Here is a 72,089-nt window from a genome sequence, read left to right on the forward strand (position 1 = left end):
TTAAATCGATCTGAACAGATTAATTAGTAGAGGAGAGTGGTGCACAATTTAATGTTTTTTGACTTTTGCTTGATCATTCAAAAAATATTTAAGTTAGATATTTTTTTTTACAAAATCAACACACACATCTATGCTACAAATGAACACTTAGTTTTTTGTGGGACCTAACGCTATCGTACAATTACACTGAAAGTGCAAATGTTACAGCGTACCCCATAGTTGGGGATAATTGTAACAAACAGAGGGTTTGTTGTAACACCTGCTAGAAAATTTAGTTTAAACGCAAATAATTTATACATTTCTGTCTTTATACTAAAGGTGGATATTGTTTATTTGTCTGACTGCCTATAATAAATAGATATCCACACATTCATCCATGATTTCAATCCCAGCTATCTGCTGCTTTCAGAGGCATCATTTTAGAGCTTTCAGATGCAGCCTATTACGTTCAGCTTAATTCTCTTAATTTATCCTCATAATTTCTGTTTTTATTATTATTTAGATAGTAGTACATTTTTAACAGAATTGGAAAAAAATCCACAATCACCTGTAAAATATCTTAGTCAAAATGCAATATATGATGTTTATCACAAAATTGCATACTGTTGACATGCACGCATACAAACAACTCTACAGATCTCTATAGATTTTTCTGTCTCTATTTGCACAGAAAAACAAATGACTTAAAATTGTCTTTTCTATTTTGTTTTTTAATTTGAATCCATATTAATATGTGTGTCCTGTCCGCAAGGATTGTTCTATGTGCCCTTTTTATACTTTGAGCACCTGCCCCTACAAATGTCTCTGCATGGCCCTGTCACTAATGCTAGAGGTCCTCCATCCTATAACACTTTTTGACTCTAAGAGCTCATTTAAGGCTAAAGATGATTTGTAAAATAACTTTCTTCTTTTCTGAAATATTTTGTTTAATTTCAAGGAGAAACGCGTACATATCTAAGAATCTTTGTAGAAATATGTCACTATGAGGAACTCTGACATTTTTGAATACAGGCCCTGGTAATTCATTTTGTCACCTTCACATTTTTTTTTTTTAAATATGTGGCCTGTGAAAACCCAGCTAAAGTGGCAGATATACTGGTTGGTTTTTTAATATTCCTGGGCACTACCATCTGACTGCACAGAGCATCTTTCATAAACATGAGTGTCTCATTTGATTTGAATATTATAATAATATTGTATTTTTCTCTTTGTTCTTTACAGTGTTGATTTCACACATCCACTCTGGACAAACTACAGGTGATTTACTTTTTATTCATTTATTTAATCACATTTACACTGATACAAACCTGCTTGTAAAAGACTTGTAGAAATAAAAACATAATAATTACTGTCTTTAAAAATAAGTATATAACATTACACATGTCTTTTTAGTATACTTTGTTATACACTCCTAAAAATAAAGGCACTAAAAACTTTCTTCATAGCGATGGCATAGAAGAACCGTTTTTGGTTCCACAAAAAAATAGTCAAAGGTTCTATGAAGAACCTTTTATATATTTTTATAAACCGAAGAACTGTTTTTCACCTTAAAGGAATATCCCACTTCATAAAAAGAATTCTGGTAATTTAAGATGTTGATGTTTGTCTTTGTTCAGTTGAGAAGAAATATTTTTTTTTTAGGAAACATTTCAGGATTTTTCTCCATAAAGTGAACTGTAGTGGACCTCAACAGTTTACAGTTTCAATGCAGTTTCAGTGCAATTTCAATCAAGGCATTATATTGTTTTTTATTGGTAAATCAAAAAAAATATTTTTAAAGTATGAATTGCTAAAGTACAGTACAAAGAAAAGCAATACTATCATTTATCTTATATAATACCATTTATTAAATATTTAATCATTTTCCGGTTTTCTATTATTTCTTTCTTATATTTATAGCCTACATGTTTGTTCTAAACTAAAACTTTGCTATTATAAAACTATTATGTTAACATACAAATTAATATGTATAGACCTGTTTATATATTAATAACACTTTACATCATGTGTACACTTTATATATTTTTTATTGTTTATTAATGTGTGTGTGTATGCGTGTGTGTGTGTGTGCGTGCGTGTGTGTGTGTATATACTAGAATTAACTAGAAGTAACTAGTGCTCAATGTGCTACTTTTGGGTGGATTTAGTTTTTGATCAGTCTCCTCTGTGTTTTGTTTGATCATAATCTCTATGTCTTATAAAAACACTCCCATATGTAGTCTGGTGGTGTTCTAGATATAGTGAATGTGAGGTGGGTTTCTGTGTTGTTGTATTTGAATCCAAGCGTGTGTGTGTATGTGTGTGTGTGTGTGTGTGTGCCCACATGGAAAGAACCTATATGTGGATATATGTGCATATATGAAACCTATATGCAGCTTATATGCACATATATGCTGCATATATACAGTATATATGCGCATATATGAAACATATATGCAGCTAATATGCACATATATGCAGCACATATACAGCATATATGCACATATATGAAACCTATATGCAGCTAATATGCACATATATGCTGCACATATACAGCATATATGCCCATATATGATAATATATATGCTGCATATATGCAAAATTGAGGTGCATATATGTGCATATACAGGCCATAAATTATGTGAATTATTAAATAAAGTTATGATGTCTGCACATTTAAAACATTTACAAGATCTGTCTAGGACATGTATAACAAAATGGTTTAATTTAACAGCTACTGTTCAGTGTTATTTAACAGCGACAGTAGCGCAGATGGTAGAGTGAGATGTTTAATGATCGGAAGGTTGGGTGTTCGAATCCCAGTGGCACATGGGATTGCATTTTTTTTGGTGATCGGAAGGTTGGAGGTTTGAATCCTGGCTCCTGCAGGTGCAGACTGTCATTGGTTGGACCTTCATTTATGTTTAATTAATTAGCAGCTACAGATTTTAATAATTTTACCAATATATAGGTTAACATATATGTGCATATATGTACATATATGTACATATAATATAGGAAAACGGCCAATTTTATATGTCACATATATGTAAAACCTATATCAAAACCTATATTGAAACATATATGTTTATATATGTTTTTTCCATGTGTGTGTGTGTGTGTGTGTGTATGTATATGTATATTTACAGTTTTTTTTATTCGCTTTGGTACTATTTTCACAAGTATGTGGTAAAACTTCAAAACTGTTAGTACAAAACTCAAGGCAGATCATCAAATAGTCAGTTTTTTCAAACATTTAATCACATGTTCAATTGACTTAGTACAACACACAAAATTATACATTCACTTTTTCACAACACTTAATCATTGTGTCATCAAAGAAATACCTTTCATATGAAGTAACTGTCTTTCACAATGCAATGCTCTCAATACTTTTGATATGCTTCTCATCTCATTTGTGTAAATACATTTGACCAGCACTAAATCCAACTGATCTTAATGGTTAATCACTGAACCATTTGGTAAACCTATATATAACCAAAGTTGGTCATTACAGTAGATACAGTTTACTGTAAAAGTGGGGGTGAAACACAGGCCATTTATTTTAACATGAAGCAGGACAGACAGCAAGGAATAAGAAGATCTTTTGGACAAGGGATCCGTCAGAGAGGTGGGCATGGGCACCCACAGAGAGGTCAAAGAGGTGAACGAAAATCTACGGCCAAATGCTCAAGACAGGCTTGATCCAAATTACTGTAATGTAATGTGTGCACTAAATTTTATGTTTTCATTCAGTTACATTATAGAAAGTATAGCTATGTTACAATTATATCTGAAAAATAAAAACTACTGTATTTTGCTCAAATGATTGTAGAGGATGTCTTCATTGATCCTTCACTTGATTACACATAGGATGGATATTTTGGAAATTATAGATTATGTAAGTAATGTAAGTGTATTGCCTAATGTGAAACTGTGTAATATGTATTTTTTAAGTACTGTAGCATATTAATTTCAGCACTTTTAAGGCTGATTTGAAACATGTATCTTGCATTGTTTGCTGTTGGATGAACTGATTGTTAAAAGTACTAAACTGAAAGAAGATCATACCGTTGTGTTTCGGTGATTAAACCAAATGTTCTCATTACATATTACAATAATCTTGCATTTGAAACAATGATTATGTGGACTGAAAACATGTGCAACTTACTGAAAGCATTACATCCAGTTTTGAAAGAATGACTAGCTGCGTTACAAGTGTGATCAGTTTGGATTTTTGTACTAAGAGTTTTGAAAATGTACACCTTACTTGTGAAAATAGTACCAAAGCGAATAAAAAAAACTGTATATATAATGTGTAATGTATATATATATATATATTTTGAGGTCCCCATGAGGAAACAAGCTTATAAATCAAACAGAATGATGTTTATTGAAAATGTGAAGAAGGAGAAAGTTTTCTGTGATGGTTTGGGTTAGGGGAGGGGAATAGAATATACAGCTTGTACGGTATAAAATGCATTACGTCTATGGAATGTCCCCATACAACATGGAAACCAGAATGTGTGTGTGTGTGTGTGTGTGTGTGTGTGTGTGTGTGTGTGTGTGTGTGTGTGTGTGTGTGTGTGTGTGTGTGTGTGTGTGTGTGTGTGTGTGTGTGTGCGCGTGTGTGTGTGTGTGTTAATGAGGTGAAACATGTTATTTATGAGAGATTTATCACTTTCAGATATACCACAGACAGTTTTAAGTGTTTCTCCACAGCAGTGGTTGACTGAAGGAGATTCAGTGACTCTGATGTGTGAGGTTAGAAGTTCATCTACAGGCTGGAAATTCAGCTGGTTCACTGTACAGAGTCTTTACTCAGGTAATATCTCATTCATCTCATAACAAATTTACTGGTTTTATTCAAAACAATCGTTTTAACTATTAAGAGTAAATAAAACAGTTTTTACCTTTGTTTTTCATTCTTGTGTGGTCGTTCCAGTATGATTATGTGGTACCAAAAGAGGTGCAGTGATGCAGTACACTGTTGCTCATATTGCTGAAAAACCTAATACTGTACATGATAGAAAGATGTCAGAACACAAAGTGCATTGCATTTTGCTGCAATGTCCACAGGGAACGCACAGTTGTTAAAAGTACGTACAATTCAGACATATTTAAGAACTAGAAAATCAATGTCCATGAGATAAACTTTGTTAGAATATAATTAAAAATGTGTCAGATTAGTGTGGTGCTTAGTTGGACTTTTGTGCTGCCGAAACCAGAATGAAACAATGCTACCAAATGGGGAAGCCATAACATCACTCAGAACGCCTCTAATTTCATTTGAATTAATTTCACTTGAATCTGATGTTCATAAAAGATTTGGAACCCTGTGCCCATGATAACTCCTTTCCGGTGTCAACATTTAAAAGCAACCACAGTGGGCATGTGAACATCAGAACTGGACCAATAAGGAAAGTAAGAAGGTTGCCTGCTCTGTTTTCTTTTACTGTAGATCAGATGGATGTCTGGGTTTTTATGCATAGTTTATCTGGGGACGAGATTGGCATTCATGTACATGCTACTTGGACACCTACTACCTACCTAAAGATTGTTGCAGACCATGTATTCCCCTTTATGGCAGTGGTGTTTCCTGATGGCAGTGATCATTTTCAGAAGAATAATTCACTGTGGAGTCAAAATGTCTTGAAGCTAAATGGCTTTGGGATAGGGTGACCAGCCGTCCTGTGTAACGCATGCGCGCATAGCGTTTAAAGCCCAATTCATGCGTACCGCAAATTGAGACTGTGTCACGCATAATCAATGCTTGCTCAAAAAAAGTTGGTCGCTCTATATTATCAAGCCCCCGGCAGCCAAACGAACATTATTTGACAGCTCGCTAATCGTTACTCGCACGCTACTGTTGCCACACCCACCCCTCAGTTGAACTGCTGACTAGGTTGTTGTCAACTTTTTCGTTGTTGTCATGATAGCGCAGTGCGCATGCAGCCATGCAACTCCATACCAGACACACTGGGAAGTTCAAAATATTATGAAACTTTATTTAGCAAAAAAAGACACATATTGGTTGGCCTATTAATGAGCATACATCAGCAATTACATGTTTAGGGAAATAGGGCATTATTAATATACCATGTAAGGTGGTATGTGCTAGAAATGGGTAAACTACCCAATCAGTGAGCCTGCCCGTGGGGTGGGGGCACAGCCGCGCCAGGCAGTGTCCCACATTGTCCCTCAGAAACATTGCCCCTTGCCCCCTTTGTGTTTATTAGCAGGTGGTCACCCTACTCTGGGGGGACCTACAGAGTATTAGGAAAGGGATTTAAGGTTGTAGCTGATCAATGTGTGTTATATATATATATATATATATATATATATATATATATATATATATATATATATATACCTAGCTGTTAAATACTTCATTCTCATTGTCCGACAAAAGTTTTACGGCTTTGCATTATTTTTTCGGTTAATGCAAACCTATGAAGTAGTTCCAGGTCTGTCAACCGCATTACAGTTCTATATCACTATGCAATAAATAAAGCAGAAATATGTGTGGTAGCGAAATGAATAAAAAAATTCAAAAGATAAAATAAATACACAAGAAGACAAATACAGAAAATGTTTTGGAATAAGCAATGAAGGGTTTAGATGAGATGCATAAAAAAAATAATCATACACTTATAATAGCATTTTAATGACAAAACCTGTCAAATGTCTAAAAAGAAAGCATCCAAACAATAAATTATGGTGTGCTAACTGTGGTATAAGCAAAATAATTTACTTCGATCCGGTGAATTATTTGCATTATGGCTGCATTTCATTCTCGAGTGTGCATTATTTAAGAATAATTCAATTGGCTCGTTGTCAATAATTTCTTACATATACACACATATGTCATAAGCTATTGTAATTATTAATTTTTTAAAGGATTGCTGATAGTAATGTAAGCGTTTTTATGATATTTAAATTCTCTTGATACAATATTCACCATTTTCTCACACAGCAAAATCCCCAGAGTTAAATCAACACTACTGGGTGTAGACATTGTCCCAATCTTAAAGAGTGTTAAAAAGTAAATATGAAGCAGAGTTAAAAGCTGCTATCTGTAACTTTATCCTCTCTATCATCATCTCAGTTTGGAGCCCTACATCGAATTTTACATCTTGTAGAATTTGTTGGCTGTAACATTAAGTGTGATCAGTGTTTGTTTTAGCTAGATTTTACTCTTAGCTTTTTAGGTTTTCTAGCTGCTATAACTTTGTGTGTTTAAAACATGTTTGTTATGGCAAAGAAAAGACAATAGAGCAATTTTATGGTGGTGGTTAGTACATAAAGTCAAAACAGCATTATCTAGATGTTTATCTTAAGATCGATGTATTAATTTAGTGAGCACACTTGTCAGAAGCATCTTTTTCTGTCAATAATGCCATACTATACTGCCGTCCAAAGCCAAAGCGCAGTAACTACACACTTGGTCGAAATTGAGTTAATGCTTGAAATGAGCTTTATGACATCTGTTCTGTCTTGTGACAAAGTCTCCTGGTTCAATTTTGTCCCGTTTCAGAGAAATGAGGGTGTCAAAATTGCAGTAACTACAAAATCCATGCTAATACCAAGGCAAACCGCAGTAAGTGATGTTACTGCGTTCTGGCTTTGTTTCCCCGGCTTTGATACCGCAGATACTGCAGTTTCCCCCGATCGTAACAGACAGAAACAACAAACCATGGCACAATCCCGCGGCCGAATGATGGTTGAACTCGCGTTAAAACGCAAATAAACAAATACTGGTAAGGAAGATAGCTAAATAATAACTCATGCTAAGGCAAATTACAGCTTTATAAGTAGTTAACATTGACTAGCCAGCTGCTAGCAAGTTTTGACCTACCTGTGCTCGAAGGCAATATCCTCTGACAATAATGATATAATCCGATTCAAGCGCATTGGTGTTTGTTGATTCGAACATCTCTCCACTTTTTAGGCAGCTAATCAAATTGTATTGACAGGGGTTACTCCTTCAAAAGTTTGATAAGAGTCTGGTAAAGTTTTATTGTTAGGCAAAGATAGCGGAGCCCAGTCAACCTGACGAGCGCAGCCGGGCCAGCAGAAAACACACTATGTGAAAAAGTACACTTCCATAATAAGTGCTCTTTCTCCACGAACTAATTTTGTAGGCTACTTAATATTAAAACATTTAGTTTAGTACTTCTTCAGCTAATCTTAAAAATATCTAAGTTTACATAACTGTGCTACTTTGAGATGAAAATTTACTAAAATGTACATACTGTTAGTTACCACTTATAGTACATTTGAAACAATAATATCTTTGTGACAAATATGTTCTTCTATTTTTAAATTATGTTAATTTTTAACTACTGTTTTAAAGCAAACCTCGTCTAATGTAATTTTTTTAATAAATAAAAATTAATAAAGTGAGTTAAATACTCTCTTTGTGGTAAAAGGAGCATTTTTAGCATTCACAAACATAAATAAAACTATTACAGTTATTAAAAACAATCAAAATGTATTAAGAAGCATGAGAAAAAGTTGAATGAACACATTTAGTTTGTAGATACTGCACTTTGCTTTTGCAATAGTGTTTTAGTTGTGTAAGGTCTTTCAAAGGCAGAGTGCAGCATCTGCATTTTGGGAGTCAAAGGTCACATCGGTGGTCATGGTTTTTATCTATAAAAAATTTCTTCCTAAGAAGGCATTACATGAATGCATTACCACTAATCTACCTACAACATGTTTGGCTGGCTAGTGTAAAAACTTTAAAGCCATTTTTCTCAGTTTCAGTGTTTGCGTAGATACTGCACTTAGGCTTTGGAGGGCAGTATAGTATGAGATCCAGCACTCATAGCAGTATATCATTTGAAAGAATTTCGAATTAATCACTGTATAATGTAGACACACAAACAAGAAGAATCAGAGTATGAATTAGTGCTGTGTTCATAATATCGATACAACGATACATTGTCATGAATGCCTGACGATGCGCGCATCGATACAGCATCTTCCGTATTGATTCGGATGCACCTTTGAAAGTAGTGAAAGTAGTCGCTGTTGATCCGTGATCCATATGGAAAGGACGCATGTGACTTGCGGAGTTCGTAGAGTGAAATGTACATTTAGAGGGGTATAGTTTCACTTTCTGTGTCCGTCTTGCTCTCTCTCTCAAGGACGTGTCCGTTCGTGCGTTTTTAAAATGAATGAGTTTAGTATGAAAGTGCACATATCTTAAGGGCCGGGTATACCGCGGATGGCCGCGTTCGGCACTATACGCAATACAAATGATTTCTTATTCAAATTATTAGTCTTACAGGCTGTCAGGGCAGCACTGATTTGGCGACCTTTACAGTACATTAAAACATTAGGATAGGTGAAGAAAAGTAACTGATCCACCATTGCAAACACAGTTTAGAACAAACAAGAAGACAACAAAGAACAAGAATCAAACAAACATGCTCCACAGCTTTCTGTTCTTGGAAGAAGTAAAAGTTAAAGAAGAAAAACGATAGTGTGTGTGCAAATGCTGTCTATTTCCTTTGTATAATTGTTTATAGTGGAGTGTCCTGTCTAAATATTTTCACGCGCATGCGCTGTCGTACGCGGACTGTACGCGCACTGTCCGCGCGGTCTCAAATTTTGGACCGCGGACGTCCCGAGTATACTTTCGGCTTTAGCATAAACTACTTCAAAGGGCTTTATTAGCCACTCTCTTATAAAACAGTACTAACGCATTTGAGAAGAAACACAACAGCGGCATGTGAAAACTGTAGGCTACGTCTAGAGAAGAGATACAAAGCTACTTTAAACCATAGCTGTCACATTAATAATCTGATTTCTATTAAATAGTATTAAGTCTGACTGCATGTTTATACATATATTCGTAGATGTAGAATAATTAATTGAGAGACAGATGTAATGACAAGGGTATGGCACTATCTTTGTAAAACTGCTTTGAAAAAACATATGTTAAGTACTAACTTAAAATTAAGTATTTCTACGAGTTACCCCAAAAGCTAATAAATGAATGGCAAAAACACAACTGTTACAACACTGCTTATTCAATGTACAATAAACATATAATAATAATACTAATAATGCTACTAAATTCTAAACAAAAATGTAATTAAAAATAGTTTTGTATTGTTATGCGCATCGTATCGTGACCTTGTATAGGGATATGCATCGTATCAGGAAATTGTTGGTGATACACAGCCCTAGTATGAATCACAACGATGGTGACAATAAAATAAAATGGTTCTCGCTGCAATGCCTTCTGGGTATCAACAAATTACAACTCTTATCCAGGACTACATTGTACAGTGGTTAATGTTTTCTGCGCACAGTGTATCAAAATCCTTCAGAATGACAAACTGGTATAAGAGTTCTTGACCTTGCACTGTAGTATCACATTATTAAGAGAAAAGGATACTTTTGATGAGTGATCCCATTAAATTAATACATTGGTTTTCTAGATGAAGCTTGAAATAATGTAATAACCACCACAAAACAGTTGCACAATTGTTTCTCTGCCATAACAAATATGCCTTAAACAAATAAAAAGTTATAGCAGCCAACAAAAAAACGACACAAGCAAAAAATCAAGTCCAGCTAAAACAAACACTGATCACCATAATAGTGACCAAAAATACAAGTGAAATGCAATGAAAATGTTTGTTTTCAAACATAAATGGTAATGGAGAGGATAAAGTCACAGATTGCTCTGCTTTAGAGTTACTTTTTAACACTCTGTACGATTGGGACAATATGTACACCCAGCAGTGTTGAATTAACTCTAGTGATTTTGCTGTGCACAACTCCAAACACAATTTCAAAATGATACACCCCCCAGCACAAACCTCAAACTTTCAAGTCAAAATCAGATTATCAAACTTTTGTCTCAGATGATGCACAAACTTAACAAATACACAGACTACTCCACTGCCTAGAAAACACTAGTGAGATCAATTCAAAACACTGAAACCTCTTACTGTTAATCAGAAATGAATGAAAGGGAAAGGAAAAGTCACATATAAAACCCAACTCTTTAAATAACAAAAAATAAATAAAATACTACGCCATTGACATTAGACCAGGCTTTAGCTGGTCAATGGTGTTGTCTATTTTAGTTGCCTCAAAATAGCAATGCGCATGATCACACCTTGTTTTCAGACCAGCACGGCCATGGGCACAGAAATGGGCACAAATGCATTTGCTATTTAAACATTGCGCTAGACATGAAATTGTTAGCTGAAACTAGCAACTAAACTTGCATTGCGCTTTGCCCTGCATTGCATCGGGTGTGTGATGGGGCCCATAGTGTGTTAGCAATAGAGAAAAACTGTAATCTAATAGCATTACTGTATTGGCAATACCCGTATTTACAATGGCAGTTTTTGTCTATCTAGGCAGTCACCGCTCACTTCTTGCCAAAATACAGCACATATAAAAACAACTACAGCAGCACTGAGCAAAAAATCTGTTTGAAAGTTATGACTTCGTAAGAGTATACATCGTATGATATAGTATGGTAAACAGAAGAAAAATGAAGTATTCAATCAAACTATTACAGTAAAATCACTGGACTATAAAAACAAGGTCGACAAATTTTGATGTTTTGCTTTACATATAATAAATCTACAAAGAAAGAACAATGGTTCTCTCATCTAAATTTCAACCATATATTAGCATAATTTTGTGCGTTTTCCGAATGAGATCAGGATTAAACGTGTGCACGAATGCATTTTTGTATAGAGTTTTGCAAAAGACATCGAGAAAATTGGAACTTGTGTAAAAACAGGTTAAATGTTTATGTTTTGTAGACTGAATAATTGGTTTGGGAAATTAGGCCAACTGAATCAGTTATAGTGTGTTAGCAATTGAGAAAAACTGTATGATAATTTTGGTTCATTCTGTACCTCTCTCAAATTCAAAGACACCAAGTACCTTAATTTTATTCTGCAACATTTCTAAATATTCTCTTGAGTTTGTTTCTATTGTTTTAAATATTCCACCTTTAAAACATAATGTGTGGCTCACTTTGACTTTTATATTGAATAAAGATGACTATCAGTTGGTGTTAGTCAGCAGTGGAGGATCTAAAGGCATCTACACAGTGAGTTCAGTGACTGTGAAGCACACAGGAGTTTATATGTGCAGAGCAGAGAGAGGAGATCCAGTCTATCACACAGAGTACAGTAACACACAAACACTGTGGATCACTGGTGAGTTCATCACACACAACTAAACAACAACAATCTCTTATACACTGTGTATCATTCATTAATTTATTCATGTATCTCTTATAAAGATGATTTTCTGTCATTTTCTTCTCAGGTGTTTCTCCTTCAGTCTCTCTGATCATCAGACCCAACAGATCTCAACACTTCTCATCTGAATCTCTCTCTCTGAGCTGTGAGGATCACAGTAACTCTGCTGGATGGACAGTGAGAAAATACACAAACACATTGGGAACTTGTTCATTATCAAACTGGAGATCTACAGGAACAACATCTACATGTACAATCAGATATCTTGACACATCTGATACTGGAGTGTACTGGTGTCAGTCTGAATCTGGAGAGAAACTTCATCCTGTTAATATCTCAGTACACAGTGAGTCTACATAACTGTAGTTTTAAATTTCCATGTGCAGGAATCTTTTCAGTCAGTGCATAATGAACAAGTGCAGCATACAATTCAGTAATTTGGTTGGTCAATATGGGTTTTTAATAGACGATACAGATATGGGTTTTTAATAGCCGATACAGATATTGAGAAAACAATGTTGCCAGATGGTAGAAATAAAGGCAATATAACAAAAATGTATTTACAGTAAATGAGAGGTATACAGAAAATTGGTGGAAATTAAATGAGTATTTATTGTGCATAATATTAATAAATAATGTCCTCTTAAAGTTTAATGTAGCTCTTTCTGTTTATTTTACTCAATCAAGTGTTATTTTACTTTCTTAAATCAAAGCAAAGAATATCATCTGATTCATAAGTATATACACTCACCGGCCACTTTATTAGGTACACCTGTCCAACTGCGCATTAATGCAAATTTCTAATCAGCCAATCACATGGCAGCAACTCGATGCATTTAGGCATGTAGACATGGTCAAGACGATCTGCTGCAGTTCAAACCGAGCGTCAGAATGGGGAAGAAAGGTGTTTTAAGTGACTTTGAAAGTGGCATGGTTGTTGGTGCCATACTGGCTGGTCTGAGTATTTCACTGCTGATCTACTGGGATTTTCACACACAACCATCTCAAGGGTTTACAGAGAATGGTCCGACAAAGAGAAAATATCCAGTGAGTGGCAGTTCTGTGGGCGCAAATGCCTTGTTGATGCCAAAGGTCAGAAAAGAGACCTCGTTAGAACCAAGATATACAGAAGAGCATCTCTGAATGCACAACACCTCAAACCTGGGAGAAATGTTGGACGTGGATCAAGCAGTGTGGAAGATCTCATTCACAACTAAATATCGACAGGATTAATAAAACACACTTGCTTCAATGAAATAGCACACAAATTAGCTAGCTAACTTAGCACATCATTGCTTGGAAAAATGCATGCATTTGATCGTAAATAGGATGATTAAAGGCATGACGGAGGCTGACTGAAATACTTTTTATTTTATTTTTTTCAATTCAATTTTATTTATATACAGTAGCGCTTTTCACAAGTGTTAATTGTTTCAAAGCAGCTTTATAATAATAGATGTAGGAAAAGCATAGAAAAGCGAGCGTAGTAGCCTAATAATGCAACATATACAGTAAAGTATTAAGTTAAGCCAGGGGATGAAAAAAAACCCTTGGAGAAAAAGCCTCCTGGCACCTGCTTTCAGATGGAGCCGCATTTACTACACAAAGCTGTAGTTCACTAACAATCAGGGCAATTTTGCATTAATTATTGTGGACGTATCGCCTGCTGGCCCAGCTTGTCACTGAACTACGGCTTTGTGTAGTAAATGCCGCTCCATCTGAAAGCAGCTGATGGTGATTTACTACTAAGGAACTGGCTTTACTGTCGAGATGCGCATGATATCGCATGCAAATTATCGCCCATCCCTACCATGCAACCATCTTGTTTAATAGTGTCACCAGATTGGAAATGTCCAAGGATCGTACAAACGCTTATGTTTAGTTGTATTGTTACTGTATATACAGTGGTTGCTAAGATGGTGGTAGGGTGTTTATCATCTGTCAGACAAAACAGTCTAATAGAACAATGTTAAAATCAAACTATTATATTTTATTTACTTGTAATCATCAGTCATTTCTTCTGTTGTGTAGATAATGAAGTGATTCTGGACAGTCCTGTTCATCCTGTGACTGAAGGAGATCCTCTGACTCTACGCTGTTTATCGCGATATCAATCCCCCTCTAACCTGACAGCTGAATTTTATAAAGATGGATCAGTGGTGCAGAATCAGACTACAGGAGACATGATGATCATCCCTACAGTCTCAAAGTCACATGAGGGTTTCTACTACTGTAAACCCCCAGAGATAAGTGAGTCTCCAGAGAGCTGGATCAGAGGTGGGAGTCATAGTGTGAGTTTGTATGTATAGCAGTGGTCTTCATTATTTTTTTTTTTCATGAGAGCCACACTGATAAAGTAACCAAACTTGTCTTTTAAGTGATAAACGAAGACAAAACTGCATTTTTTTTAAATTAAAATAAAAAGCAACATAAACATTCGTTAAATTTTAAAGCCACAATCTACAGAACATCACACAAAGATATAACAAAAAAACGAAAAGCAATCCAAAGTGTACAGACTTAAATTAGATCAGAATTTATAAATAAATATTTTTTTATAAAATTAGGTCAGAAGTAAAAAAAGTGCAAAACAAATATGTGCAAAATGCCTAAAGTGCACAGAAACAAAAGACAAGCCAAATAGTTAAATCAGTTAACCCCAAGTGATTTATAAATAAAATAAAATAAAGAAATGATTAAAATAACAAAAACATAGCTAGAATTGCCTTTAAACCTGCCATATGGACATGTAGCCCTGTCACTGTTTTTTATTTATTTATTTTAAAAATATTTATTGAAAGCTACCTTTTCACATATTATTTTCATAGCATTATCATATTAGGCTGTATATATAAGTATATGGGAAAAAAACTGTTATATGTAAAATCAGATAATGTGCACCCATAAAGCCCAAAATTGAATTATCCTCATCTTATAACACATCTGCGATGATTTGATTGTGAGATTGGAAGTCAAATAATGCTTCTCCTATCCATGCATCGAATCTTCTACTATTCGGGGTCACCCCTAGTTAACTGCTAAAAAGAAAATACATAGGTGCTTGGTCTTTCTCTACGTGGAGTTCAGGGAAGACAATGGCTGAATCCGAAACTGCATACTGCCATACTATATAGTAGGCAAAAAGCAGTAGGCGAACGAATAGTATGTCCGAAACCTCAGTATACGTAAAAGGGTAGGCGAGAATTTGCGGGATTTTGAACTATTTCTCGCGAGATTCAGAGGCACGTGTACTTAAGTATTGTCCGAAACCGCCTACTTACTGAAAATGTAGTAGGGGAAACAGCACGTGAACAGAGTAGTACGTCCGAATCCTCAGTATCCATAAAATCAGTAGGTGAGAAATCCCCGGATGCCCTACTGAGTCCGCCCAGGTTCTGAAGCGTGCATCGGATGGACACTTCTATCCCAGCTTTCCCATGATGCCACGGGAAAGCAAAGCAATCGACCGGAGACCAACCAATCGGGTGATTTCAATACACACACAGGGCTGTTCCTCAGCACCCAGACTTCACGCACAGACCCAGGATATACCACAATTAAAATGCTCAGCTGATTCATGAAAATAAAGCTGTAGAATTATCACAGCTGTGCTGAGATGACAGTAATATGTGATGGTTTGTTAGAAAAATACATTTGAATAAAGTTTTGTTTCATATGGGATTCACTTCTATACGTTTTCATTTATTGTGATGGTTTTATTCATTCATTTTTTATTCATGTTTCCTGTTGTTTTAAGTAAATACAAGAGATTGCTTCACTAAAATGTATATAATCACATTGCCTGCATTGTCTAGTTTGTATTCAAGCACAGCTTTCATCTGACAATCGATATTAAATTACAATGTGCTTGTTTTACTTATTTTGTCCACTACAAAATAATGTGTAATATATCTGTAACACTGTTACAGATCAAGTTACTGATGCAATCAGATGTGAGTGCACCTGTCCCTCATACACACGCATACGTTTTCATGTCCGTTATTAGGTTTGTTCGAGTTTATGCACCGCTGTAAGAACCAACAGGTGAATGACATCAAAGTACTGTGAGAGCGATTCCAGAAATCATACGGAGAAGTCTGATTTCGTTGCTCTCGCGGTATTGTGATGTCAATCTCCTGTCGGTTCTTGTGGTTCCGCATGAACTCGAACAAGTCTACTACGTCATATGTCACATGATAACGTCAACATGGCGAATGCTGTCCATACTTAACGCGAACGTACATACTGCCTTAGCGCACGTTAAGTAGGTACCCAGTGAAATTCAGTACCTACACAGTAAGTATGCGATTTCGGATTCAGCCATTTAAATTTACCCGCTTAGTTCGCTTCTAGGGAGAACCGGCTCAGCTGTTCATATAGTTTAGTTTAGTCTGTGGTAGTACCATCAGAACTGTCATGACTTAATTTCCTTTATATTCATTTGATTGTTAATAGGCTTGTTTGAGATGCGGCTTGCCTCACCGAAAATTTAGATGAGAGCAAACAGCTGCCGTGAGGGGAGGAGTGAAAAAAGAGCTTGTAAGTTGCGGACACTTCACCAATCAGCAGAGGCAGAGATCCTGCTCACTTATTTTGTGGCGGATTAAATAGATGCAACTGAAATATCACTAAATGCATTTATGAAGATGTTGATAAGCAGAATCAATGTAGGTGAACAATAAAAGCATTCCTAGAAAAAGGAAGTCCCTGACCGTGAACAACAAAGTTCCAATGTGTAATATGCATGAAAGCTCAAATAAAAACAACAAACCGTTCTTAAACTGATATGTGTGGTTGCTAAGGATGTCTCTAAGGGTGCAGTGATGAATTGATTTTTTGGGTTTTTGCTTTTATCGTGAATATCAGGAAAAGGCTTTCTTCTCATTTCGTTTATGGTGTGGAGTTGTGTGAAAACTACATTGTGTTATAAAATTTGGGAAAGGAATAAAGAAAATGCCACAACTCTGTTTAAGAACATCTGAATTTGAGGGATATCTTTGTCAGTTGATCAAACATTGTGTTGTTCAAATTTACATCTAAATGTTAAAGTATTTTTCATGCAAACACATTTCTTCTTTTTGTTTTTTACAGTGCAGATTAAAAGCATCCACTATGGACAAACTGGAGGTGACTGAATTTAATAGATTTGTGTATTTCATGTTAACAGATCTGTGAAGAGATTTATAACCTAATTTTTTTCTTTCCTCAGCTTCACCCAGAGCTACAGTAGGTACGTTTACATGCAACCAAATAATCTGTTTCTAATCGTATTGGTGGCTCAATCGTATTGAAATGCCTTCATGTAAACACCTTAATCAGTACGATTAAGGACGATCGGATGCAAATTTGGATCGTATTGAAGGCGGCGGTGTACTCCAATCTGTGATCCGATCCGCAGGAGAAAAGTATGCATGTAAACGTGTAAATCTTAGTATTTTCTCAATCGGATACAAAAATACATTGTGCACGTGTGCAGAACATTTGTGCTCAAGTTCACGTCTTATATTAAACTTTTATACCACATGATTCTCGTCACAGAAACATGCAATAGCAAGGCAGTTGTCAGGAAATGGCAATGCAAGAACCCAGGCGCAGACAGATGTATACAAAAACACTGAAGACTTTAATTAACAAGAAAAACAACAAAACAAAAACCCACGAGGGGGTAAAACATTACAAACACTAGATAACAAACACTGACTAAACTTGAACAATACTAAAAACAGATTTCACTAAATGACAATAAACTAGACAGGATATATTTCAAGACACGATACTCACAGTAAAAGAGACAAACGCACAAGCACAGAACAAAGAGCACAGGGACATTAAATAGGGAGAACTAATGAGGGACACAGCTGAAATCAATGACAAGTAAGGGAGCGGGAAAAAAATTAACACGACAAGAGAAACACGTGGCTAGGTACAAACACTTGATGCCACGTGTTCTCACACAAAACATGATACTGTCAGAACCCTGCCACAAAGACTATAATACAAGACATGATTCTGACAGGATCCTGACAGTACCCCCCCCTTAAGGAGCGACTACCAGACGCTCCTCAGGGGAACACTAAACACGGGACATAACAGACTGACACACAGAAAAAACCAAAGAAAACATTACAAATAATAACAACGGTAAACAAGCAATAATGACAAATGGATTGGGGTGGGATAATAAAAATAACAAACAAGGGAGGGGGGGGGTGGGGGAACAAGAAAGTTCACAGGGGGAGGTCCAGATGGGGTGGGACTGGGCGGGGAAGAAGTCTTTGGTTTTCTGGGTGAAGCAGAGAGAGTCCGGGGAGGTCTTGTGGAGGACTTGTGAAAGGCATGACAGGAAGGGGCAGATTCAGGCTGGGGTTGCGCTGGGGGCGCACACGGCTGGGGTTGCGCTGGGTGCGCAGATTCAGGCTGCGGTTGCGGTGGCTGCGCAGATTCAGGCTGCGGACGCGGTGGCTGCGCAGAATCAGGCTCTTCGTTCTTCCTCTTCTTTCTCCTGGGTCGGGGGGCAGAGAGTGCAGAAGGAAGAGGCACTGTGGCAGGCAAAACGGACTCAGATGAGGACCCACCGGATGCCGACTCCCATGAAATCCTCCTCTCTCGCTTTCCCCGGAGAGAGACTGGTGGAGAGGAATTCTCTGGGTTGGGAGAGGTGAGCCTCGGACCGCCCAGGGTCAGAACTCCCATGACTCGACCCTCCGGGACAGAAGGGAGCGGAACAGGCTCAGTGGCTCTGGTCGGGTTCCTCCTGGAATTAACACCGGGTCCATACACGAGTGGATCGTACCAGATTGGACCAGACAGATCTGTGTTCATTAGAGAGAGTGACAGTCACTGTGCAGTATGAGATAGAGGATCAGTACAGTTACGTTGCCAGTAAGTTATGAAATTACCAAAATAATCCAAATGTATTACATAACTGTAACGTACTTGGTTATCTGGCAACGTTAGGAGACCGTACTGGCAACAAAGTGATTTGGTTCTGTAATGGTAATGAAATTACCTCCCTAGGACGTAACAGTAATGGTCATGAAATTACCAAAATAACCAATAAATTACGTAACTAGGACGTTGTGTGTTAGCTGGGTCCATTCTCACCGTGTTTTTTCAAAATGTCTGAGGGTCGCAAGAGAAAAAGTGTCTATGAATTGTATGACAAAAAGAGGACGGCCTCTGAAGAAAGAAACAAGAGCAGAGTGTTTTTGGGAGAATATTTCACACGCTGGCGTGCGCTAAAAGCACAGATGGGGTTTCCCATTGATACCTCAGTCGCAAAGTTTCTACTCTACAGGTAAAGTTTGGCATCCTATTTGGAGAAATCAATTTCACGAGTTCACACTTACAAATAAGTTGAATACATTAAATTTGTAAACGTATTAGGCGTGCTGTCCAGGGAGAGGGCTCTGAGCTTGGAAATGGGCCTGAAAACAGAGTATCGCCCACCCCAAGGTTTAGGTAGTAACCTGGTGAGTGAGAGGAGATGGGGTGGTGGAGGGATTCTGAAGACTGTAGAGAATCCTTAGGTGAGTTTGACTGTGATTATATATGGGCTTGCCTTCATGCTGATTGGTAGCTATGTTGATTACTAATTGTAGAACGCTGGTGATACTAGAGTTGTTGATTACTGATTGTAGACAGCTGGAGGCACTTGAGTAGTTCATTTGACGTGTTCCTCTCGAACTACATTAATAAAACATCATTTAAAATCACTGCTAATAAAAGTTGATGTAAGCTATGATAAGCAATGCTAGCCCTTGCACAATCACGCACTCTGTGGGATGGTCTATTGAGTGACCCTCTGCCACACTGTTCCTCAGCCCTTCCATCTCCTGAGGTTGCTCCTTTCTTGTAACTCAGTGCATAAACCCTTGACTTGACCTAACCTCGATCTCTAACGCCACAATCTCACCACAACCTGACCATACACACCAACCCGTTTGAGTAAGGCTAGAAGCCCCACTGTTGACTGGTGGCATGTCATGTGGGAGTGTAACTTTTTCCTGGTGTCTGTCATCTGTGCAGGATTTTTTCAGATGTTCTTCCAGGTCGGCCTTTGACACTGAGAGACTTCCGCTCTTCTCCTTTGTAAAGAGACTCTTCACAAATTTGAAGGGATCTTTGTAGAAGCCTGATCTTGTTTGCTCCTTCCTTTTGCACTTACACAGGAGGTTTTCAGCTCTCCTCAATGTTGCACTCCTGTACTGAAACTCTTTCTGCAAAAGGTTTATACTCTCCTTCTCCTCCTCTATGGCCTTCCTCCATGGCTTCTTCAACTTCCTCTTCTCCTTGACTAGGCGATCTATCTCTGTCTGCCTTCTGGACTTGGTGGGGATTGAACAAGTAGCTTGTTTGTCTTCAACCACTCCAAATCGTTCCATCCCGTAGGCATAGATAAGCTTGCCCATCCTTTCCACTTTTCATGGCTGTCCTTCTGATCACTTCCAGTATGTTGCAGAGATCAGTGTTGTCCTCCTTCCACATCGTCTTGTTGCAGATTTTTGGCCACTTGACTAATGGTCTTCACCCCTGAATCCTGTTGTTGGTCATGATGGGTTGGGTTCAGGTTGCCCTCTTGTGCCATGTTGTGCCTCGTCTTGGGCAGGGGTGTTGATGTCCTCCAGACTGTGGTGTGTGTCCTGCTGCTGAACTTCTGTTGACTTACTTGGCCTGCTTCTCAGAAAGTAGCTGTCGATGCGGCTTCGCTGTTGACCCTTCTTTAGGCACCCTTTTTTGCCATGGTGTATTTTCAGGCCTTGGGTGAAACAAACCTTTGTCCAACCACAAATGCAGTTCTGGAGATTACACCCTGCTGTAGCTATCGGAGCCTCAGGTATGCTGATCATCAATCTTTGGGTTATCCGGCAATGAGCCATCTTATTTATTTTAAGCTGAAGACGCCCACAGCGGCTGAAATATGATTGGATAAATGCTACAAGTGCTCGTATACTGTGCTTTTCCTCTGTCGTGCACGTTGCAGTCATGAACTGTTCATGTTCATCTTGTTCATTATATCATAAAATCTAAGCTTCGCAATATGCCACACTGCACCGTTAATCAGTAAAGTAGATTGTTTTAACTGATTGTAAAATGTTTTATTTTTTATTTTTGAATGAGATCTTTAGATACCCGATGTATGTAGGAATAGTGATTTATTATACAAAAATTACATTTCCTTTCCCTGCATAACCTGTTGATTTCCTTTTTGAACGTCAACGTCAACATTCTTGCTGTTTAATTACACCGAAAAATTCATTATGGCAAACAAAAATCACAGATTGAAGGGTTTAATACAGTTTTAATCTATTAAATTAAATCTCAAATTAAATTTAAACTGTGATCAACAAACCCCAGATTAGCTCTAAACTCTGTTTAATTTAATCCTTGTTTGTGCAACTCACCCTGAATGATCTGAATGTGTTTTATTCTCCTGCAGGATCAAAACCTAAACTCAGATCAGATACTGAAGGATCTGTACTGACAGATAACACAGTGACTCTGAAGTGTCACATTGATCTCTCTACTGGATGGAAGTTTTACTGGTACAAAAACACACAAAACACTGAGAAGATGACAACAGAAACAAACTCTTACACAATCAACAGTGTTAAAGTTTCAGATGGAGGTCAGTACTGGTGTAGAGCTGGAAGAGGAGAACCAGACTATTACACAGACTACAGTGATGGACTGTGGATAAATGTTAAAGGTGAGAGACAACATGACATTTAAGATCTGAGTCAGTGTGGATCCCATATTTAATTTGATAGACTGGGCCATGGATTGTACTTTAATGAGTGGATGACAATAACATCATTTTAATTTTTGGATTAACTGTTCCTTTATTTTTTACAACAACCCACATTTCTCATCCACTGTACATTTTGAATGTATTTTAACCATCAACATAAATGTACACAATAATATAACCAATGTTATAGTTTATTTTTTTGTAATCACAAGCTTTATTGTAGCTTTATTGTATCACACTTAACATTAAATTATTGTTGTAAGTCACTGATAGAGTGATATATATATAACAAATGATTTGCCACTTCTGTATTGTTTGATAATGGATTTCTTTGTTTACTACATTGTGTTTATACAGAGAGTCCTAAACCTGTAGTGTGTGTTGATCCTGACAAACAGCTGTTCAGAGGAGAAACTGTTACTCTGAGATGTGACATACAGGATACAGGAGACACTGAGTGGACATACAGCTGGACTGTAAAGAAGACAAATAACAGAAATATAATCACACAATGCAACACACAAGAGTGTAAAATCAACAACATTCAACAGACTGACAGTGGTAAATACACATGTAGAGGAAAGATACGTGAACAATACACTAAGATGAGTGATTCTGTTACACTGACTGTATCATCAGGTGAGTTTATATGTTTGTTCATCATTATTAGTGTGAAGAGATGAAGTGTAACATGTTATTCATGAGAGATTGATCACTTTCAGATAAACCACAGACAGTTTTAAGTGTTTCTCCACAGCAGTGGTTGACTGAAGGAGATTCAGTGACTCTGATGTGTGAGGTTAGAAGTTCATCTACAGGCTGGACATTCAGCTGGTTCACTGTACAGAGTCTTTACTCAGGTAATATCTCATTCATCTCATAACAAATACATCAACTGGTATTACTCAGAACATTTTAAGGGTTAAATAAAATTTTGTCTCTTCAGTGAATAAAGATTATTATCAGCTCATAAACAGCAGTGGAGGATCTAAAGGCATCTACACAGTGAGTTCAGTGACTGTGAAGCACACAGGAGTTTATATGTGCAGAGCAGAGAGAGGAGATCCAGTCTATCACACAGAGTACAGTAACACACAAACACTGTGGATCACTGGTGAGTTCCTCACACACAACTAAACAACAACAATCTCTTACACTCTATGTCTTTTATCATTCATTTATTCATGTATCTCTTATAAAGACCTCTCAGGTGTTTCTCCTTCAGTCTCTCTGATCATCAGACCCAACAGATCTCAACACTTCTCATCTGAATCTCTCTCTCTGAGCTGTGAGGATCACAGTAAATCTACCGGATGGACAGTGAGAAGATACACACACAAACTGAAACCTTGTTCATCATCAGACTGGAGATCTACAGGAACAACATCTACATGTACAATCAGATCTCTCTACACATCTGATACTGGAGTGTACTGGTGTCAGTCTGAATCTGGAGAGAAACTTCATCCTGTTAATATCTCAGTACACAGTGAGTCTGCATAACTGTAGGTTTTAGTTGTATATGCATGAAAGCTTTACAGTCAGTGCAGCATTAAATACAATTGAGTATTTTCAATAATCAGTGGAGTTTTATTAAAACCTCCAACATTATTAATTGTACTAAGATTTAAGATTTTCGGTACTGTAATAAAATGCTCTGGGTAAATACTGGGGTGTAGTTGGAAGCTGTCATGATGTTGCTATGGAACTTCTAAAGTTTTCAGAGTGTAGCACATAAATATGGTTGCTAGGACAGTTCAAGAATGCACAAATGCCCAAGTAATGCCCAATATATTCTTTACCAAATCTGGATCTTGTTTCATTTTTAAATCAATAAAATTTTATAATTTATAATCATCAGTAATTTCTTCTGTTGTGTAGATGTTGATGTGATTCTGGACAGTCCTGTTCATCCTGTAACTGAAGGAGATCCTCTGACTCTACGCTGTTTATATCGATATAAAAACCCCTCTAACCTGACAGCTGAATTTTATAAAGATGGATCAGTGGTGCAGAATCAGACTACAGGAGACATGATGATCATCCCTACAGTCTCAAAGTCACATGAGGGTTTCTACTACTGTAAACACCCAGAGAGAGGAGAGTCTCCAAAGAGCTGGATCTCAGTCAGAGGTGATATCTCTCCTCTATAAGCGAGATACTTTAACACAATTTTTGCAATGTCTCTTTTCTGACACTGTTTGCAATGCATTACATTGCACACATGCACTTTATGTGGTTAGACTCTGTTTTGTAGTTCATTGTCTGTTTGTAGCAAATGTTTCACTATGTACTGCACTGCAATATATATGGCTAAAAGAACAATAAAGTTGACCTGACTTGCATATAGTTATGAGTGGTTATATAAGAATATATCTCTGCTTTTTCAGTCGCAGGATCTTCATCTCTTGGTCTTATTGTTGGTCTGTGTCTTGGACTGAGCTTCATGTTTTTGATGTTTTTCTTGGTCCTGCTGTGGTGCTACAAAAACAAAAAACTATCTCGGTCTTCCTCAGCTGTCAGTCCACAGCAGAACATCAGTCAGACATCAGATCAGAAACAGACTGAAGATGGTTACACTCCACTGCAGTTTGGTCAGTTTACATTCAAACAGTATTTGCCAGTTATTTGCCTTTATAATGATTGAGATCCTAACACACACCTAATAACAGCATAGTAAAAAACACTCATACCTGTAGCAACACCCTGGCAAACTCCATCAATAGTTTTGCATTTTTTAATTCAATATAAACATGTGACAAATATATTTTATAAAAGCTTACTTTATAAGATATAAAATGCTCTGTTGAAACTTTATTCATTATTTTATTCCCTACAGGAGATACTCATCTTTATGACTGTATTAATAAAGCAGACAATAAAGATACATGCGCAGGTAACAAAGTGATGTTTTCATCTCATAAAAGCAAAAACTGTTTTTTAAGGGTCAAATTATTTTTCTTTAGCAGTGACTCAGGCTGGACCAGTGATGTATTCACAGGTCAAGTTCAAGAAAAAAAGAAACTTAAGAGCAAATGTAGAAACAACTAGAAGAGTAAAACTAAAGACTGAAAGGAGCAAACTCTTAATCATTTCTTTATTCTTTAATAACTTACATGCACAAAATGTTGTCAATCTGATTGGACTGGACTGAATTTAATTGAAGGTTACGACAGAGCAGTTTACATGCACCCTAAACATTGCATCTGATTAATATATTTGTTTACATCATATCGTACATTCTATATAATCTATATAATTTTGGTTCCAGAGAATTTGGCTACCATGAGTTGAGTCGAAGAAAGTTCAGAAGTGTTCAAATGAAAACACAATTTTAGCCTAATGTTATAAAAGTACACAAGAACCCTGTAGAATGTACAGCGCGTGACCCCATTACACCTTAATAATGTGTGTTGCCATTGCATGTTTCTGTGACAATAATCATATGATACGTAAATAAGAAGGATAATTTTTAAGACGTGAACTTGTGCATATGTGCAGAAGAATTGTGCTTAAGCTATTTTTGCATCTAATTGATCAAATACAACGATTCACAAGTTTTACATGCATATACTTTTCTCCTGATGATCGGATCACAGATTGGACGACACCACAACTTTCAATTCGATCGAAATTTGCATACGATCGACCTCAATCCAGTAGATTAACATAAAAAAAATACTCAGACCAGCCCTACACTCTTAAAAATAAAGGGGCCTAAAAAGGTGCTTCACAGCGATGCCATAGAAGAACATTGTTTTTGTTCTTCAAAGAACCATTTCTTTATACATTTTCATAATCTAACCTTTTTTGTCATTGTCATTTTTCACCTTAAAGAACATTTTCTGAAACAGAAAGGTGCTTCAGATGTTAAAGGTGCTTTAAAGGGATAATTTACCCCAAAATGAAAATTTGTCACCATTTACTCACTCTCATGTTATTACAAACCTGTATACATTTATTTGTTCTGATGACCACAAATGTAGATTTTTTTTTAGGAATGTTTGTAACCAAAATGATAATGAGGCCCATTCACTTCTATATTAGGAAAAAAGAATACTAAGAAGTGAATGGGGCTCACGAACGATTTGGTTCCAATAGTGGTGACCAACCCTGTTTCTGGAGATATTGGCTGTTTCTCAATTCCAAGAATGCAAACCTCGGAAGACCTCGGAAGAACGAACTCAGCAGATCACAAGAACACAGAACGCACTTGTGACAATTGAGATGTGTGCGATCTTCCTGTTTGTCACCTGACCTCCGCCATTGTTTTGCCGCAATGACTTCTGGGGCGTTACACGATTTCAGCGCACAAGTCTGCACTTGATGTATCCTCGATATCAAGAACACATCCGGGTATTTTCATGCATCCTTGCGTTCTTGAGAATTGGAATTGAACTCGACAGTTAATGATGACGTAGAGCGAGAACACGAGGTGGCAAGATCCCTGAAGAACGCATATTGAGAAACAGCCCTACTGTCCTGCAGAGTTCAGCTCCAACCCCAATCAAACACACCTGAACCTGGCAATCAAGCATTTCAGGGCTACCTAAAAATTAGAGTCAGTTGTGTTGAAGCTGGGTTGGAACTAAAATATGCAGGAGGGTAGATCTTCAACAAGGTTGGTCATCCCTGGGTTACAAACATTACTCAAAATATATTCCTTTGTGTTCATCAGAACAAAGAAATTTAAAGAACCATTTAAACAAAGAAAGATTCTTTCAAAGCATTAACTTTAATTTTAAGAGTGTATAATGGCACCAACCACCATGCTACGTTTAAAGCCCAGGATACACTGCATGATTTTTGGCTGTCCTAGATGAAAGATTACCTTGAAACATTTGTGGTGATTAATGTGATCGTGGCTCTTCATCTGTGGTCCTATGTTGTACAGTGAGAGAGGTTCAAAGACGGCCGTTGTCACGGTCTTGCGTCCAAAGATAGCCACGATAGTTTTCTAAATGTGTCAGAAATTCAGCATGGTCACACACAGTGTGTTTGCTGCTATGACATGCATACCGGTGGCCTATTTGTTTACCACTGGCGCATGGCGGTGATGTTGTGCTAATATATATTGCAGCCGTCAAAGCCTCCGATTCAACATGTCTACATGCTTGTCGTACCCAAGTTCAAAGATCCATGTCGCACAGTGTCATAAGGTCTTATCGGAGTGCAAAAATCATGCAGTGTATCCCGTGCTCAAAGTCACTTAAATTCTCTTTCTTCTCCATTCTGATACTCGGCTTGAACTTCAGCAGGTCGTCTTAACCATGTCTAGATGCTTAAATGAATTGAGTTGCTGACTGTCTTCTGATTGGTTGATTAGCAATTGAACAGGTGTATCTAATGAAGTGCCCGGTGGGTATATTTCTAATATTTCTTTTTAATTTCTATAAACAGGAATTTAAACTGGAAAGGAAGAGATCAAGGTGAGATCATCTACATAAATAATAAACAAAAATAAAACAGTATATTTTAGTATCTAAGAGTAAAAAGAAATATTGAAAGATTCAAATTCTTTGTGGTTGTACAGTTTAAAACGTAATAATTTTTTTCAGATGTTGCTTCTGGATCTGTTGGTGTGCCTTATGCTCAGATTAACTAATAACCAGAGGAGAAAAGACAGCAATACTTTAACTAATGTTCAATATAATCAATATAAACCTTCATATGCATCAGAGAAAGCTTGCTATTATTTAATTGTCTATTTGCATGATAGTTTTTTAGCATCTTTTTATTAAAATTTCATCTAAGTCTGGTGTGCAGCATATAGCATGTAAGATGACATGCATACATATATACATACATAATATTTTCAGTACATCCCCATAATTGCACAAACATCTGAATACTCTGTTTGTCTTTTAATGCTTTATTCAGCTTAATGTCATAATAGGGTACATCAGAGCTGCCATTTGTCCCAAAATTATTTTGTCCCATACTGTACGTCTGTTGTGCAGAATTAAAACATAATGTAAATAAAATCCTGTTTAATCTCACTATTTTCTTTTAACTGTTTATGAGATCAAAAACATAGGGCAACATTTAGGCCATGAATTCAGCACAATTTGGTTGTCGCATATATTTTTAGTACTTAATCCTTTTCTCTACACACACACACACACACTTCAGTAATTTACAGGAGTGACAACCGCATTCTACTACCAAATTAAATCCTGCAAAATGCAAGTGGTGACAACTGCATTTACACAAACTTAGTGTATACATAATTGAAGTATGTAAACGTGCACCTGTCTCTCTTCTGAAAAAATAAATCCCTAGAAGGGGAAATGTCTTCTTTTTGTGCAGAAAATCACAGCACAAGTTTTTACTTGCGCATGTTGCCAGAACTTACACATAAAACACAAACAAAAAATTCCATTATAAACCGGCATAAATTCAAATGCTTTATCTCAAAGACAAAACTAGTCGGATTTAAACTTGATCGCTTCATGAGCCAAAGCCTATGGTGAAGTGACACAACAAAAGCACAAAAAAGACATGGACATGGCAACACTGAGTGCTCTGTTAAGCAGCCTCACAAATGCGTAACACACAATGCCTTAAATGTGGATGTCACTCGCAAATCTTTGAAGTGTGTATGGGGCCTTAGTCAAAATGAAATACTACAGATTTCATTAAGGTGAACTTGTTTAGGTAAGTTGTCAATTTTCAGCAAGACTATAAAAAGTGATAATCAAATGTACTATTTAGTTGCATATTTTACAGTCTGGTTATTTAATAAAATATAAACTGTTATGTGAATGTATTATGTTAAAAATTTAATAAATTAAATTGTATTGCGCAAATGTTTGCTTTTGGATTTTTTTTGTCTTAAATTACAATTCTTGACAATATTCTCATCATACTCATGCTTTTGCTTATTCTTACGCTCACACCCCATCATGATGGTCTCTATGATAACACCACATTAGACGATATGAATATAAAAAGCAATATTTACTACAGGCACTCACTGATCACCACTACAGGTGTAATGATGTAACATCACTGAAGGAATCAGTAAATGATTCTGATCAAGGTCATTTGACGAAATGATTCAAACAAACGATGCGGAGTGAAATAAACAATACAAATAAATATAGGCCTATTTAAAAGTATTGACGGTTTCATCGGACGCACCTGATACGTCTGGATCCGAACCTTACTTCCGGTTTCGTTTTTTTAATGGTCTGACTAGTTACTAAACTGATCTCTTGAACAAATGCCTCGTCGAAAATAACAAATGTTTTGTTTTCCTAGGTAATCTATGTGTTGTTTTTTTGCTTGTTATATAAATAAACTATGTTTAAAGAACTTTGTTGTTATTTATTCTTAGCAGAGTTTACCGGAAGTTACGTGCGGACCGCGACAGCCGCTTGTTTATGTTGTTACTGCTGAAACGGTCTATAAATAGAGTTAACTGACCCAGCTGTTATATTAAACTAGAACATTTTTGTAACGCAACTTAAAAGGAAGATCTGACTATTTAAATGCGTATGCATTTTATTTTATTTACATTTTTATGACACATAATAACTACTACATTTAACGTTAAGAAAAAAAAACGTATCTCTCAATGCCAAATTGGCGTGTATTTGAGTAATGATGTCACAATAGCTCTTCCTCAAAACAACAAAGGAGGGACTGACTGAAAATATTGTTAAATACATAGTGTGTTGGATTTTATACAGCGATGCGCAGAGCGAATAGCCTATGACATTGAGGTATCGCGCGAACGACTCCACCGTGTGCTTTCAGATCGCTCTCGCGGTACTGTGATGTCATTAAGCGGTCTGCGCAGCACAGCGTGAAGTCGACCTTCAAATAAACACCACACTGTGGTAACACTGACGCATCTTTTCTTTATATCGCCACTTAAGAAAACAAAGGTTTACTCTTGTACCAGACCAGTCCATTTGAATACTGAAGGATTGTTTTCTATACTGAATTGGTGAAACTACGGCTTTACCATCACAGGTAAATACTGAGATATAACTCCGTTATTTCAGACAGTTTGTAATGTTTTTGCTAGTTGTGGTCAAGCAGATGTTTTTTCAACTATGTCTGCTAACTCTTTAAAGTAATTTTGTTACATCTGTACTCTTTGTCTGAGGTCGCTTGTTGTTTTTGTTTGTTATAAATGTATTAAATCGTTTATGGAAAATCAGTGTAAGCGGTTAAACAGCTGGAGATGACATCAGTGTGGTTTTGGTTTCACTTTCACGTCAGCTCCGTGTTATTAAATAGCAGCGTGTGAGAAACAGCAATTGACAACAACGTGAATTGTATTTGTAGCATAAAGTTACAAATATGACCATATTTACAGGAGAAAATATAAAAAAACAAGTTTAATAAGTTATACAAATAAAAGTATTATTTGGTTAAGTTGACAAACCAATGATGTTTAAATCAAATAGTTGCATGCTGTGTGATAAGGAGAAACAACAAGACATTTCTAAAGAAAACAAAATTCAGTGTTACAGTAAAATTGACAAAAACATGTTATGTTGTACCGTTATAGTATAAGATGTATTTATGTGTTTCTTCTGACTTTATGTTCCTAAAGGTTTTCCTGTAATTTTCATGGTTTTGAAAGTCTCGCGTGTTTAATGTTTAAGTGTCAGTGATCAGTAGATCAGTATGGAGTTGATTTCTCTTCCTCTAGTTCTCTGTGAGTATTATCTTCTCTCTATGGATTTAACTACACATCAATTACTGTCACATTGTCTACAGGATCAAGAGATTTACTGTTCCTCTGTTTCTCTTATGTTATCAGCTCTCAAGTTATCAGATCTTAATTTCTCATACTGTAAGCTAAATTGATTGTAGATACCATTTTACTAATGCTTAATATAAAAACCAACAGTGACAGTTTTCTGGATTAATCACCTTTGCAGTGGATAAAAAGGTGTAAAAGAAATCGCTAGACACTTGTGTAAACACAAAAACAAATTCCTTTTGATAAACACTGGGATTAAGTCGTGTCAGATAGATAAGAGACTCAAATCCCTTCAAATGTTTATCTTGATAGAATCCACATTTATTAAAATTATATATATATATATATATATATATATATATAATATTATATACTACATTGTATTACATCACTGTCAGAAGTTTGTTTTATTCCTTTATTTCTTTGTTTTATACCTGTAATGCCTGGTTTATAGACAAAGAAATAATGACTAAAACACATGTTTGAGCTTCTCAACTGAAAATATCTTGCACTGCCAGATCTTAAAAATGCCAGTGCCATTGATTTGTCTCAAGATATACACCAGTAGGCTAACGTCTTTTTCTAAGGCATGTGTAAAAGGATGCTTAAACATCTTATTTAACTAAGGCCTAATCCTGGCTTTGGCTAATCCTTGTCTGTGAAACAATGCCAATATGTTTTTCTCTTTGTTCTTCACAGTGCTGATTTTGAACACCCACTCTGAACAAACTAAAGGTAATAATAATAAGATAGCATTTCTTCTATGTGTTCATTGTTAATTGGATTGTGAGCAGTTGCTCTATACTGGTGGCAGATGTGAATGTGATTGGCTCAGCTGCAGTGCAGAGAGTTAATCGTATCACAGAAAGACTGAGTTATGACATTATGCTAAAAGATTATATTAGGAAAGATGTATTATGTTCTCTGAACAACCTGATAACAGGTTTATCTCTTCTGAACAACCTGATAACAGGTTTATCTCTGATATATAAATGCATGCACTAATGATGATTTAGCAGTTACAGTAACAAAATCTTGTTAAAAAAACAACTCAATGATTTTATATTGACAGATATAAAGCTAACTCTGACTGTGCAGCCACAGACGTCTGTGTTCATTGGAGACACAGTTACTCTGATCTGTGAGGTTCATCAGTCCAATGGATGGCAGTTTATCTTTATAAACGGTTCAAACGCTGAATCCACTGAAACTACAGGAGCTAAAATAATCAGATCTGTGCAAGTCTTTGATGGAGGAGAGTACAAGTGCAGAGCTGGAAGAGGAAACCCTCAGGGTTACACACAATACAGTGATCCAGTAACAGTGACAGTACAGAGTTAGTATTTATACTCATGTTATTATTTTACTGGATGACAATGGATTAGTGGAAATTACAGTTAAAGACCATGGATCTTTCACTTTAAATCCTGTGATTTGATACAGCACATACAGTATGTTTTGGGATCAAGTATTGCAATATTTAACACTATTTGTATTTACGGTATGGATTTTTGTCATTGTACAGAAAGACCAACACCTCAAGTGTCTGTTGACCCTGCTGATCATGTATTCAGAGGAGAAACTGTCAATCTCACATGTGTCATCAATGGAGGAGGAGTCAGCAGCTGGCAGTACAGCTGGTATAAAGATTCAATCATCCAGCAGAATAAACTTCAGTATTACACAATCAGATCTGTTAGTGAGTCTGACGCAGGTAAATACACCTGTAGAGGAAATGAAACCAGTGGATCACGATACTCACACATCAGTAATGCAGTTACACTGACAGTATCAGGTGAGTCTGTTTATTATCATTCACAATATACTATACAGTCATATTCAACTCATGTTGAATGACTCACTTCCTCTATAGCTCAGTGGTGGAGCATTGCGTTCAGTGTTCACTGAAGAGACTAAAGTGTGATATAGAGGATCAGTACAATAACTGTGGTATAAACGTGGTACTGCTGTTATGACCTCTAAGCGTTACACTTTAAACGGAGACTCTCTCACTATCAATAAAGTTACTGAATCTGATCAGGATAAGTTCAGCTGTAGTGCAGAGATGCATGGATGACCACAATCTCATGTTTGTGTTGTTATGGGTAACATTATGCCAAAGGTCATGCTGTATCAATGTTGTAGAAGGAATATAAATATATTGTTTTATATACATGACCATTCAGATCTGTACATTTAAGAAAACAGTCTGTGACTCAGATTGTAATAGCTTCATTTTCTTTCCTCAGCTTTACCCAGAGCTACAGTGAGAGTAACACCAGACAGATCTGTGTTCACTGGAGAGACAGTCACTCTGAAGTGTGAGATAGAGGATCAGTACAGATCATTAAACTGGAGATATAGGTGGTATAAAGGCAGAAATGCATCTCAGTCTCAGATTTACACTGTAAACAGAGACTCTTTCACTATCAATGGAGTTACCAGATCTGATCAGAATCATTTCAGCTGTAGAGCAGAGATACACGGACGACCACAAACTTCACTATCAAGCTCTGATGTTTATCTTACTGTGAATGGTAAGCTCATTATTAATGTCTGTAAATTAGATAAATAACGACAAGCATCTCATGTTTGTGTTAGTAATCAAAAAATTGTGCCAATGGTTGTTTTGTTTTAATGTTTTAGAAGGACCAGAAATAAAGTTTTTAAACCTTATTTTTATTGTTTCTTCAGCTTTACCCAGAGTTACAGTGAGAGTAACACCATACATTTCTGTGTTCACTGGGGAGACAGTCACTCTGAAGTGTGAGATAGAGGATCAGTACAGATCATTAAACTGGACATATCGGTGGTATAGAGACACAACTTGGACTTCAGTGTTTGAGGGAAACATCTACACCATCAGATCACCATCAGATCAGGATGAGTTCTGGTGTAGAGGAGAGAGAGATGGACGACCCTCATCCTCACAGTACAGTGATCATGTGACTCTATCTGTTAAAGGTCAGTAATGAATGTGATTGGCTTATTTTTTTAGGAAACCTTTGGGTCATTTATTTTCCCTTAATTTACTGCTAGATTTAGTCACTTTATTTGACAGGATTAGTGTGTTATGCAAATAATAATTTGTGTCCCTCCATCGCCATTTTATTTTAATGGTGATTTTTGATTTTAAAAAGTTAACTGTACCAAAGTTTAGCTTTAATAAAAAAAAAATCATGTTTTAATTTCCTTTGTAGTTTCTAAAATATCTTCTAATAAAAAACATAATGCAAAGTGGTAATTTTCTATTGAAATTTAAAAATACTTCTGTTTATATTGTCTTTCATAAATGTAAACCACAAATTGCATTATTTTGGGAAAATTATTATTTTAAAATTTCTTTGTGAACTTTGTGATAGGGCTGTCACAAAGTAGGAAGTTAGGAAGTTCTGAATACAAATGCTTCCAATACTGTACAGTAGTAATACACAGAGTTGTGTGGGAAACCTGTGATTAAAGAGCGCGTCCCTGAACCTTTTGCCAAGCCACCTTAAATACACAGATGAGAATAAGAATCATGAAGACAAAACAGGATTTGGTTGGTTCTCATGACCTGAAGGTGCACCAAATGGGATTGTTAACCATGTGATCTACATTTCCTTAGGAGGACACACCTCTATAAGGAGTGCAGATTATGCCTCAAATTTTAAACCTTGGTTAATTTTTTTACCCATCGCACCATGACTTTTAAAATGATACCACACATAAATACAAAATTGCAATCACAAAACAACATATAATATACATAAGATCATATGTTTTCAGCAGATACCCAATGATGTGAGCCTGAAAGCTAGGAGGAAGGTTTAGGGTGAAGGGTTGGTTTATGGTGCATTAACTAATGTTAACAGTTTCAACTTTGATTAAAAAAAAAATATTGGTAAATGCTAAAATTAATAAATAATTAATTAAAAGATTTAAATTGAAATACAAACAAAAATATATAAACTGTGATATACTGTATATATGAATTGCTTGTCACCTTTTTCTCCCCTGATCATCCCTGTTACATAATATATAAAAGAGAAGACGTTTCAAAACGTCAGAGGACAAAGAGATACCAATCAGACATTATAGTGTAAGCATTTAAACGTGTGGCAATGCAACTTCTTGACAATAGGGTTGGAGCATTAAAGAAAATGCATCCTGCTTAAAAGCTATGCAAGAAGTCTGTATCTCCTGCAGTTTGAGTTTCCATTAAATAGACATATGTTCCGTAAATGTTTTTATTACGCCACCGTAAGTAACTATTATGCACCTCAATAACACGAAACAAAGCTTGATACAGTAGGTTTATCTGCCTGTTATGAATCTTCTAAACTGCCAATAATCAAACCAAAAACATCATTAAATGAGATTAAACTAAACTCTCTACCATAAAGAAGTAAAACATTTTACATAATGCTGTTTATCCAAGGCAATAAATAACAAACAAAGTCTTTATTTGTGTCTTTATGCTTACAGATTTACCAGATATGTGATCATATACAAAGCCAGTTACTAAACAATCAACATCACTTTTAAATATAATAATACATTGTATTTACATGTATATAATGAATAAGCACTAGTATCTATTTCATTAGTACTAGTATCTATTTAATAAGTACTAGTATCTATTAAATAAGTATAAGTATCTAATTAATAAGTACTATTATCTAATGAAAGAGAACTAGTATCTAATGAATAAGCAATAGTATCTAATAAATAAGTACTAGTATCTAGTGTTTAGATACTGAATAAGTACAAGCATCTAATTTAATAGATTCTAGTAACTAAAAAAATAAGAACTAGTAACAAAAAATAGATACAAGTAAATTTAAATGATTAACTTTTCCCCGCCATTGACTAGTTAACTCTTTAATTAAGATAAAACGCTTCCCTGCCAATTACGAATATTTCCGTCAATCCACAATACCGCTATTATCCCCCAGTGATAGAAGAGAAATAATCAAGGTAGGATTTTTTTCAAAGCAGAGGGTCTGTTCTTTCAGTTGATATATTGTTTGTTTATATATTTAAAGAAGAACATTTTCTGGAAGGCATTAAAGGTGCAGTGTGTAATTTTTAGAAGGATATTTTGACAGAAATGCAAAATAATATACAAAATTATATTATCAGGGGTGTATAAAGACCTTTCATAATGAACCGTTATGTGTTTATTACCTTAGATCGAGACCTACATCTACATACACCGAGGGTCCCCTTACATGGAAGTGGCCATTTTGTGCTGCCATTTTTGTACAGAAGCCCTTTAAGGACTATTTCTTTTACTAAGTTATCTCCGACGATGACATGTTTGTCGGGTGGCGGCTACCGTAGCTTCTCTATGCGTTTCAAAAGCGAGGGTTGAGCCGTTGACTAAGCCGTTGGTTGCAATTCGCAACCTCACCACTAGATGCTGCTAAAATTTACACACTGCACCTTTAAACTTTTGTGAAAATCACGAAAAAAATTTGCGCTGGCTGGCAACTTTATGAAAGCCTGGCAGGGAAAGAGTTAAATGTCAAAACGACTTGCCATATTGTGTTTGAATTAATTGTGAGTTCACATTTGTGATGTAAGTTTTTAAACTTTATTTTTCTTCTTTCCCCAGCTTTACCCAGAGTTACAGTGAGAGTAACACCAGACAGTCCTGTGTTCACTGGAGAGACAGTCACTCTGAAGTGTGAGATAGAGGATCAGTACAGATCATTAAACTGGAGATATCAGTGGTATAAAGACACAACTAAAGTGATTAACTCTGAGCGTTACACTGTAAACAGAGACTCTCTCACTATCACTGGAGTTACTCAATCTGATCAGTGGTTCTGGTGTAGTGCAGTGATACACGGACGACCACAAACTTTACTCTCAAGCTCTCTTGTTTATCTCACTGTGAAGGGTGAGTTCAATATTAATGTCATTGTAAAAATAATACTGTGAAATAAAGACAGAGGCATATTATGTGGGTTAATTATCACAAACATTATGTTAGTAGTTGTGTCATTGTTTTAGGAGGAACAGAAATATATTGTTGTTTTATTTCACAAAGACTTTTTCCAGGATCTTGAATGTGTTTTATTCTTCTGCAGGATCAAAACCAAAACCTGAATTCACATCGGATACTGAAGGATCTCTACTGACAGGTAACTCTGAAGTGTCACATTGATATTAAGATAATCTACTTTTTCAAAATATAATGCATAGTGCAAGTAGCCCAGGTGAAAAAGTAGTACACTTCCATAGTGTACTTAAAGTGCTTTATTTTCGCACACTAATTTTGAACTTAATATACTAAAAATTAATCTTTAGTACTTCTTAAGATGTTCTTAAGATTATCTAAGTGTACTTCACTGTGCTATTTTGAGACACCATGAATATGAACAAAAATGCGCTTTTAACATACTATCTCTGTATTAAAAAATTTATTTAGTTAACACTTTTACTAAACTTGAACTCAACTTTCATACAAAGTGTACTACAAGTGGTACCTAAATACATTTTTAAAATACATTTTTAGCACATTTTAGTTAATTTTTATGGTGTCTCAAAATAGCACAGTGAAGTACACTTAGATGATCTTAAGAACATCTTAAGAAGTACTAAAGATGAATTTTTAGTACATTAAGTACAAAAATAGTGTGCGAAAATAAAGCACTTAAAGTACACTATGGAAGTGTACTACCTTTTCACCTGGGAGGCCTATGCTTATTAGTCACATTCTTCCACTTGAGTAAACTTCGAATGAACGATACTAACCTACGCAAAAATGCTAAATGATGTGAATATATATATGTTAATTTAAACATTTAAATTGTATTGGTTTATTAAATATGATACACAAGGAAGCAAATCACAAATTTGAGAGGAATAATGTAAAAGTTAAATAGTTGAGGTGCCAAAGACCGTTCAATCTTTTCTTTATTCCCGTCCCGCAATACCTTTGCCACATTCAATAAGTATGTACTAATGTCACATTACTACAGAACACTAACTAAAGTTTGAAAAATGGGATCAGGAAGAACGTGACCTTTAAAACAGCTGTTTTCTGATAATGATTCATCAGTAGCAATACTTTATATCAGTGGTTTTCAATCTTGTCCTAGGGGACCCACAGTTCTGCATATTTTGTATGTCTCCCTTAACTGACATACCCAGTTCTGTTCATAGATCTCTCCCTAAATGAGCTGATGATCTGAATTAGGTGTGTTAAATAATACAGACATGCATAATGTGAAGAGCAGTGGGTCCCCTAGGACAACATGATAGGACTTCAGTGATAAAGACTCCAGACTTTACTTGGACTTGTGAACATCTCTGCTGAGATGTGGCATACAGGAGACACTGGCCGTTTCTCAGTATGCGTTCTTGTGTGTACTTGTGTTCTTGAGAACTTGTAAAACGTCATCAGTTGCAGCCCACGTACAAGTTCACTTCAAGCCAAGTTCACATAACCAGATGTGTTCTTGATCCACCCATTTTACGTCACAGGGTGAATTGTGCGGACAGCCAAGTTTCCCAGAATGCATTTCGCATCAATGGCAATAAAGCTTAAAACTTGTCTGTGTCATAAAATGTAGTTTTAAGAGCCGTTTAGTCGAGAATATAGATGAATAAACTTCAAATATGTGGTCAGTTAGTAAAGAGCCTATATTTAAATTTCCTTTTGGATATATGAGTTCCAGGGAATCATTGGGTGGTCAGCGGCGTGTACAGTCTCATCTCGGCAAGTCCTTCTGAAATTTGCAGCTGTCTCAGTTCAGCTGCTCTGCCCTCCGATCTCTGGTGATTAAACATAAAATATTCCTTTGGATATAGCTAACTGGCATTTTTTGTCTCATAAATGTATTTCTCTTTTTTAATTTTTTATGGAGTCTGTTATTTGGTATTATCCTTTTAACTGATGCTAGTTAAGTTTCATAACTTAAATTACTATTATATTTTCTATATAATCTTAACACCGTAGTACATCACTGTGCTTTACTTAACTGGATGTTGTACAAACCTTTGTAGTATTAAAATAAATGGATGTGTTTTATATCATACTTCATTTTGTAATAAATACATTAAAGCTTATAAGCGTATCACGTGTTGCCTTAACCACATATTCATATTTTCAAAACAAAAACATGCAGGGTTTTTGCATTTTAAATATTTAGTTAAAAATACATTAAAATAAGAATAGCCAGCAGATCCAGTCTTATCACACAGAGTACAGTAACACACTAACACTGTGGATCACTGGTGAGTTCATCACACACAACTAAACAACAACAAACTCTTACACTCTATGTCTTTTATCAATCATTTATTTATTTATCTCTTATAAAGATGATTTTCTGTCATTTTCTTCTCAGGTGTTTCTCCTTCAGTCTCTCTGATCATCAGACCCAACAGATCTCAACACTTCTCATCTGAATCTCTCTCTCTGAGCTGTGAGGATCACAGTAAATCTACTGGATGGACAGTGAGAAGATACACAGACAAACTGAAACCTTGTTCATCATCAGACACGAGATCTACAGGAACAACATCTACATGTACAATCAGATCTCTCTACACATCTGATACTGGAGTGTACTGGTGTCAGTCTCAATCTGGAGAGAAACTTCATCCTGTTAATATCTCAGTACACAGTGAGTCTACGTGACTGTAGTTTTAAGCACTTAAAGCAATCACCACTAGGGTTATTATATATAGAGTGCAAGCGTGCTCCTACACCATTGCACTGCCTGAAATCGTAACTTACAACTCTCAAGCATATCGGGGCTGTCCCGAATGTATAAAACATGTTTGTTATTACATACTTTTACAATAATCAATGAGAGACGGAGATGCTTTTATAATAGGGACCACGAAACAAGCTGCTGTACGGGTCTAGTACATAGCGCAGCCAAAGAAACAGTTTCATTCTACCTTTATTCCACCACGGCTGCAGCTCGTATTATCCACTGGAACCTCAATCAAGTGCAGTGCTGATCACTAAAACACAGCTCACCTGAGAATCTGCTGTGCCTTAGAGCGACACTCACAATATTTTACATTAAATGACATATTTGTCCAAAGCCATTTCTAATGTAAATACTTAATTTAACACTACACTGCAAGTTAGGCTACAATAATAATACTATTAGGAAGGAACAGGAAAACGGAGCATTAAAGAGCTCCTATGGTCAGATTCACGATTTAACATTTCGTTTGGGGTTTGTACTTTTTGCATAGCGTTAACATGTACTAACACACACCAAAATAAACGATGACGCGTGTTATATTCTTCAACGTGAACACAAATCTAACAGTTCACCAGAAAATGTACATCAAATGTTTACGTTTGTATAATTTATAATCTTCAGTCATTTTTTCTGTTTCTTCTGTGTAGATGTTGATGTGATTCTGGACAGTCCTGTTCATTCTGTTACTAAAGGAGATAATCTGACTCTACGCTGTTTATATCGAGATAAAAAACCCTCTAACCTAAGAGCTGAATTTTATAAAGATGGATCAGTGGTGCAGAATCAGACTACAGGAGACATGATGATCATCCCTACAGTCTCAAAGTCACATGAGGGTTTCTACTACTGTAAACACCCAGAGAGAGGAGAGTCTCCAAAGAGCTGGATCTCAGTCAGAGGTGACACTTTCATCTGTAAGTATAAACACAATAGAAATATTTCTACATAATTTGCAGATGTTCTGGTTGTATAAGAACATATCTTCTTTTTCAACCTCAGGTTCTTGGACGATGAGCTATCGTGGTCTGATAGCTGGAATTGTTGTTGGAGTGAGCGTCATGTTTTTGAGCATTTATTTGTTGCTGTGGTCCAATAAAAAGAAGAAAGGTTCATCTTTTGCCCTTAAAGGTAAATACTTGTAATATCTGTGATGTTCAAAAACAATATACTACCACAGTTTAATGTACAAAGATATCTATAGGCTTATTTAATGTTTGTGTTTAAAGTGCTGTGTATTATTATATTTTTGTACTGCACTAACATTTTATTTGATGATGTTCAGTCTGCAGAATGGATGTGAGGTGCTTTAGTGAACAGATCTATAAACAAGTTGATATTAAGAAATTGACATCAGAGAAAACATCTACATAGAAAATATTTGTTTTGTTTCTAACGAAATTTCCCAACTTGAAATTTGTTAGATAATACAAGTGAAGGTGACGACATCATGTACTCCAAACTGAAGAAGGGAGAAGATCAAGGTGAGATAAACCAAAATAAACATAACACTATCATTCAAAGTATCATCTGAAAACGTTGGGGTTACTTGACTGTAACCTTGTTCCCTGAGAAAGCGGAACGAAATGCTGCGCTGCTAAGCGCTATGGGGAAACACCTTTATCGTTGACCCGCTGAATATAGTGTGCAAACACGTCAATGAAATTGACCCGGAGGTATTATAGCCTCGGTTGATGACGACATCAAAGCGCACGTGAAGCGAGGCTATAAATAAATGAACACCAGCTGTGTCTCGTCAGATCTTTTGTTTGAAGACGAGTCCTGGTACATCTACTGTACGGCAAGACAGCGCAGCATTTCGTTCCGCTTTTTCAGGGAACAAGGTTACAGTCAAGTAACCCCAACGTTCCCTTTCAAAAGCTACTCTCAATGCTGCGCTACTAAGCGCTATGGGGAACGACAATACCCACGCTGCCGTGCTTGGAGATGTCTGGACCCCTACGGATGTGTAAGTGTGTGCACAAAGAACGTAAGGAAATCTCAGACATAAGTAACCAAACTAAGTAATGGATGTGCGCGGAAAGGAAGCTCCCGCCACCTCACAAACACCTATAATAAGAGGAAATAGCTAGGCATTAGCTTGTGATGTTGACTCGAGGACGTGAGAACCTGGAGTAGCATGAGCATCTAAACTATAAAATTTTATGAATGTATGCGGAGAGGACCAGCCTGCCGCATCACAAACACTCTGTAACGGGGCACCTCTTACTAGAGCAGTAGAGGAGGCTTCCCCTCTGGTGGAGTGGGCTCTCAGGCCTACTGGCGAAACTTGACCGCGCGCCTCATAGGCAAGAGTAATAGCATTCCTGACCCAATGTGATATAGACTGCTTGGTGGCCGCGGCACCTCTGTTGCGGCCCCCAAAACAGACAAACAATTGCTCTGACTTACGCCACTGGCTAGTGCGGTGGACGTAGGCCTGAAGAGCACGGACTGGACACAACTTATGGTATAACTCTTGCTCCGGTGTGGCAAACGGCGGAGGGCAGAAAGTCTCAAGGATGACCGGATGTGCAGTCGAAAAGGGAACCTTAGGCAAGTAATCAGGATAAGGATGCAAAATCACCTTCACCATACCTGGGGCAAAATCTAGGCAGGATGGCGAGACCGCCAGAGCCTGCATATCCCCAATTCTCTTAAGAGAAGTTATCGCCATTAGAAAAACCATCTTTAGTGTCAGAAGTCTATCAGACGCTGACTCTAGAGGTTCAAAGGGGGTCTGAACCAGACCCTCAAGGACTATAGCCAGGACCCAAGAAGGAATCTTAGTTCTTGTTGGAGGCCTCAATCGTTTCGCCCCTCGAATAAAGCGAGCGAGCAGTGGATGCCTCCCGAGCGGCGCCTCGTCCACTAAAGCGTGGCAAGCCGACAAAGCGGCCACATATACTCTAAGAGTGGATGGGGATAAGCCCGCTGACAACTTTCCCTGCAGAAAACTCAGAACTGTAGCAATCTGGCAGTTAACAGGATCTGCATTATGTGCCGTGCACCATGCTTCAAAGACACCCCATTTAAGGGCATAACACTTCCTAGTGGTGGAGGCCCTAGCACTTAAAATGGTCTCAATAACATCAGGTGACAGCCCTGTGCCCCTCAGTTGGTACCCTTCAGGGGCCAAACATGAAGATTCCACAGGTCGGGCCTGGGATGAAATATCGTGCCCCCCGCCTGAGACAGAAGGTCCCTCCTCTCCGGAATCGCCCACGGCGAGCCGTTGAGGAGAGATATCATCTCCGAGAACCATACTCTGTTCGGCCAACGTGGTGCTATCAGTAAGAGGCAAGAGCCCTGTTGGCGAACTCTGGCTAGCACCTGTGGGAGCAGTGCAACTGGGGGGAACGCATAGAGGCGCTTGTCGGGCCATGTGTGCGCCATTGCGTCCAGACCCAGGGGGGCTGGGGAACTCAGAGAGAAGTAGAGGGGACATTGCGCTGTCTGAAAAGAGGCGAAGAGGTCCACTTCCGCTCTGTAAAATCTGGTCCATATCTGAGAAACTATGTCTGGGTGGAGTCTCCATTCCCCAGTCAATAACGTCTGTCTGGACAGTAAATCCGCTTCCACATTCAGGTTCCCCGGTATGTACACTGCTCTGAGCGACAGGATCTTGTCCTGAGCCCAGAGAAAAATCTGCCTCGCTAACCTGTTCAAGTTGCGCGAGCGCAGACCTCCCTGGTGATTTATGTACGAGACTGTTGCTGTGTTGTCCACCTGCACTAGGACATGACAGCCTCTCAGTTGAGGGAGAAAATATTTCAGGGCCAGAAATACAGCCATCAACTCCAGGCAATTGATGTGCCAACTGAGCTGATGACCCTCCCATTCCCCTTGAGCTGGACGACCATCTAAGATCGCACCCCAGCCTGTCAGGAAGGCGTCTGTCGTTAGCAGCCTGCGATGACAAGTCGCCCCTAGTGTGGGACCCAAGGCAAGAAACCGGGGTCTTATCCACATAGTCAGTGCACGAAGCCCGCGGCGCGTCACTTTTATTAGCCTTTGAGGGTTGGCCCTCGGATGAAACCCTTTGGCTCTGAGCCACAACTGAAATGGCCTCATGTGCAACAGCCCCAAAGGAATCACCGTGGATGCTGACGCCATGAGTCCTAAGATCCGTTGATACTGTTTTACAGTGAGGTCCTGGCCTAGCCTGAGTCTGCTCAGGGAATGTTGAATGGTCGCGATTTGTGCGGGAGACAGATGTGCCCGCATCGTAATCGAATCCCAAACTATCCCCAGATAAGTCGTTTTCTGGGCAGGAGAAAGAACGCTTTTCTTGGCGTTGAGCCTCAACCCTAGAGAAAGCAGGTGTGCTAACACAACATCCCTGTGTTGGAGCGCCACTTCTTGTGATCTCGCTAGTATTAGCCAATCGTCTATGTAATTTAAAATGCGGATTCCCCGGAGTCTCAACGGAGCCAGTGCTGCATCCATGCATTTTGTGTATGTGCGGGGTGATAAGGCTAGGCCGAATGGAAGAACCCGAAACTGGTATGCTTCGCCTGCAAAAGCGAACCTCAGGAACTTCCTGTGTTGTGGCAATATTTCTATGTAAAAATATGCGTCCTTTAAGTCGATTGTGACAAACCAATCGTAATGTTGAATTTGTGCCACAACCGTCTTGACCGTTAACATCTTGAACTTGGGAGCTCTCACTGCTTTGTTTAAAGCTCGAAGATCTAAGATTGGACGCAACCCCCCATCCTTTTTGGGAACCAGGAAGTATCTGCTGTAATAACCTGACTCTCTCTCTCTGGGAGGGGAACGTGTTCTATGGCCCCTTTCATTAACAGAGATTGAATCTCTTGCAACAGTATTTGTGTTCGCTCCGGTCTCACGGAAGTGAATATCACGCCGTTGAAGCGCGGAGGACGACGAATAAACTGGATTCTGTATCCTAAGTGTACTGTGCTTATTACCCAACCAGAAATACCTGGCAGAAGTTTCCACGCTGCCAGACTTTCTGATAATAGGGCTGGGTTTCGATTCAAATTTCAAGAATCGATTCGATTCCGATTCTCAAGATCTTGGATCGATTATCATTGTTCGATTCGATTCAATTCGATCCGATCTGATCTGATTCGATCTTCGAGATTTAGATAAGTGTTTTTGAAAAAAGCCCGAAATGGTGCCAGATAGGGGTGCATGGCATGACCAAAAATCTATTCCATGAGTCATTTTATCAGTATATTTCATGGTATACATGTTTTTCAGTTTTTTGGATTATAAAAATGTGCAGTTATTTGCCACTCACTATAGCTTTTAACTGCTCACCACAGTTTTAAAATATGGACAATTTAAAGTTAATAATGTTAAAGTGAAAATGCCCAGATGATAACAACAGATTAAGTCTTGATAGACAGAATCTTGTTTTTAATTGAGTTATTAATTTTAAAGACTATTGAAGCTATAGTATGCATTGTATTTTGTATTTATGCATACATTACATTAAAAATAGGCAGTATGTAAAATGAACAGGTATAAATTTATGCACAAACCTACAGACAGGATAAATACCTGTATATGAGAGACGGACCTCTTTATAGATATTATGACGGGTGCTATGATGTGATGAAGTCTGTTTTGACGCTCTTTACTTTCTATTACACGTTAACATTTTCGTCTCTTTCTCGTCTTTCTGAACAAAGATGTTTGTATAAGCAAATTAGGCGTCAAACTACAGCGCACGTGTCACTGATATAAACGCGAGTTTTGTAATTAGCTTGCTTAAAGTTCAGAAACCTTTACAACTATTAGCATTATTATGTGTAAGAAGAACTCTTTATTTGGCGACCCGTTGCACGCGCCTCAAGAAACCTCTGCCCGTCAGAGACCGGCTGCATGAGCACAGAGGGAGGGAGGGAGAGAGAGAGAGTTTCACTGGAGACCCGCGGTGGATTCACTGCATGGCGCTTATTATAAAAATTACACAAATAACTCGTTCATTTGTTATGAGTGGATTATTTTACATGTAGATCGCAGCTTTGAGCGTTTCTAGAGTTTTCAAAACAACCGCTTGCTTAACGTTCCTGACGGCTATGTTCGTTTTTTTTATGTCCTTCCACCTCGCGCGCATGCGTAAATTCAATGACGCGGCAAGTTTAAGTTATTAATTATTAAATCGATTCTTTGAGTTACGGATCGATCTTTAGAGATTAACATGAAAATCGATTCAGAATCGGTGAATGGAGAGGAGGTGGAGAGGTTTCGTAAGGGCAGCGAGACGGGGCGATCGGATGTAATATGACACGCCCCGACCCGCGAGTGAGCTCTAACGAGTGAATGCAACCGTCAGGACTGCTTTTTCCTGTTAATAACAGTCCTGAGGTCTGCTCTGGGGGGCTGCTTTCTTTGCGTCCCTGGGTCTTGAGGGACCGGGAAGAGGTCGGGAGACCGTGACAGATAACCCCTCCCTTTGTTTGCGGCGAGGCAAAAACTGCGTAAAAGCCTCCTCATGCTTTTTAACTTCTGTAAATTTAGTGACCACAGAATCAACCGCATCTCCAAACAGACCAGATGGGGAAACAGGGGCATCTAAGAGAAACACTCTATCTTTCTCTTTTATTCCGGACAGATTTAACCATAAGTGCCTCTCCGTGCTAACCAAAGCAGACATTGAACGGCCGATAGCGCGAGCCGTTTGCTTGGTAGCGCGGAGAGACAGATCTGTAGCCCTGCGTAATTCATCGAATGCCTCTTTATCAATGGTCTCGCCCCCACTCAAATCTTTTAATAAATCAGCCTGGTACGCCTGTAATACCGCCATCGTATGCAGCGCAGCACCAGCCTGACCTGCAGCTTGATAAGCTTTTCCTACTAATGATGAAGTTATTCTACACGACTTCGTGGGCAGGATAGGTTTTTTTTAAAGACGATGCCGAGCCAGGCGAGAGATAACTCGCGAGCGTCTCTTCAACCTGAGGCATCTCTGTATACCCGCGCGTCTTCACACCCACGATAGTCGAATAAACCGACGTCGAAGGCACGAAAACACGCGAAGTGTATGGTCTCTTCCACGATTTATCTAGCTAACCGTGGAGATCTTCAAAGAAGGGGAGAGGCTCATGTTTCGTCCTCTCCCCTTTGTCAGTAGACAGAAACCTATTGCCTAATTTGCTCTGTTTGGGTGTCTCTGGCTCGCGAGGCCAGTCAATCTGTAATCTGGCCACTGCACGGGTTACCACCTCGAGAAGCTCCTCGACCGACCCATGATCGCGCGAGGAACGCTCGGAGGCTGGCTTATCAAAATCCGCAGAACCGAGAGAGAAATCATCATCATCATCGTTATCATCCCCCACATGAACCGAAGAGGCACCGGAGTGCGCTTCGGGATCATGTGAAGGAATAAATGGCTCTGGTGACAAAGCAAAAGAAGAAGACTCGCCCGTCTCTTGCTCGTCAGCCAGATCCATCTGGGAGCCCCATGATTTTAAGTTTTTAGGTGCGGATATAAAGTAATCACGGCGAGCACGAAGCATCTTGATGGAAAATGACTCGCAATGCTCGCACTAATCTGTTTGTAAAGCCGTGACCGCATGCTCCTCCCCCAAACACACAAAGCAGTAAGTGTGTGTGTCGTCCTTAGCGATAGCGCGAGAACAAACACACAACTTAGACTGCTTGTGGCTCTTCTTACTCATCTTTTAGCTTAAACTCTTCTGATATCGGAAAGAGAGAAAATCTGCACTCTATCTTGATGGAAACTAACTCCTAACAAAGATCTCGAGTGGAGTTCAAAAGGTAAGAGAGATTTGTTCAATGTTATGCACACACACATCAGTAGCGGTCTGAAAACAAAGGACCTGACGAGACACAGCTGGTGTTCATTTATTTATAGCCTCGCTTCACGTGCGCTTTGATAGCGTCATCAACCGAGGCTATAATACCTCCGGGTCAATTTCATTGACGTGTTTGCACACTATATTCAGCGGGTCAACGATAAAGGTGTTTCCCCATAGCGCTTAGCAGCGCAGCATTGAGAGTAGCTTTTGAAAGGGAACAGCTACTACAAGCATCAATCAGTATTCAAGAATAAAGTGAAATAATAAATCATTTTAATTCATTTTGTTTTTAAATCAGTGTTTTATATTTTTTTCAGATGTGGCTTTTGGATCTAGCGATGTGACTAATGCTCAGAAAAAATAAAAAACAGAGGAGAAAAATAAGAGAGATGTGTCCATAAAACAACCTGTGATTATTATAACACTTAAGATTTGATTATTAATTTACAAATCTTTCAATGCACTACTTTAAATGTAGAAATTCAGTACCAGTACCAGACGTTTATATGTACTAATACTTATTATTAATACTTAATGAAATATGGAAATTAATCTTGTTATAAAATCATACAGTAACATGTCATGGTACTAATGTGGCAAAGCAGTATCCTGATGGGAAAGAGGTACTGATTCCTCCATACGAGATATTTACAGTGATTGATATCAAGAAGGATAACTGGTGTAAGACTCGGATATATCTGGGACTTACTTCACTTCTTATTTCACATATGTCGATCTCTTTGGCTGACTACAGTTTGGGAAAACATAATATTTGCACATGTTTAAGAATAATCTGAATGTAAGTACTTTTTAATACTTTTATATAATAACATGTGTTTGTATAATTTTTAAAAAAATCATCCAGCTGTGCTCTCACCACAGTTAAAGCAGAGAATGGGACATTTAAGCAATATCGCTCTCGGGGGCGTGTGATATAGCTCTATATCATCACGGGGGTGATTAGGCCAGAGGCAATCACAGCTGTTACGATAAAGACCTATATCACACGACTCCAAGAGCGATATTGCTTTTATACAACAGTTCGACAGCACACATTTGAAAAACGAAAACTAGAAAACAACAACAGAGTTATTTTAAAAGCCTCTTTGTTTGGGAACTACTTTCTACCGCCACGGATTGACAGAATGACAGGTAACACTTTCGGCTGTTTTGAAACTCCTAATAACTCAATAGCCGCTTCTTGGTCACAAAGTGTAGTTTTAAATTAGTTAAGTCGATAATATATGTGTATAATATATTCAAATCTGCAGTCGATTATTAAAGATAGCGCCTATTTGAAGATTTGCTTAGAAAGATTTGGTACGTGAGAACCAAATGCATCAGTGGACATCAGTGTTCACTCGCCCCGCTGACCACAGCCTGATCTGGGCTACATCTCTGACAAAGATTCCCTGGCTCTGATGTAGGCCTATCTGTGTTTGATGTTCAAAAACGAGATCAAACCAGCAGTATTTGGTGTCATGAAACTATTACTTGTTTTCTTATTCATATTTACTTTTGTGTTATTATTATTTTGGCGCGAGTTAAAAATTAATAAAACTACATTTATATACTATTGGTTTTCCATTTAATCTTGTGGTACAAGCACTCGCTTTATTACTGGACTTCGTTCTTGTCAGTACCTCATAAAACAGTTGTCAGAGAGATGCAGTGCATACCTGCAGTTCCACGGTGGTTTCGCGAATTATTAATGGGTGAAGAGAAATCGCTCCAGAGAAATGATTGTTTTCATAGCTTTATTTCAAGTGTATGTTACTCATCCACACAATGTGACATCATTGCATTTAAGTTTACATCCAAGAGCACAGATTTTTGATGGGATAATCACTTCCAATTAGGATTCACAGACTGATTCACAAGCTAGTGAACTAATGAGACACACGTAGAGTGTTTAAAAACAGCGTGTCTGTGTGTGTGCAGCTTTTCCAGTCAGAGATGAGTAAATGACTCACGTGTTTAAAGAAGCCCCACTCACCAATACTAAAATTACCAGTTGGTGGCGGAATGATACAAACGATGAAGAGGTTACTGTTATCAGTACAATATCGCACACCTGGGAAGAGCTCTTAGCCAATCAGATTCGAGAACCAGAAAGAACTGTTTATAATAATAATTAATGCTTGCATAGAGATGTTTGATGTTTTTGGGGCATCCCCGCCTTGTTGTTCGAACAATAAAGATGTACTTTTTGACACGAGGAACCCTTGTCTGAGATTTTTTACTGCATAAAGAGATTTATTTTCCAAAAGAACCTACCTTTATATCTTTGTTCATTCAACTGATTCTGAACAACTAATGTATGTTTATGTTAAGGACATGAATGATGTTTTTGTTAGATTATACAGAATTACATGCAGTCTGAAAAAGTACATATTTGATCAAGTTTTTTTTTACAAATTAGGTATTGAGTGGGCCTACCAAAATGAATGGAATATGTGAACATGAAAGCTTTTAATCACATGATTCCTCTAAACAAGTAGATTTGCAGAGGAAATCATTGCTGCAATGCAGTCTGTTCTCCAGTTGAGAGTTAGAGACAAAGACAGATGACCATCAAGTACACAGGTTATTATTAATGCCTTCATCATGTATAATGAACATTTTGGATATGTTTTATGATTGTTATTGACATTGACATTTGTTTTATCCCTCAAATGCAGCAACAGTTGTCAGGTGAAACATCTCGTTTTCAAGGGGGCCCACAATACATAGCACATAATACACAAACGTAACATTATAACAAAACAAACACTAAACACATATACACAAAACATTATGGAAAATGTATTCAATTGTAAATAAATATCAAGTAACCAGTTTAAAAATGGCCATTTCAAAATTCGACTCGGCGCAGTAACACTCTCCCTCTCACTCTTCCTCTCATTATGAGAGGGAGAAGGGGAGCGGATTTTTCAGGCGAGTCAAAGTACTCCCAAAAGTGCTATTTCGCCATACAAATAGTTACCCTTTTAAATCCGCTTTGAAAAGTGCTACGTTTTATTTTGTGCCATCATACTTGCTCGTATAACTACTTCGTCTTAAATAGGAAAAACGTTGATGTGTTTGGTCACTTCTAACTTTATCTCTGTTTGGTACCATTGAATGAATGGGGCTAAGCTAAATGCTATTAAAGTGTTGCCGCGCGCCACAGCGATGAAGTGCACGCACTAAGATGATAGAGGGATGTATCAACTCTTTAATATGGAAAAAGGATAGACTATTCCTTTAAGCCCAGAATACACTCCAGGATTTTTGCCCTCTTATAAGATCATTAACTTATCACACTGTGCGACATGCATCGTTTAAACTCGGGTACGACTGTACGATGACACGGAAGCTTCGGCGGCAGTGTCACACGTTGCGCAACGTCACCAGCATGCGCTCGTGGTAAACAAATACCAGTACGCAGGTCGTAGCAGCAAACACACTGTGCGTTGATCATGCTGAATTTCTGACAATGTCAGAAAACTATCGTAGGCTATCTTTGGACGCAAGACCGGAAAAACGACCGTCTTTGAACCTCTCTCACTGTACTACATAGGATCACCTTTGAAGAGCCATCATAACAAAAATCGCGGCGATTGTTTCACGATGGCAATCTTTCGTCAGAGACAGCCAATAATCGTGCATTGTATCCCGGGCTTCAAGCAGAAACGATCTTATGCTATCTTTAGTAGTCTAAAGGGGATTGCACACAGACTGCGCCGCTCGTCGCGCCATTCTAAAAAAATTTAACACATTGTTTTCTATTAGTATACGCACACCGGCGCCGCCAGGTGGCGCCTGTCCGCGCCGCCCAGCTGTGACTCAGGAAGTTGCTCAAATCCCTGTCGCGCCACACAGCGCCACTCACATAGTTTAACATTAAATAACATCATATTTGTCCCAAATCATTAACGATTAACATTGGCTGCTAACGTATATTTAGCATTTTGAAGTAGACGCTATCTGACGAAGCTCGCGCTATTTAATGTGCACTTCCGGTTTACAATACCTCCGAGTTGTCCTAGACGCGACTCGACGCGGGCCGACGCTGAGCTGCGCGGCTGGTGTGCGATCCCCTTTATACTCTGCACCATCTGCATGAGTGACCGGATGGAAGAAGTTGAGCTCATTGTGGTTTTAGTTTCTGATCTATTTCAGTTCTGTGGTATTACCAATGTGTAAAAGACATCAGTTTTTCACCAGTTTTGTAATAGATTTTTTTTTCCCATAAATATTGTCACTACCACCATTATTATGTGCAGTTAGTGACAAATGAGTATTGTTTTACTCCGTTTGATGCTGTATGAAAAACTCATAATCAATCATTTGTGTGACATTTCATTTGTAAAATGTTGAACATTCAAAAACTTATATTATAATAACAGTGTTTATTGTGAAAATTCACTGTATAGATTCAGTGGCGGATTTAGCAAATTGGGGGCCCTAGGCGAAGGTATTTTTTACTCCAAAATGAAGATGGAAAGCAGAGGTCACACAAAGTGCAGCACCACACAAACCAATAGAGAATAAGTCAATGGGGCAAAACCAGCCACGAACAGTAAATGAGGGAGAAATAATTTAAATCTGATGCTGCACAAAAACTAGCAATGCATCAAAGCCAATGTTGTTACTAATCTTTCACATACCCAAGACTGTGTTAAAAGGTTTAAAAAAATCCAGTCTACAATCACTTTATATTAAAACTATGTTTTCTCTGATGTTTTCTTCACAAACATAACAAAAGGGTTGTGAATTTTACCACAGTGTATTGTTGAGTTTTTGAAAAATGTTCAAAGCATTTTCCCAAAATATGTGTCAACATAAGATTTTTCACCAAAAATCATTCCATATGCTGAAAGTTGTGGCCAAATTAAGACTCAACAGCACCCCATAGTGGACGAAAACATCCCCAACATAACATCAGCAGGGCTCCAGACTAACATTTGAGAGAGGTTGCACTTGCCTCAATTTGGTGGCACCAGTCACTGGGTGGTGTAAAAACAAAAAATAAACACTAAAACTAAGTCCAAACATGTTTAATGCATTAATAATTCATTAAAACCTAAGTCCAAACAAGTTTAATGCATTAACAAATTAATTACAAATACAAATAATTGTATTCTTTATATACATTAATTTTTTTACTTTACCATACTTATTATTTTTAACATATATTTGCCTTACTGTAAACCATTAAACTTACAATCAACTTTTTATTACTTTGTTGTAAAAGCTTTAGGCTACTTTAACACAGACTTGAGTAAAGAAATCACATTCTTGTGCTGTAATCACTACAAAATGTCTCCATGCACTCTGAAGATATCATTTGGCCAGGACTTGTAATCTAAGGTACTGAGCACAATGTATTACGTTTTTTCTGACTTCTAGCGTGAATACGCAGTGTACAGCGCTATTTTTAGGCTTTCATTGATTAAACTAAAGCAGCTGATCTCCGCCTCTTTTATTAGTGTCATTTTGCGAGCGTGTGGAGGTTGTGGGGAGATTATTTCATCAACTGCGCTGAAATATCAGAGACAGCTCTTACACATAAAAAAACACTGTGCAGCATCGTTAATTACAACCCCGGACTCTGACATCACATAATATTAGTTCGCGTTATTTTAAACCCGTCATTTCTCCCGAAAACGAAAGCAGAGGCTCTCGCCCGCAGTCTCCATAGACCACCCCTCAAAACAATCAGGGCAGAAGCGGTCGAAAGTGGACAAAAGAGACGGGTTTAGAGAGATGATATGCACCTGAGCTGATAGAAAGGTGGGGGAGCGGGCAGCAACAGGAAGAGTGACTGAATGCGTCGCAGACGTAATCGCCTGCGCATTATATTAATATAATTGTATTTAAATTTCACAGTCCAGCCAGTGCGACATTTAATAAAAAATAGTCATAGGCAGGGAAAATACTCGCAAAATGCGACTATTTACTCGCAGTCTGGAGCCCTAGGGTTACATTAGTTTTTTTTCTGTAGTAACATTATTTACTTCACCACAAAATAATTTGTATCAATGTAGGGCTATTACTAGCCGGTTGACTTACCAAAGCCCCATTTTCGCGTTTATATTTGTCTTTAAGTCTCTGTTCGTGTACTTTCCCAGTCCCCGTGTCACTTTGTGTTTATCTTTCGCGCCGCAGCACGCACCGTTATGGACTAGTCCATTTCATTGTGAAAGAAGGGGGTGTAAGTGTTTAGTGACAGAACATGAACTGGACATTTTAACTACTATTTCAAAGTTTCAACGTATTTCTTAAGAATATTAATACAATTTACAATGCTTTTGAAGTGTTCGTGATGATAAGGGTTTTATTTATTTATGTAGGCTTTATTAGGTTGGTTGGGGGCCCCCCTAATTTGACCGCTGGTGGGGGGCCCCAAGCGGCCGCCTACCTATGCCTCTATGGTAAGACCGCCTCTGTATAGATTTAAATGTACAGGAGATTAAAGATTGCAAGGACTGGCACATACTAACACCAACATTGTAGATAATATTGTCAATAACAAGCACATATATCAAAATACCACTATTTCCCCATTCAGCTTTTCATTGTCTTATGTAATGTTTACTGTATATAATCTACTTTTAATTATTCACTGAATCACTACTTGTTTAACTTAATATAGCATCACTAAACTCCTGGTGTAATATCAGGCATTAGTCTTCATGAATCCACACTTCCAATAGTAGACCATTCATTGACTTTATGGATGCTTATTTAAACACTAATATTTGGGACATGCTAATTCTATAAATTGGCGCACAGGGGAGGTGCATTGTGATATAGAGGAAGTCTTGAGGTTTAAACCCAGAGTGTTTAATGTTGGCGTGTCAGTCTTCAGTAGATCAGTATGGAGTTAATTTCTCTTCCTCTAGTTCTCTGTGAGTATTATCTTCTCTCTATGAATTTGACTACACAACAATTATACAATCATTTACTGCTCCTGTATTTTTACTAAATCTTTTCATGCTCCTCTCGGAGTTTAAATCTTTATCTCATGATATAAGAGTGATTGATGTTTGTGTGAGACAAACAAAGTAAGTGTACAGATAGTGTTGTGTGTGAAACTGAAATTAATCTGTTGTCTTGTAATGGAGATCCTTTTGTGTGTGTGTGGGGGGGGGGTGGTTTAAGGGGACACAGGAAGTGAACTGAACAGCTAAAAAACTAAATGGTACGTTTATATAGATTAAAGGCGGGTTTAGGGCTAGGCCAACAGGTTTTTGTGATTGTTGGGGATAGGGACTGGGGTAGGTTAGGAGAATAGAATATACAGTTTGTACAATATAAAATGAATTGTGTCTATGGAATTTTTCCTGTAAACCACATATGCCAACGTGTGTGTGTGTGTGTGTGTGTGTGTGTGTGTGTGTGTGTGTACCTGGTTATTATCAAGTTGTGGGGACCAGTTGTCCCCACAAAGATAGGAATACCAGTGTTTTTGTGACCTTGTGGGGACATTTTGAGGTCCCCATGAGGAAACAAGCTTATAAATCAAACAAAATTATGTGTTTTGAAAATGTGAAGTAGCAGAAAGGTGTCTGTGATGGTTGGGGTTAGGGAATGGGGTAGGTAAGGGGAAAAGAATATACAGTTTGTACAGAATAAAATGCATTACATCTATGGAATGTCCCCACAAAACATGGAAACCTGAATGTGTGTGTGTGTGTGTGTGTGTATATATATATATATATATAGATTAGCCCAATATATATATATATATATATATATATATATATATATATATATATATTTTTTTTTTTTTTTTTTTTTCAAGAGTAACAAGTAACTCGCTAATTTAGTATTTTTTCATTGCATACTTTTTTACTTTCACGCAGTAAAATTTAAAATCTTTTACTAGTAATTATTTATTTAGTTACCTGTACTTTTACTAGTTTTTGAATAATCTTTCCACCTCTGTTAAAATCTTCATGAATCCAGGCAGAGTTGGCCATGTTTATAATATAAAACTCATGATTTACTCACCCCTAAGCCGTCCGAGATGCATATGTCCATCATTTTTCAGATGAAGACATTTTCAGTTATTAAATTTGGAGAAACCTATCAGTGACTTTTTGATTATTTTTTTGGGGGGTGCCCTTTTTTAGGTCAGAGTAACTGCCCCTCAAAATTCCTGTGCACGTCCCTCATGCTTAGCTACTGTTGAACGGGAACACGATCGATTGCATTATGCTGTCAATCACTGAGTGAAGTATTTTCTTTTATCGTAAAGTTTAGAGAAACAGTTGTTACAAGTCTGTATAAATTTCTGTGTGTGTGTCTCAGGAATGCTTTCACGTATTGAAACCAAACTTTGTACATGAACTGGGGACTCCAATGTGAGGATGCACAAGATAAAAAAACATTCTAAAATTTTACATTTCACAAATCACATTAGTTACCGTACCAGAGCAAGCATACTTTTGCAGTTCCTTCGGAAATGCATTTTCTAGTTTATGTTGTCAGTCAAACACTGTGAGCTTTAGTTAGCTGTATAACAGATGTGTAAGTGATTGTAATGTATGGGAAAGACAACAATAGGTGTCCAATAAAATTTCATAAAAAAAGTTATGAAATGTAATTTGAAAAGGAAATAAAAAATAGATTAGCCCAATTTAGTGAAGTGAGGTATTAAATCACACAACTGATGGGGAAGAAAATAAATTTTAGAGCTGTTGTGTTTTCTTTTGCAAAGGTTTTAAATCTTATTATACATTCATCATTACATTTTCATAAAAATATAAGACATTTTAATACCACTAAAGTTTGAATGTTTGTCAGTATTAGTTTACTGCTGACTGTGTGAAGAGCGTCTTTCACAATTGAAACATAGATGTAACCGTGTAAAGCAAATGAATTTAAAGTAAATGAGTATTTTGTTTAGGACTTTGTGGAAATAGCTATGTTTAGTCTGTGGGGCCATCAGCACAGTCATGACATAATTTCCTGTATATGCATTAGTCGCACGACATTTGGTGGTTAATGGCTGTTGAAAGAGAGAGTTGCGTCAACTACATTCACTTCAATGGAAATGTTTTTTACAGCAATGGTGGATCATGGAGCCTTTCAAAAGTTACCAGGGGTTCTGTCAGCCCCAAAGACCTGCAGCAGAACAGACTGAATGTGATGAACTTGATGAAAGACTTAAACATAAACAGTAGAAATAATGTAATGTTTTATAATATCACAACTTGATCTCATGAGAATTATATTGACAGGACTAATATACACTCTGAGAAAGGATGTGTTTATTTTTTGCACATTTTTGTGTTATGCTACTTAACTTATTATCTTCTACAAAAGACAAAATATTTTAATACATTTTAATAATACAAAAACTTAATGTAAAAGTTCTTACTGAAAATGTAAAAAGTCTTAAAGGGATCCTATTATGCCCTTCAATTAGCTTTAGTATAACATTTCTGTCATAGCATAAAAACATCTGCAAAGTTACAAAGCTCACAGTTCACTCCAAAGGGACATTTATATTTTTGCATTTGGCAAACACTTTTATCCATATTGATTTTTTTCTTTAACATAAAACAATTTTGAGTATCTATAACAAACAGCTTTATAAAACTATACAACACACATCCTCTGTATGTTGTGTCATCACAAATTCACTCATGTAAATAAAGATTCAGCTACACCGGTTGTATGATGAGATAACTAACAGTGTGTTTCATTATGTAGTGCTCATGAGTTTACAATGACATTTTACTGCCGTGTTAAAAGTGTTTGTTTTTGCAGATAAACTAGCAGCTTTATACAATGGAAGGTAGAATTGGGCAAATATGGAAAGAAATATTACAAAAACTGGAAAAAGGCTTTCTTCTGTTTTCATTTATAGTGTGAAGTTGCGTGAAAACTACATTGTGTTATAAGATTTGGGAAAGGAATAAAGAAAACGCTTAGGTTACTCACGTAACCCCGGTTCCCTGAAATAACGGGAACGAAGCATTGCGTCAGTTTGCTGACGCTATGGGGGAAACTCCTGTTTACTCCGTGATTGAAGCCTATTGGTTAACGTCTGTAGAAAATACAGACCAATGACGTTTGAGCCCGCGCGGGGGCGTGGCACACGTCCCTATATAAGCCGGTGAAATACGTCAAGAGCTCATTATTATTCGACTGAAGCGCGCAGCCGAATAACACTCGCTGCGTAGACGTTTGTAGCACGGCCAGCGACGCAATGCTTCGTTCCCGTTATTTCAGGGAACCGGGGTTACGTGAGTAACCTAAGCGTTCCCTTTCAATACGGTTCACTTCGCATTGCGTCAGTTTGCTGACGCTATGGGGGAACGTAATCCCATCCCGCCGTGCATACACAACGGACTGAGGTGCCCTTACCGGAGAGACACTGCATGTGGCCCTAACCCAGCATATACATAGCTCTAGCGAGCGCAAGTGTAAGCACCATATATGAGACAGTAATACGCATACAGTGAAGTTTCTAAACGCACCATGATGCATATACAATAGAGCACGAGACGGCGGGTTCCCTGAGCGCGCCGCGAGCTGTGCGTGAATTATTAATAGGTAGCCATGACGGTGAGCTAGCAACGCACCGTGAAAGCATACAGAAACGCAGTCGCGTGAATCATTAAGCCGATAAGACCTGTGCTTGTAAGGCAGGGACATCCAGGCTATAAAATCTGACAAACGTAGACGGCGAGGACCAGCCGGCCGCGTTACAAATGTCAACGATAGAAATCCCTGTAGACCAAGCCCAAGATGAAGCCATACCCCTCGTGGAGTGAGCTTTTAAACCAACTGGACAATGTTCATTCAGGGAGGCGTAAGCCAAAGCAATGGCTTCGACGATCCATTTAGATAGCCTCTGTTTAGTGAGCGGCATACCTAAGGAATGTTGCGCGAAGCTTACGAACAGCTGATCTGACTTGCGGTATGAGGCAGAACGGTCCGTGTATATTCTTAACGCTCTGACGGGGCAGAGCGTGTTCGGGGTTTGTTCGCCGTCCGCCGTCGGAAGGGCGAGAAGTGAAACCACCTGAACTCTAAATGGCGTGGTCAAAACTTTAGGAATGTATCCCGCTCTCGGTCTAAGGATCACTTTGCTATCGTTAGGACCGAATTCCAGACACGACGGGTCAATTGAAAACGCGTGTAAATCGCCCACTCGTTTAACCGATGCCAACGCCAGGAGGAGAGCGGTTTTAAACGAGAGAGCGCGCAGGTCAGCCTGTTCGAGGGGCACGAAAGGGGGACCGCGCAGCGCTTTCAGGACCGTGGACAGATCCCAAGACAGGACCGTGTTAGGTCGCGGTGGGTTTAGTCTGCGAGCGCCTCTGAGGAATTTAATGATGAGATCATGTTTTCCCACGGTGCGACCGGCGATAAGGGCGTGATTCGCCGTTATCGCCGCCACATACACTTTAAGCGTCGAGGGCGCGCGACCGCTGTCCAGCATTTCCTGCAGAAAGGAGAGAATATGCTCCACTTCACAGGTGTTTGGGTTTAAGTCTTTCGTCGTGCACCAATCAGAAAAAATAGACCACTTTTGAGCGTAAAGGCGCCTGGTAGATGGGGCCCTAGCTTCAGTTAGAGTATTTAACACTCGTCCTGAAAGGCGTGATGGTTGCCGTTCAGAGACCAAACGTGTAGATTCCATAGCTCCGGCTGTGGATGCCATATCGTCCCTCTCGCCTGAGATAGGAGGTCTTTCCTCAGCGGTACTGGCCATGGTGCTGATGTTTTCAGCTGCCATAGGTCGGGGAGCCATGGTTGATTGTGCCAAAACGGGGCGACCAGAATTATCGCGCATTTCGTCTCTCTTATCCTCTGAAGGACCTGTGGTAACAGGGCCACCGGAGGAAAAGCATACAGAAGACACGCCGGCCATGCTTGCGACAGGGCATCGTGATGTCTCGAGAAGAAGATCGGGCAATGTGCGTTCTCGTCTGATGCAAACAGATCGATCTCCGCCCGGCCGAAGACGGTCCATATTCTCTCGACCGTCTGAGGATGCAGTCTCCATTCTCCCGGCGGCGGACCGTTGCGCGAGAGAATGTCTGCACCCGTATTGGCTACACCCGGTACGTGAGTCGCTTTTAACGAACGTACGTTCGCGTGAGCCCATAATAAAAGCCGTTTCGCCAGCCTGGATAGGGAGCGAGATCTCAGCCCTCCTTGGTGGTTTATGAACGAAACCACCGTCATACTGTCCGACCGCACTAGAACGTGTTGATGTTGGAGTTTCGGTCGAAAGTGTCGTAGCGCCAAGATAACCGCCCACATCTCGAGGTGGTTGATATGTAGCTGAGACAACTGGTTGTTCCACGCACCGAAGGCGAGCTCGCCGTCGCAGTGAGCGCCCCAACCCGTCGCAGATGCATCCGTAGTCACCACTTTCCTCCTGCTCACGGAGCCGAGCTCCGTGCCCGAGAGGAAAAGGTGAGGGGATGTCCATATCGAAAGCGCTTTCACGCAGATGTACGTGATTTTGATTAATAAGCGGCCCGACAACCAAGCACGGGGCGGAACTTTCGCTTTCAACCAAAACTGAAGCGGCCTCATGAACAGCATTCCCAACGGTATTAGTGGGGATGCTGCTGCCATCAGACCCAACATTTTTTGGAATCGTTTGAGAGGGAGATGTGAACCCGCTTTGAACGATGCCGCCTCGCGTCTGACCGTGAGCGCGCGTTCCTGTGTAAGCCATGCCCGCATCTTTAATGAGTCGAGCGTCGTGCCTAAGAACGCGATTCGCTGCGTGGGGGTGAGCAAACTCTTCTGGAGGTTGATTTTGAACCCCAAATTCTCCAAATGCTGGAGTACAACGGTCTTGTGCGCAGTAATTTCCCTCTCTGACTGTGCTAGAATAAGCCAATCGTCGAGGTAATTCAATATGTGGATGCCACTCTGTCTGAGAGGGGCGAGAGCCGCATCCGCACATTTGGTAAATGTGCGTGGTGCCAGAGATAATCCGAAGGGCAGAACTTTGTACTGGTATGCTGTCCCGTCGAGCGCGAATCTTAGGAACGGCCTGTGACGTGGCGCTATCGGAATGTGAAAGTAAGCGTCTTTCAGATCCACTGATATGAACCAATCGCCCGGTCGAATTAACGCCATGATTCGTCTGGCTGTAAGCATTTTGAACGGCCGTTTGGCAAGAGCGCGATTCAAAACGCGTAGATCCAATATCGGTCTGAGGCCGCCGTCTTTCTTTGGAACGAGAAAATAACGACTGTAAAAGCCTGATTCGCTTTGATCCGCCGGGACCGTCTCTATCGCGTCTTTTAGTAATAAAGAACGCACCTCTTCCCTGAGGATCTGCATACGATCGTCTGGGACAGTGGTGTAGAGAACGCCGCGAAACCGGGGTGGTCTCCGGGCGAATTGGAGTGAATAACCGTGTTGGATTACGTTTAGAATCCAGCCCGGCATACCGGGGGTGGATTGCCAAACGTGAAATTTGACGGCGAGCGTCGATATGCTTATGGACGTTAAGCCGTGTGTGTGTGTTTGTGTGTACAGAGGAGGAAATTTGCTCTTTTTGTGAAAAGGTAAAAATTTGTGTTTCGCTGTTACAGCGAGGGTGTGTCCAGCGCCCGAGGGGACTGAAACACGCAGAACTTTCGAGGGCGGGCCGGCCGAAGCGGGACCAGAGCCTCTTTTCCTCCTCAGACTCTCTTCAGGGAGGCGGCGCCGGCGTCGGGTCCAGCGTAATCCGAGGACGGGGACCGCGGCGTCGAGGCGGGCCAGCCCGTCGTGCAGGACGCTGGCGCTTGACCTCCGGTTCAGCTCTCTGCTGGGGCTGAGCTGGTGCTGGCTTAGGGCGTTGAGCTGGCGGCGGTTTTGGGCGGCCGGTCTCAGACGCTGAGGCAGATCGTTTAGGTAGAAAATGCCGCATAGCCTGCGACGATTTCTGTGCCTCAGTGAAGCGCTGGGTGAACCCCTCCACAGCGGAGCCGAAGAGCCCCGACGGTGACACGGGCGAGTCAAGAAGGGCAACCCGATCCGTGTCCTTTATCTCCGTCAAGTTCAGCCACAGATGTCTCTCCAGAACAACCAGGCTGGCCATGGCTCTTCCTACAGCCTGAGTGGCGACTTTAGTGGCGCGAAGGGCCAGATCAGTCGCGCTGCGCAGGTTCTGAAAGGTCGACGGGTCCGGACCTGTCTCGTCCATGTCACGGAGGAGCTTTGCCTGGTATACCTGCAGCACCGCCATCGTATGGAGAGCGGATGCAGCGTGGCCGTCAGCGGCGTAAGATTTTGACGCCAGGGTCGATGTCAGGCGACAGGGCTTTGATGGATGGTTCAACTTCGCCCTCCATCCGCCGGCTGAAGACGGGCAGAGATGGGCGGCGACAGTTTCCTCGAGCGGCGGCATCTTGGAGTAGCCGTGTTCGTCGGCGCCGTCCACTACGGAGAGGACGTGGGAGACGGCGCTCTGAGCTCGGGTGGAGTGGGGAGCACGCCAAGATTTGGTGAGCTCCTGGTGAACCTCAGGGAAAAACGGCGCCGGCCGTTGGCGGGACGATTGACGGCGCCCGGGCTGCAGAAACCACTCGTCCAACCGGCTGAGTTGAGGCTCTGACGGCGGCGACCACTTGATGTTGAGCTCCGCCGTAGCTTGCGTCAAGATGCGGATGAGCTCAGAGTCGTGAGGACGCGACTCGGTAGGTTCATCAGCGGCGGCTGCGTGGGCGTCGTCATCCGAAGCCGCCCAATCCTCTAACTCCTCAGAGGATGACATCACTTCCAAGTTGTCACCGGACCCAAAGGAAACCATGCCGCTAGCACTCGGCAGGGGGCGCAGGTCTTCATGGGCGAAGGTGACAGGGTGACGGCGGGGAGACAGAGCACGCGGGGGATGAGCCGGCGTGGACTCGGTCTCAGGGCGTCTTCCAGCTTCACGGCTCCGCTGCTGTTTAGGCGGGAGAGCACGGGAAGCCTTCCGTTTAAAGATCTTGAGGCGGGAGCGCAGCACCGCGATAGGAAGGAGCTCGCAGTGGGCGCAGCCCGCCTCGGCGAGTACGGCCTCGGCGTGGGCAGGACCCAGACAGATGACGCACTCCTTGTGGAAATCCTCCACAGGCAAAGGGGCTCGGCAGGAGCCGCAATGCCGAAGCGACATTATCTCAACGCGCTTCTGCTCTTTTAGATACTCTCTTTTAGGCTCACCGGAAAGCGGCAGGGGAACACGCTGGTGTGTTGTAGTCCGCTGCAGTGCTTGGATCGACGGCGAGTAAGGGCTTCTTCTTCGGAGCAGCGAGAAGGTTCGCGCTGAAGGAGAAAAGTAATGAGCTCTTGACGTATTTCACCGGCTTATATAGGGACGTGTGCCACGCCCCCGCGCGGGCTCAAACGTCATTGGTCTGTATTTTCTACAGACGTTAACCAATAGGCTTCAATCACGGAGTAAACAGGAGTTTCCCCCATAGCGTCAGCAAACTGACGCAATGCGAAGTGAACCGTATTGAAAGGGAACACCACAACGTTGAATTTAATGGAGCGTAGTGTTGTTTTTGGCGGCCTGTTTTAATTTTAGTTTTAGTCTAGTCTTTGTGTCAAGCTGACATTTTAGTTTTTATTAGTTTTAGTCAGTTCATACTCTTTTTAGTCTAGTCAAGTTTTAGTCGACTAAAAGTCTGGGCATTTTAGTCTTATTTTAGTCAGAATTATCCTTGACTATTTTTGTCTAGTTTTAGTCGACGAAAACTGGTGACATTTTTAGTCTAGATTTAGTCAATGAAAATTGTATTTTAGTCTCTTTTTAGTAATGCAATTCTATTTAACCCAGACCCAGTCAATATAGTATAAGTACCTAGCAGTAGTATAGACAAAACCAAAATTTTCTTTTAGCCAAACCCATTAAAAAAGTTATCTTGTTATATTATACCTTATAGATATAAGAATACATCCCTTTCAGACATGGAAGATGCTCTGATTGGAATTTACTTGATTTGAAGATATATATTTTACTTAATTTTATTTAACCTCTGAGTGAGTGACTTGACTGTAGGTAAAGAGTCTACATTAAAGTCTACATAATCAAAACAGAGTAGTCTAAGCAGAAACACACACACAGGGCCACTGCTGGTCAGATGGGTGCCATAAGCTGACTTTTACGGTGGTGCCACCTTTAGTTAAAAAACAACAACAAAATTACAACTATAGTAGGCTATGTGTGAGAATAGCACTCTATTAAAATGCTATAGCACTTTATTAAAATGCTATTGTTATCATTTATAATTGTATTTTGACAGCAACACAAACTACAATTATACAAATATGCAATATAGTATATCTGTATTTGTGTAGCTAATGGCACTATAATGTGACAACGCTAATTTTACGTGTCAGTATAAATCCAAGCAATTTCGGAGAATTACTAAATATCTTTCTTGTAAGTAAATTAAAAGCCAGCTTTAAGAAGATGTCTAGTAACAAAAGCAAAAGTTTGTATGGTTATGTTCTTAATAATACAGCTGTTTGATTGATTTAACACTCAAGCATTCCGTTAAGCAAGTTTATTTCATTCAAATAATAAACAAGGACACAGACAGACCCTTGTTGTTAGCATATAAGTTATAAAACAACGTCTTTAGCATATATATATTTACCATGCTTCAAAACACAACGCAGCACATGTCATTTAAACGATTGAAGATGCAAACTGGTACATTGTTATATTATTTAAATCACACAGATGAGTTCGCGGTGCCAGCAGTCAACGCTATACATATTAACAGGCTTGTGAACTCACCTGAAAACGACGCACGGGTTTCATTTTGGACTTTTCGTTCCATTTGAAGACTTGATGCGGCGGTGTATTCCCGGGCGCAGCTGGCCATCAAACGTGACGTGTCGCGTGTTACTGCGCAAACGGATTGCGTATGATATCAAAGCATCGCGAGAACAGACTGATCTGCATGCTTTCTAATCGCTCTCGCGGTACGTTTACGTATTTTTGCGGATCGATTTGCAGAGCGCCATTGAACACACATGATCATTTGCAGTCAGGTGGCGGGGTGCCAGGAGATGGCTAGACGAAATAATGTTATAACATTTCGTCTCGTCTCGTTTTGGTCAACGAAAATGAAGACACATTTTAGCATAGTTTTTATTTAGTAAACCACTTTTAGTCTCGTTTTTATTCGTCAACAATATTGTATTATACATTTTATTATAGTTTTCGTCACATGACCAGCATTTACGTTGCGTCTAGTCTCGTTTTCGTCACGTGATAAAGGTTCGTTGACGAGGATATTTCGTCATACTTTTCGTTGACGAAAGCAACACTAATGGAGCGGTGAATCAAAAACTCAATTTTAACTTGATAATTTGTTATATAAGAGGTCGTCATACTTAAATGAACATCCTGCAAGTTTCAGAACTGAAAACGTCAGTTTTTGGCACCAAGCCAGCTTTACAGCCCAGTGTGGAATTCAGAGAAATATGACGTCAAAGTAGAATTGAAACACCTCTCCAAACCAAAAGGACACGTCCACTTTTGTAGCCCGCCCACAGCTTCGCTTGTACGGAAGTAACACACGAGACAAATCAGACCTTACACAGCGTCTAATCTGAGAACATGCTTTTAAAAATCGCCAAAGTTTGTGCCGTACCTGGCTGTGGGAGAACACAGTCGCTGCATATTCTTCCTTCGGAGCCTAACATTAGACAAGAGTGGTTAAAGTTCGTTTATAACGAAGTTCCAGCTCGCGTGGGGAAGAGTTTTAGCGTTGGTTCACTTCATTTCACCCTGGAATCCTTTGCAAACAAGACACAGGTCGACGCTGGATTTGCAACGAGACTGAGATTGACAAACAATGCTGTTCTAACTGTATTGGATCCTACAGAAACAGTGCAATCTGTAAGTACATATATATTTTAGTAATTTGTGTCACTGTTACTTTGTCTAAGATCGTCCTGATTGTTTGTAACCTTCGTGTTTTACCCAATTCACAGAATGTCCCAGCAAAGAAGGATGTAGCTTGTCAAACAGACACACCGAAATGCACATCTCACTCAACACAGCTGTCGTTTGGAACATTGCATCCTAAATTCAGAAGCAAATGTGTGTTGTATGTTTTTTTAAACGTAATTTATATGGATATCGTCGTGAAGTAAGTGTGTGTATGTGGGGGTGTGTGCGTGCAAGCGCACAAATGTTTGTTAGTGCGCGTGTCTGTATGCGTCTTTACTAAAATGTCATTTTATCCTATTTACTCTCATGTTTTTGTTATTTTATGAAAATGTATATATTACTTTAATGCAATTTATGTTTATTGTTTATAATTTTATAATAAAAATAAATAACCTAATTTTTATTTTTTACTCTAGACTGTACTTGGCATGTATGCATTTCAATGAGAACTCCAATCGTCCTCAGGCTAAAACAAAAATGGGAAAGCCAGTGTATAGGCTTTTGCTTCCAAAAGCCAAAAAGGGGGAATACTCCACACGTCCATTAAAGACACAGGCAACATATTGTAAGTTTAAATATATTTATTTATTTATTTACACACACAAAATGAATAAAAAAACAATCATTAAATAATAAATTATATCACACATGCATTTTTATTTTACAGGCTATGTCTACAGATTGATGGACTTCCTATTTGAAAAGGTGATCCTTGATTCTCTTCCCTACATGGAGGAGATTCACAAAATCAAGGTCCCAGAAACACTCTCATCCCAGTATGAGAGACCCTCCATGGAAGAAGCCATCTCAAGACACCTATCGCGGTTCAGTCAAAGGGGAGGTCTAAATCCAACGTAACTGCCTGCCGCGTCAGGAAACTCTTGACGTATATGTTGGATGACGGAAGATGGGAAAAGAACCCTGTTACTCCTGCCCAGATAGCCCCAGCACCAGCTCACAAAACTCCTGTATGCCAAGTCCCTGTAACGCCTAAAGTTAAAGATATAAACAAAGTCTGAGGCATTGCTTTATTATATTGTTGTAATTTACTGAAAGTTTTTATATTTTGTTAATTGTTAATCAAACTTAAAAAACATTGCTGTTTTTTAAATAGATTTTTAAGACAATAAAGTGTGTTTACTTTTAATTGTAGTGTCTTGGTTCAAAACTTATTTTACTGAAAACACAGTAATTGCAAGACTTCTATGACATAATATGAAACTTACTGTTCTATTCCCCTCAGTCTCAAGGGGATCGCACACCGGCCGCGCCGCTCAGCGTTCTAAAGCCGAAAGTATACTCGGGACGTCCGCGTATGCCCAAAATTTAAGACCGCGCGGACAGTCCGCAGCGAGTCCGCGTACAACAGCGCATGCGCGAGTTCGATTAGAAGGGTCCACTAGGAGGCAATACACACAGTACAGTCCCATAGTCGAGGAAGAGTGTAGACGACCGATTCAAATAAGCACGTTGAAGAAGAAAGGAGGCATAAAAGCATTTCTTCTTCCATTATTCTACGTTCTTTGTTTGCGTTTGCTATATACTGTTTGTTGTTTGCAATGCGGTCGCCAGTCTTCTTCTATCCTGGTTTGATGCATGTCCTGTACAAGAAATCGACTCTGTACTGCCCTCTGACGGCCAGGAAGAGTACGACGACACATTTGTACTGCGCATGTGCAAAAATCGGTCATCCGCACTTCAACCGCGTTGAGTATACTTTGAAAGTATACCCGGGCCTTAAATCAACTGAACACATTGTTTTCTATGAGTGTACGCACACCGGTGCCGCCAGGTGGCGCCTGTCCGCGCCGCCCAGCTGTGACTCAGGAAGTTGTTCAAATCCCTGTCGCGCCACACAGCGCCACTCACATAGCTTAACATTAAATAACATCATATTTGCCCCAAATCATTAAGGATTAACATTGGCTGCTAACGTATATTTTGCATTTTGAAGTAGACGTTATCTGACGAAGCTCGCGCTATTTAATGTGCACTTCCGGTTTACAATACCTCCGAGTTCTGCTAGGCGCGACGCGGCGCTGAGCTGCGCAGCCGGTGTGCGATCCCCTTCAGGGGGCCATAATCAGCTCTGTAAATATTTAATGCATTCTGTAGTGAATACATATTCAGGCATACTGGTTCAAAGCCTGGGTGATGGGTCATGCAGTTAAGTGTGTCTGGTACCTGGTTAATCCTTCTAACGACCTAAAAACAAGAACAGTAATTACATAACGTACACACTTGTAATGAAAATAATAATTCTGTGCATCTGACTTACTTTGGGAATCTCCATACAGCAAATATTTTCTTGCTCTGGCATGACATACACTTTTCACAGGTACACCTACAGAATAATGATAGTAAGTGATTAGTTGTGATTTTTTTTTAAATGCAGTGTAACTGACTATGTAAACTTGTTTAAATTTACTAAAAAAAAAAAAAAAATCATAATCGTGCTGAACTTAAAAGACAAAACTTTTTTATAATATAACAGAGATACGTAACATTAAAACATTACGGGCCAGATTTACTAAGCGCTTGCGCCAGCGTAAACCATCATTTTGGCGGTAAATAGCGATGTCGGAATTTACTAAAGACGCGCAGTGGATCATTAGCGCTGAAAAGGTGTGGTCTAGTTCTTTTTGCGACTGACCTGATTGCATATGCATTTCTAGGAGTTTCCCTTTCAGACGCAAACATTTTGGGAGGAGACTATTTAAATGATTCATGCAACGCGATTTACTAATGTTTGCGCATGTGTTATGTATGGCATTTGCGCGACTATTTAACGCCGAAAAAAAGCATGTCTTAAATCATTTTGCGCTCGAAATGGCTGCAATTGTTGTTGCTAGGAGGAGACATCGCAGAAATCAGAGACTGCATGGTAGAAGGGAGAGGATTTCCAGGATCATTTTACCAGATAAGTTCACGCGTCTCTCTGCCTTTATTTATCGGCCTGTATATCACATGCACCTGCAGGAGCATCATCTCTGCTTATTTGCAACCATGCGCTAATTTGCGCTGCTCTTAGTAGATTGGTTGGTCATTATGGAAATCAGCTGTTGCGCCTGTGTTATTTAATTAGCGCTTTTTTAGTAAATAACCCGCAGATATCACCACTCCCATCAGCGCATTTTTGGAATTGCGCTCATGCGCTAATTTGCCCTGTTTAGTAAATCTGGCCCTACGTGTTTATAAGGTTATAAGCTAATCCGACTGTTTCTCAAGACTCAGAACCACGGTAAAAAACAGCTTATTACTAATTAATTGTGATGTTTTTAAATGTAAAAACAATGTGAAATGCATAAGTAGACCTCAAACAACGTCATAAAACAATAAAATCGACCAATTCACGACCCCTTTAAGGGATCTTTTGCCATCTGATCACACGTTATTCATATTTACATATCAAATGTTAAATTATTTATCATGCAACAAGTTTTTTCTCTTTGTTTTTTGCAGTGCTGATTTTAAACATCCACTCTGGACAAACTAAAGGTGAACGAATTTGATTTGTGTGTTTCATGTAAACCGATCTGTGATGAGATTGTTAAAACTTTATTTTCTTCTTTCCTCAGCTTTACCCAGACCTACAGTGAGAGTAACACCAGACAGATCTGTGTTCACTGGAGAGACAGTCACTCTGAAGTGTGACATAGACTCAGAGGATCAGTACAGTAACTGGGGATATCTGTGGTCTAACAGTCATACTTCAGTGTTTAAATCTGAGCGTTACACTGTAAACAAAGACTCTCTCACTATCAACAGAGTTACTCAAGCTGATCAGGATAATTACTGGTGTGTAGTAGAGAGAGATGGACAAACTTCACTATCAAGCTTATATGTTTATCTCACTGTTAAGGGTGAGTTCAACATCAGTGTCTGTAAAATAGGATAATAAAGACAGAAACATCTCATGTGTGTTAATTATCAGAAACATTATGCCAATTGATTTACATTTGTGAATTCATGTAAACAGATGGTGATGAGTTATAATTTCATTTCCTTGTTTCTTCAGCTTTACCCAGAGTTACAGTGAGAGTAACACCAGACAGTCCTGTGTTCACTGGAGAGACAGTCACTCTGAAGTGTGAGATAGAGGATCAGTACAGCAAATTGAGATATCGGTGGGCTAACAGTCGTACTTTAGTGTTTAATTCTGAGCATTACACTGTAAACAGAGACTCTTTCACTATCACTGGAGTTACTGAATCTGATCAGGATGAGTACTGGTGTAGAGTAGAGAGAGATGGACAAACTTCAATATCAAGCTCACCTGTTTATCTCACTGTGAAGGGTGAGTTCAACATCAGTGTCTGTAAAATAGGAAAATGAAGTCAGAAACATGTAAACAGATGGTGATGAGTTATAATTTCATTTCCTTGTTTCCTCAGCTTTACCCAGAGCTACAGTGAGAGTAACACCAGACAGTCCTGTGTTCACTGGAGAGACAGTCACTCTGAAGTGTGAGATAGAGGATCAGTACAGTAACTGGAGATATCTGTGGTATAAAGGCAGAACTGGGACTTTAGTGTTTGTGGGAAACATCTACACCATCAGATCACCATCAGATCAGGATAAGTTCAGCTGTAGAGGAGAGAGAGATGGACGACCATCATCCTCACAGTACAGTGATCATGTGACTCTCTCTGTTAAAGGTCAGTAATGAATGTAATCAAGACTCAAAGAGAAGTTTCTTTAACATTTTTGTACAAAACTTTGTTTTGTCTAATACTTAAAACAACCCACATTTCTCATCCACTGTATATTTTGAATGAATTTTAACCATCAACATAAAGGTACACAATAATATAACCATAATTAAAGGCAGGGTCCATGATCTCTGAAAGCCAATGTTGACATTTGAAATCACCTAAACAACCCCCCCACCCCAATAAAATTCGGCCCTACTCTCATTTCCAAAGCGTTTTTCAGACATCGTGAACAGTGAGTCTGTACATCAGGGTTCCCCAAATCTTACCCTGGGGGCCAGAGCACTACAGAGTTTAGGTCCAACCCTAATCAAACTTACCCACCTGTGATTGTCTAGTGATCATGAAGACCTTGATTAGTTTGCTCAGGTGTGTTTGATCAGGGTTGGAGCTAAACTCTGCCGTGCTCCGGCCCTCCAGGGTAAGATTTGGGGAACCCTGTTGTACATACTTGTTGTTTTTAACTATGAAAGCTTTAAAGCTACACTGTGTAGTTTTTTTAGTTAATTCTTAGAAAAAAACCATGTGTTCTTTCAAAAGTATGTGCTCATTCATGTGTTATTACTTCCACCCACTAATCAAAGTATTCTCGTAAGTGTAGAATCTGCTATTTAGAATGCATAGGGGCGAGTCGCTCGAATGGCTGAATCCATGTTGTTTGAAATACATTCGCCGACGAGAGACATTCCTGAAATTCAAGCTCCGCCTTTCGGGCTTGATGATGTATACAGCCTGCATATGCAACCTGCGTAGGCTGAAAGCCTTTGGATTGAACAACAGCTGCACACCGTGATGATCCCGTGATCCAATGCTTTGATTTGAGGCAGATTTGAAAGCCTGTTGAAGACCTATTCTCGAGGACCTTAAAACGAGTGGCCAAGGAAGCGAAAAAGAGAATTAAAAAGACAACGCGACAGGAATAACAAGAAGATCAAAGTCAATATTGGAGTAATGTTAGTTCCCTTTCAGTCGGTCACTATGCGGCAGGCTCGGACTGGTAATCTGTACAACCGGGCAAATGCCCGGTGGGCCGCTCGACATGTGGGCCGGTGGCCTCCGAGATTTTTTTTTTTCATGCCAAAATGTTTAAGTTATTTATTTTCGGCCCGTCATGTATAAATGCAGTTGCATTTGGCTTTGGGGGCGGGTGATAGGAAAATATTTTCGGCTTCTTCATGACAGGTTCAGTGTGTGTTACGATCGCGCACCCATGCTCCACCCCTCAAATGGATTTGTTCAAGCAGCCGCTGGGTTTATGTGGAAATATACAGTGATGATAGCGCATCATTTAGCCTTGCACTTAAGAAAAATCATTATGGACAACAGAGGCTCCAAAAAGAAGAAACGGGGAGCGGAGAAGATCCGCGAGAAAAAGTCGCCCAGGTATATTAACAACCGCCCAAATATATCTGGCATAACTTTTTTTTGTTCTTCCGTGATAATGACACTATTTGATAATGAGCAAGTGTCTCTTCCAACGAATTCGGTATGTGTTCGCGTGCTCTCTGTTTCTCTATGAATTGGGTGCGAGCCGAGGCAAGCTCAGTGTCACGTTGTGTCCATGTTTCTGAACTTGAGCAGAGTTGTATGCACTGATCGACCAGTCGGCGCTAATGCGTTAAAGCTCTGGTTTCTATGGCTATAACAACTGGCTCTTGTTTTGAAAGTCACAATGCACTTTCTTTCTTATATTTTTATAAATATTATTAATTAACCATCTTTGCTTTCTGAGCAAACATTTTAGATATAAGAGATGGTAATCTTTTAATCTGCAAGAAAGAAATAGAAAGAGAGGCACTTTTACTGCTTCTGCTCTATCTAATATAAAGTGAAGAAGCTACATAAACCATTATAACACTGGTCACATTTATAATCTATAGACCTATTTATAATCTATAGACCTGCACTGTCTTTCATTAATATACTTTACATATTATTGTATTCAATAGAGTTTGATAAAAAGGATCATCTACACAAGTATTGCTTCATAAAACAGTGCAAAAATAGTAAAGTGTTTTTGTGGCGCTTCGACAAACAGTGTCAGCTTTGTTAATGGCAAAGAGAGTTTGAGGTGGTTGAATTTTAACTATACTGTGAAATTAATATAAATGTTTAATAAATCAAAGCATTGGGTTAGAGGGGCGATTTTGGTATCGGTGCTTGTGTGTGGAGTGGGGGGGGGTGTTGTCGGTCCAGTGGTGGGCCGTTCCACGAGGAAATTGCCAGGGCCGAATTTTGTTCCCAGTCCGACCCTGC

General features: G+C 39.0%; 4 protein-coding genes across 4 annotated transcripts; all 4 read left to right on the forward strand.

Annotated features, from left to right (window-relative positions):
- The first annotated feature begins 4,635 nt into the window (after window positions 1-4,635).
- LOC141281892 (uncharacterized) lies at window positions 4,636-16,295 on the forward strand. The gene is made up of 7 exons (XM_073813729.1): window positions 4,636-4,804; window positions 10,908-10,916; window positions 12,021-12,182; window positions 12,295-12,573; window positions 14,144-14,149; window positions 14,268-14,504; window positions 16,234-16,295. Exons 1-7 carry the CDS (start codon window positions 4,636-4,638, stop codon window positions 16,293-16,295), a joined length of 924 nt encoding a protein of 307 aa, XP_073669830.1.
- A 4,722-nt stretch (window positions 16,296-21,017) lies between these two features.
- Window positions 21,018-25,272, forward strand: LOC135733727 (Fc receptor-like protein 5). Its single transcript, XM_065252519.1, has 10 exons — window positions 21,018-21,063; window positions 21,667-21,936; window positions 22,336-22,617; window positions 22,701-22,838; window positions 22,925-23,092; window positions 23,189-23,467; window positions 23,860-24,111; window positions 24,369-24,572; window positions 24,818-24,874; window positions 25,250-25,272. Exons 1-10 carry the CDS (start codon window positions 21,018-21,020, stop codon window positions 25,270-25,272), a joined length of 1,719 nt encoding a protein of 572 aa, XP_065108591.1.
- A 4,526-nt stretch (window positions 25,273-29,798) lies between these two features.
- On the forward strand, window positions 29,799-32,676 carry LOC135733728 (B-cell receptor CD22-like). The gene is made up of 6 exons (XM_073813730.1): window positions 29,799-29,958; window positions 30,548-30,652; window positions 31,400-31,435; window positions 31,773-32,036; window positions 32,226-32,495; window positions 32,579-32,676. Exons 2-6 carry the CDS (start codon window positions 30,622-30,624, stop codon window positions 32,674-32,676), a joined length of 699 nt encoding a protein of 232 aa, XP_073669831.1. The 5' UTR covers window positions 29,799-29,958; window positions 30,548-30,621.
- Window positions 32,677-35,993: 3,317 nt separating this feature from the next.
- Window positions 35,994-49,432, forward strand: LOC135769185 (uncharacterized). Its single transcript, XM_073813731.1, has 8 exons — window positions 35,994-36,000; window positions 36,300-36,587; window positions 36,778-36,831; window positions 39,043-39,321; window positions 40,065-40,331; window positions 40,417-40,545; window positions 40,839-40,898; window positions 47,528-49,432. The coding sequence occupies exons 1-8, from the start codon at window positions 35,994-35,996 to the stop codon at window positions 47,572-47,574; spliced, it is 1,131 nt and encodes a 376-aa protein (XP_073669832.1). The 3' UTR covers window positions 47,575-49,432.
- Window positions 49,433-72,089: the final 22,657 nt, after the last annotated feature.

The sequence above is a fragment of the Paramisgurnus dabryanus genome, chromosome 3, assembly GCF_030506205.2.
Source record: "Paramisgurnus dabryanus chromosome 3, PD_genome_1.1, whole genome shotgun sequence".
Taxonomy (NCBI): domain Eukaryota; kingdom Metazoa; phylum Chordata; class Actinopteri; order Cypriniformes; family Cobitidae; genus Paramisgurnus; species Paramisgurnus dabryanus.

What these genes read in the sequence shown, in the direction of transcription:
- LOC141281892 (XM_073813729.1), top strand. Translation starts at nt 4,636, where the DNA reads ATGTTATTTATGAGAGATTTATCACTTTCAGATATACCACAGACAGTT. An exon ending in ACAAACACTGTGGATCACTG is followed by an intron (nt 12,183 to 12,294) that starts GTGAGTTCATCA and finishes TTTTCTTCTCAG; the next exon opens with GTGTTTCTCCTTCAGTCTCT. An exon ending in TCCAGAGAGCTGGATCAGAG is followed by an intron (nt 14,505 to 16,233) that starts GTGGGAGTCATA and finishes GTCCGTTATTAG; the next exon opens with GTTTGTTCGAGTTTATGCAC.
- LOC135733728 (XM_073813730.1), top strand. Translation starts at nt 30,622, where the DNA reads ATGGAGTTGATTTCTCTTCCTCTAGTTCTCT. An exon ending in TTCTCTTCCTCTAGTTCTCT is followed by an intron (nt 30,653 to 31,399) that starts GTGAGTATTATC and finishes TGTTCTTCACAG; the next exon opens with TGCTGATTTTGAACACCCAC. An exon ending in AGTAACAGTGACAGTACAGA is followed by an intron (nt 32,037 to 32,225) that starts GTTAGTATTTAT and finishes GTCATTGTACAG; the next exon opens with AAAGACCAACACCTCAAGTG.
- LOC135769185 (XM_073813731.1), top strand. An exon ending in TGTTTATCTCACTGTGAAGG is followed by an intron (nt 36,588 to 36,777) that starts GTGAGTTCAATA and finishes ATTCTTCTGCAG; the next exon opens with GATCAAAACCAAAACCTGAA. An exon ending in CAGAGGTGACACTTTCATCT is followed by an intron (nt 40,332 to 40,416) that starts GTAAGTATAAAC and finishes TTTCAACCTCAG; the next exon opens with GTTCTTGGACGATGAGCTAT.
- LOC135733727 (XM_065252519.1), top strand. Translation starts at nt 21,018, where the DNA reads ATGCAGTTCTGGAGATTACACCCTGCTGTAGCTATCGGAGCCTCAG. An exon ending in ACTGTGGATAAATGTTAAAG is followed by an intron (nt 21,937 to 22,335) that starts GTGAGAGACAAC and finishes GTGTTTATACAG; the next exon opens with AGAGTCCTAAACCTGTAGTG. An exon ending in GAGCTGGATCTCAGTCAGAG is followed by an intron (nt 24,112 to 24,368) that starts GTGATATCTCTC and finishes CTGCTTTTTCAG; the next exon opens with TCGCAGGATCTTCATCTCTT.